The 72,089-nt window shown below is 40.6% G+C and overlaps 4 protein-coding genes across 4 annotated transcripts in view; 3 read left to right on the top strand and 1 right to left on the bottom strand.

The window, feature by feature from the left end:
• LOC145401447 (cocaine esterase-like) overlaps positions 1–13,058 on the top strand; it is a 16,262-nt gene extending 3,204 nt beyond the window's left edge. The window contains exons 2-13 of the mRNA XM_080273767.1: positions 4,754–4,932; positions 5,715–5,846; positions 6,207–6,360; positions 7,295–7,480; positions 7,661–7,854; positions 8,286–8,469; positions 9,213–9,296; positions 9,992–10,092; positions 10,769–10,851; positions 11,108–11,308; positions 12,218–12,300; positions 12,943–13,058. Coding sequence (XP_080129893.1) covers positions 4,754–4,932; positions 5,715–5,846; positions 6,207–6,360; positions 7,295–7,480; positions 7,661–7,854; positions 8,286–8,469; positions 9,213–9,296; positions 9,992–10,092; positions 10,769–10,851; positions 11,108–11,308; positions 12,218–12,300; positions 12,943–13,058 — 1,697 coding nt within the window. The remainder of the gene's footprint in view (positions 1–4,753; positions 4,933–5,714; positions 5,847–6,206; positions 6,361–7,294; positions 7,481–7,660; positions 7,855–8,285; positions 8,470–9,212; positions 9,297–9,991; positions 10,093–10,768; positions 10,852–11,107; positions 11,309–12,217; positions 12,301–12,942) is intronic.
• Positions 13,059–16,339: 3,281 nt separating this feature from the next.
• Positions 16,340–46,285, top strand: Ire1 (serine/threonine-protein kinase/endoribonuclease Ire1). The gene is made up of 19 exons (XM_080273765.1): positions 16,340–16,459; positions 19,373–19,493; positions 20,973–21,015; positions 23,778–23,926; positions 24,407–24,637; positions 25,227–25,352; positions 25,623–25,749; positions 27,527–27,723; positions 28,017–28,199; positions 29,567–29,745; positions 30,454–30,647; positions 31,474–31,609; positions 32,023–32,170; positions 32,458–32,651; positions 38,876–38,994; positions 39,598–39,748; positions 40,066–40,257; positions 42,414–42,599; positions 45,557–46,285. Exons 1-19 carry the CDS (start codon positions 16,340–16,342, stop codon positions 46,283–46,285), a joined length of 3,525 nt encoding a protein of 1,174 aa, XP_080129891.1.
• An 8,391-nt stretch (positions 46,286–54,676) lies between these two features.
• Positions 54,677–55,863, bottom strand: LOC145402145 (beta-keto L-gulonate decarboxylase-like). The gene has a single exon (XM_080274269.1). The coding sequence runs from the start codon at positions 55,707–55,709 to the stop codon at positions 54,780–54,782; it is 930 nt and encodes a 309-aa protein (XP_080130395.1). The 5' UTR covers positions 55,710–55,863; the 3' UTR covers positions 54,677–54,779.
• Positions 55,864–57,245: 1,382 nt separating this feature from the next.
• Positions 57,246–72,089, top strand: part of bor (ATPase family AAA domain containing bor) — a 25,209-nt gene continuing 10,365 nt past the window's right edge. Inside the window, exons 1-6 of the mRNA XM_080274258.1 lie at positions 57,246–57,447; positions 57,715–57,800; positions 61,021–61,148; positions 64,362–64,456; positions 66,161–66,359; positions 66,851–67,008. Coding sequence (XP_080130384.1) covers positions 57,246–57,447; positions 57,715–57,800; positions 61,021–61,148; positions 64,362–64,456; positions 66,161–66,359; positions 66,851–67,008 — 868 coding nt within the window. The remainder of the gene's footprint in view (positions 57,448–57,714; positions 57,801–61,020; positions 61,149–64,361; positions 64,457–66,160; positions 66,360–66,850; positions 67,009–72,089) is intronic.

The raw sequence follows: 72,089 nt of genomic DNA, 5'->3' as shown, positions 1-72,089 counted from the left end.
GTTGTGTATTTCTCACATCTTTTTTATTTTTCATATTTTTTCACCCTAGTATTCACTCTAATTTTACTGTGAAGTGTTATTGTAGTCTAGGAGTAGTCATAGTAGTAGTGGTAGTAGTAGTAGTAGTAGTAGTACCAGGAGCAATAGTAGTAGTAGTAGTAGTAGTAACAGTAGTAGTAGTAGTAGCCCCAAGTTCATTAGGTTCATCTGTAACGTGAACCCAGTGAGCTGCAGGCTGAAGTTGCCTTCTGCTGCAGTCCACCATCCTTCTTTTGGGGGGACAGGAAGGGAGATGAGGGACGTTTATATAACGGGGCAATGAATCCCCTTGTTTATATCGATGACATAATGGGAAGGCGTCCCTCTCCAGCACCTGTGAGAGGGAAGATAAACATAAACACATACAATCTGAAACACAGGTTAACTTAAGGAAAAAGTTTATATAAGGTTTGCAGTAGGGGACAGTAGGGGAGATGAATGTTTATTTACCGTCTTTGGGCGGTATCCCCGTGAGGTTAGGAAGCTTACTAACATCTCTTCCTTACCGATTTATATCTGATCATGCTCTGTTGTTATAATCTTGTGTGTTTTTCATGCCATCTATACGGACATTAAAAAGATGTAAGAAGCAAAAATGGGGATATTTATAGGTGGTTTGGAAATTAAATCGTCAAGGATGAAGTGCTAGGGAGAACACAGGTCTTTAACCCTCTCATGGTCGGGACGACTTTAGCGTTCTTTTCCAGCTTATGTCAGACTATTTTATATAGCTGGAAGTGGGTCATAGCAGCCTAAATCTTAGCATCATTAGCCTTCTCATGATAGGGCAACTCCGGTATCCTATTCTATTGTAGGTAATGACAGGATATTTTATTCAGCTTGAGAATGAGTCATAGGAGCCTAAGTAGAATTACCTCACCTCTGATCACCCTCACAGTATAGGTGAGAGGCTGCGCTTCAAACCAACCAATATTAAAAGCTCATCGTCCTAAGTAACCCTGTCGACGGAAAAGGAAAAGTGAGTGGAAATCGCCGCGGTAACATCCCTGTGATGGGCACCAGTTTCACAGCGAGATCAGTAGTATGTACTTGCAACCATCACTGCTAATCTCACTTTGTCCGGGCCGCCTCACCTGAGGGGCTGCAGCTATGGTGACACCCCAGTCATCTCGGCTCTCTTGACAAAACAGGCAGTCAGCTATCCTACAAGTGGCTCAACGTTTCAATTCTCCAGCTGCAGTACCCTCTGAAGATTAAAGTTGCATACGGAACTTTTGGCTCGTGTGTCGCCAGCACTTTCAAACGTCCATTAAGAACAGGATCCACTCCCACATAGTCATTGCCTTTCGTTCAGTCAACTCCCTTCTCTAACTCTTAGCAATCTCCTGATTTACCAGTGAATAATTTTTCTGTTCGAAGAAGATATCACTTATCACCAAGCCCTCCTGGCAAGTATGTCCAAGAGGCACTATCATTTCTGTCCACTTCAATAGATACACCCAAGGCGCCAATCATTTCGTGTATTCTCGCGCTTTCTACTTTACCATTCATGTCTCCAATAAAAACACAATCTCACTTCTACCAGACATACAAATATGCTTCAGCATATGTTAAAGCCTCAGTCATATAGTCAAGAATCATTATCAGAAGGAATATGGTCCATATCATAATATTTCGTCTATAACTGATCATGTAAATTTTGTCTAACTGGCAAATCAGCTTTTTAGCGAGCAGTGGAACGAAATCGGGATATTTTCTGTTATAACTGTGGACTAAAATAAGTAAATAATTTAATACAATAACTGGAGGGGCACTCAGTGGAACGTATCTTTCCAACAAGGGCAACGTTATTCTGAACTACTCTTCATAATGGGTTAAGTTTTCTTATTACTGATTAGGGTTTCGCAAAAAGTGCTTTCCGGATCCAGAATCTGTAATAAGAATTGAATCGGTCCCAAAAGTTAATCTATTGTTCCCTGGGACATGGGCTATCTACCCACCAAATTTGGTCTTAATATCTCTTTTAGTTTTTGAGTAATCCTGCTTAAGACAAACTAACTAAGAAACAAACAAACAGGGGTTGAAAACATTCCTTGTCGGAGAGAAAAAAGAAGGCATTTATCGAGGACTTACTGTATTTACATTTAATATGGTAAACACCTTCTTTTTTCTTTTTATATATAATATTTGTTTTCCCTACTGACAATAACATCAACAAAAGAGTGGAAGGAAAACCAGTGTGGCATGGTACAGTTACCCGACAATTGCAGTCCTACCTGCCTCACTGTAAGGGAGGCCATCTGCTGTATTAAAGGTTACAAGTTCTATCCTATCCTGGGATAAAGCACAATTTATTTCAATTTAATTAATAAAAACGTTAATAATTTTCCAAAAAACCCACTGACGTCAAAATATCTATACAGTATATATATCATTACACAAGTTGTGAAGGAGGGTTCTAGTATGTATGCAGTATGAATGGTGGGTAATAGTACTGAAGTGGCGACATGAGAAGATATTTGACCTATAGAAGGATTGCTGGATCTTAGATAAAAAACTGTCAAGAGTACACCCAAATCAGACACATCAAAAAAATCATCATCATCCTTCTCACCATAATCATCATCATCATCATCATCATCATCATCACACACTTTCCCACGTAATGATAGTGACGTAATATGAGAGAGAGAGAGAGAGAGAGAGAGAGAGAGAGAGAGAGAGAGAGAGAGAGAACTATCAACAACATGCCCGGAGAAGTAGGCCAAACGCACATTCACACACCATTCACTCTCCAGGAAAACAAATCTACTTCATCTAGATACGAATATGGATCGTCCACGTTCAGTTTAGTTTTTGAGTCATGAAGGCTGCAGAGTCAAGCCTTCTAAATGTCAAAGGGTGAAAAGTTAATTATTATTTTTTTTTGCATTGTGTGTGTGTGTGTGTGTGTGTGTGTGTGTGTGTGTGTGTGTGTGTGTGTGTGTGTGTGTGTGTTGTGAAAGTCCTCTCGCCAACTGACCTCTGATGACCCTGGCGAGATGCACTCCTTGACATCCTCCCTTCGTCTGGTATGACAAACTATTACACTGAAGAATACGTCACTGGGATGAGGGGATTAAGCCTTGTTAGGAATTTTCTCAGCTGATAGATAGATGGGTAGGCTGATTGATTGATTAATTGATTGATTGAATGGTATCTTCTGGTGTTAACTTGATTAAAATATCGATACGCACCAGACATAACGAAAGAGTTAATTAGTTCACTGTGGGTGACTTTTTCATAAATTATTCATTCTGTTAGTAGACGATTTTTTTCCTGACCTGAGAAAGACCTCTTGTATTCTAGCCTCTCCACTACGAAAAAATCTATCCCAAGCTTTAAAAACTGTCAATAGATGGAAAGAAAAAGAAAATTACGTCCCCGGTCTGAAAGGGTTAAAACACTTCAGAACGTACATGTTGTCTTAGTGATAAGATTGTGGCTTGAGATAAGGAAGCACGGGAGGGGAAATTTGAAAGACGATGTCCCTGTGCCTACGTAGACCCGCTGGATCAGAATTAGGGCACATGTGGCCATTGTGATGCCCTGCTGCTGAGTTTAATCTATACTTCTCTTAAATGATCTCTCTCTCTCTCTCTCTCTCTCTCTCTCTCTCTCTCTCTCTCTCTCTCTCTCTGTACACACACACACACAGATATATATATATATATATATATATATATATATATATATATATATATCGCCAAATGCCCTCTCCTCCTCTTCCCTACCACCCTCAAGTTATCTTCACGTCTCCCGCTTATCGCCGTCCCACACCCTCCATTTCCCACACCACACTTGGGATTTCTGATACACGTGGCAGTGTGGCTAAGGTGGTGTTTGGTTAGGGAATAAGATGTGCCAGTTGGACTAGGGAGTGTGGAAGGGAAGCAGGAAAGTGAGTATGGACAATCTAAAGTTGGGGATTTGTTGTATGATGCCACAGCTTTCTGCTCCTTCAAAACCCATAATTCTCCCCCAATAAATTCTGGGAAACGTGCAAGACAGTTTTATAAATACCAGCTGAACTGCACTGCGTTATTTTTCTGTGATTTATTGTGGACTTAGTAGAATACAGTTATTGTACAGTCAAAGAATGGTCTATCTGTTCCTCCCGTTGTACCTCTCCTTAAACAAATGTGAGCTTTCTCTTATGATCCCTGTTAGTTAACTCGGGTAGAATGGTTAGACCTGTTTCGTATAACTCCACTGATGATTGGGATGCACACCCTTCTTTCCCACGCCAAGGCAATGTTAATTCGAAGTAAAGATACACATTGGTAGACAGCCTACTTTAAAATATTAATGAAAAACTGGTTTCGTTTTCTATTTACCTTTTTTGCGACAAGAACTAAAGAGTTTTCATCTATAGCTATAATTTGCTCTATTCTGCCTTTTTTTTTTTCGTTGCTATACTATATCAGTACAATTCTTTACAGACACAAGACAGTAATCTTTTTATCAAACCCAAAACTACATATTGTTACTGACGACGATGATGATGATGATGATGGCACTCTTTTCTTTATAGGTACATCCTTTTAACTATACTACTACAATCTAAGTTCCGGGGCATATTGTGATTGATGTAGATAATGCTAGTGCTGTTGTTGATGATGATGATGATGATGATATTTTCTTCTTCGCAGACACAGTAGGGTCACCATGCTACCCAAATCAGCACTACATGGTATACTGTTACTGACTGTAGCAGTGATGGTAGTAGTGGTGGGTGGTGATGGTGGTGGCGATAGTGCAAGGGAGGTTGAGGTGGAGGTGAGTGGAGGAGTGGTGAGGGGGACAACCAGGAGAAGCATGAGTGGTCGTGAGTACTACGCCTTCCAAGCCATACCCTACGCACACCCGCCACTCTTCAGGCAACGCTTCATGGTGAGAGCACTCTTACATGCTCTCTACCTACCTCCTTACCTACCCATCTTACTAACTACCTATCTTTACACCTCCCTACCGATCCGCCTACCTTACCTGCCTACTACCTACACACCTACCTACCTTCACACCTACCCACCTACATCAGTTTCACTCTGGTGCTGGAGAGGGTTGCCTTTACCTAGTGGCACCAATATAACCAGGCGGCTCCCCTACCATAAACGTCCCTCTATCCCACAGTAGAAGAATAGTGGACTGCAGGAGAAGGACTGCTTCAGCCTGCAGTCCACCGGGTTCACGTTTAGATGAACCTGGGGCCACAAGAAAAAAAAAAGACTCAGGAAAAATTGCTAGTAAAATTAACTATGCTATGTGCCCGTAGTCGTCGCTGCCATGTACAGTATGTGCACAGGTCGCTCTATGGGTGGTTATGTTAGTTTAGGTTAGATAAGGTCAGGACAAACTAAGCTAGGTTAGGCTAGGTTAGGTTAAGCTATATCAAGTCAGGCCAGATTAATTCATTTTAGATTAGGTCAGATCAGGTAAGGCTAGGTTAGTTCAGATCAGATCACACAAGGCTAAGTTAAGTTGTCAGGTCAAGGCTGGACTTGATTAAATTAAGTTAGGCTACGCTAGATTAGGTTGGGTTTTAGGTTAGGTTTTAGGTTGAGTTAGGCTAGATTATATTAGGTTAGAGTAAGTTCGATTTTATATAGGTTAGAGACACTTCTGATCAAAAGAGATGAAAAACTCTGTCTATCCAACAATGACTCTGCTCCCAGCCGCCGCAGCCTGGTGTGACGTGGGAGGGCGTCCACGATGGAACGCAGCCGGGAGAGGCGTGTTCTCAAGCCGCTCTAGGGCAGGTCAAGGGCACCGAGGACTGCATCAACCTTTACGTATACACCCCAAAGGTAAGCTCATTCATCATCATCATCATCTACCCTCCTTGCTACCTCTTGGCCATCGTTCGACAGAGGATGATCACGTTACAAGAAGCCTATGCTGATTATATTCTTTTTATCCAACACAGATTGTATATTATTTAGCCTACAAGAAACTATTAACGTAAAAGATACAGAAATAGGTTGGTATGGAATGGATGATAGGAAGTCTTCTTGACCAGTGAAAATACGAACCAAATACAGAATCTAAGTCGTCGTCTTCTTCTTCTTCTCCTCCTCCTCATTCTCTTCCTCTTCCTCTTCCTTTTCCTCCTCCTTCTCCTCCTCCTCCTCCTCCTCCTCCTCCTCTTCCTTCTCCTTCCCATCCAGATTCCAGAAAAAGGCGCCAATATCAGCCTGCCGGTGGTGGTGTGGCTACATGGAGGCGCGTTCGTGCTGGGCGAGGTGGCCGAACTGGACGAACGCTTACTCATGGACAGGGACATCGTGCTTGTGATTCCGCAGTACCGGCTTGGCATCCTTGGTAAGTGAAAAACAAAAAACAACAGCCACATGTTTAGAGTTCATTTGTTCTAATACCCCTCCCCCCTCAAAAAAAAAAAAAAAAAATCCTACCCTTTTCATTTGTTCTAACTTGAAAAAGTCCCAATGTTTTTCCTAGCCACAAAAAGATCTCTAGCCCATACCCATTTCACTTCTTATAACCTGAAAAAGTTTCCATACGCATTTTGTTTGGTCTAGCAGAAAAAGATCTCAAACCCTTTTCGTTTTTCTAACCTGATATAGATCCCTAACCCGCATCGTTTCTTCTAACCCTAAGTAGGTCACAAACCACTTTCTTTTGTTCCAACTTATTAAAAAAAAAAAAAAAATACCGACCCGTTTCCTTTGTTCTAATCTGAAAAAAAAGCCCCTAATCCCTTTCGGGTCAGCTTATGGCCAAATGTAGTAAGACTGGACGGTGAATTTAACCAATAACCAAGAAGACTCATTCCTACCTCAAAACTAAAACTCAATGAAGTTAATGCAACCACGACTAAGTATTCATGTTTTCAAACTCAGAGAATAACCCAGTTCCCTCAGGTGAAATCAAATGCAAGACACCTTCAAATTGCTGGTGTATATTTGGCCTAACCCCAGACGATTATATTGAGTTTTGGAGGAGTCTGGCCCGGAGGAGTTTGATATAGCCTTCATTGTGCTATTCGGTACGAGAGGCTTTTTCCTTAGCTGAATAAAACCGTCTGGAAGTAGCAAGAATAAACTAAATACAACGCCACCGTAATTAAGAGGATGGATGTTTGAATGAATGTATGTATGTATGTATGTATGCAGAAGAACCATGCAATAAAGAAATATATGTAAACGATTCAAGATGAATGAATACTTTGGAAAATCTTGCATCTCCATAATCCCTCTCTTTTGATCATTCTAAACTGTTTTTCTTATTCTCCCAGGGTACTTCCAGACAATTTTGGGCAGAAGTCCTGGCAACATGGGAGCTCTGGACCAGGTGGAGGCGCTGAAGTGGGTACAGGAAAACGTGCGTGTGTTTGGTGGCGACCCTAACCAAGTAACTCTGGCGGGAGATTGTGCAGGGGCAGCTTCAGCAATATATCATATGATGTCACCTCTCTCTCACGGTCAGTTGTGCCGCTAATCTAGCGTAATGTAGCCTAATCTAATCCTTTTTAATCTAATTCAACTTGACCTAAGAAAACCTAACCTCGAGTGAACTTGAGACACGAGTTTTGGATCAGATAATGATGTGAATTATCAACTTGAGAGTGGTCTCATATGGTGGATTTTGGTGTTGTCTGCAGGCCTGTTCCATCGTGTGATATCTCTGTCTGGCGCACCGCTCAACCCATGGGCCTTCTACTCCAACAACCATCGCTTCATGCTGATCCTGGCGCGATACATCCAGTGCCCCGCCTACGACCCCGCCGTTCTCATCAAGTGTCTGCAGGAGATACCCCGGGAGGAGTTGATGGAGGCGGCACAGCTGGTTATGGAGGTGTGACATACATAATATTACCTATGTATTTTTAATCGTGTAAAACGTGATGACGCAAAGCTCTTTCCCCTAAACTTAGCATGTATTTTATTCCTTGTAGCTTATTTCACGTAGCTCAGTGGCAGAAAAGATCATGCTTGTGAGATGGAGCCAGGATGCCGGGAGTTTGATGCGTTAATGATTGTGTGGACCAATTTCACTGGGCTTGCTGTTGATAACTCTCCCACCTTTTTTTTCCTCGCTTGCTTTCCTTATTTCTTAATCCTAACTCAACCCGTCTTTAAAAGAGAAAAAGAATGATGATGATACTTTTCCCTCTTCCGTACTTTCTCTTTCCTTCTTTCCAGATCCTTCCTCACTCTGTCTTTAAGTGAAATAGATAATGATAACGATAACTCAAGTATTCTGAGTGAAAACAATCATATTTCCAGGCCCGTGATCTCCTCGTAGGGAACCACCGCTTGGGCCCGTCCCTTCAGCTGCCGGCTAACACCCACGTCACCGCACTCTTCCTGGACAAGCACCCTCTCAATGCACTCACCCACGGACACATAAAGCCAGTACCAGTCATTATGGGCGTCACCAGGGACGTTGGAACCTACCTTGTTGATATGAGTCAGTTGCTTGGATTTTACCAGTTGTTTATCACCGTCACCATAGTCCTTTGTAAAGATCATCGGCATCATCGTCATCATCATCACCGCAGCCGAAATCAATCCACTGCAAAACAAAGACCTCTCTCATCTTTTTCCATTCTGACATATTGGCTTTGTTGAGAGGATTGAGCCAGTTTCCGTCATATTCATTTATTATATCCTTAGCTTGGTCTCTTTGCATTCCCTATTCAGTTGCTTAACCATAGAGGTGGCTGGGATGACAATAACAACTTCAAAAATATGCCTGACCAGTGACCATCGCAAATTCCCAGGCGAGTACCTCCAGTTCCACCCTAAAGAGTTCTCCTTGCTGGCTATCCCATGCTGAGGCCTGACCATCCCTTGACGACCTCATTTTGAACATCCCACTAGCAACCATGTCTTTAATTCCACCCAAATCCCATACTTCACCATGCCCCTTCATTCCACCCAAATCCAACTTTTCATCATACTCCATTCCACCCAAATCCAACTTTTACCATGCTCCTTCATTCCACCCAAATCCAACTTTTCGCCTTATTTCTTCATTCCAGCCAAATCCAACTTTTCACCATACTCCTTCATTCCACCCAAATCCAACTTTTCATCATACTCCATTCCACCCAAATCCAACTTTTCATCATACTCCTTCATTCCACCCAGATCCAGTTTTTAACCTTTCTCCTTCTTTATAATATTAACCTTTTCCCCTCCACCCCGCAGTGCTGTATGACTTTATCCTGTTCAAACTGGAGGAAAACGACCACTTCCTACCAGAACTCCTTCCTATGCTGCTAAAGGAATGCCGTAAGTGTCACACGGCTATCTCGCTCACTACGATAACACATTTATTCTAGTCTTCCTAACCCCAGACGATTTTGATTAACATGGGAGAGTTTATTTTTATTTATTTATTTATTTATTTATTTTTTACTGTAGGGTTTAGTTATAGGCTTCCTTAACCCCTCCACTATGAAGGTTCTCTAAGCTAAGGCCTGTGATGTTCAAAAAATTGTCATAAATTTTCCTGGGGTGTGATTTTCAAACATTCACAGTTGATTCCCTGTCGTAACTCAGATTTCGATTTCCACGGAGAACAAAAGGCATGGTAAGTTTCTGCTCTCACGTTTCCCTGAACTGCCTCAAAGGAAGAAAGAACGAAAGAATGAATGAAAGAAAGAATAGAGAACAGAAAGAAAAGAAAAAGAAAAAGCTGTAACAGTCTTCTTCCCTCAACTCTTTTTTTTTTCTCGCAGGAAGAAGTAGACGTGGAAAAATTCTATACTCTGTTCTTCCTTGGAAATTAAATCAAAGTTACGAGATTGTGGTGAAGGTGTGTTTGTGGATATTCTGTCGATTATAAGAACTTTTAAGCATATTATCTGCATATAAACTTGCACGATCTAATTGATGTACCTAAATTCTCCTTCTGTCTATCAATCTGTCTATCTACACATCTATCTATTTATCAATCTGTCTAACCAACACATTCACACTTCCAGTAATCCCAGACCCAAACGACCACGTGAAGGAGTTTGCAGATTTCTATTTTCCAGGCAGCAAATTTGACAACCTGAAGGATATGTTGCCCGGACTGGCTGAGGTAAGAGACTTTCATGGTTACAAACATCACACAGATATTTCGATCCTTTCTATAGTCTCTTCACGTTAGTTTGGCCCAGGTGAGAAAAGTAAATTTTTTGTAGCACTATACAGATATTTCAGTCCTTTCAGTGCTGTATTTTTTACTTTAGCTTGGCCCAGGTGAGAAAATTTCATGGTTAAAAGCACTGTATATCCATTTCAGATCTTGCTATAGGCTTTTCACTTTACCTTGGCCTAAAAGGCAGGAAAAAACGATATGCACAAACTATCTCCTTTCTATTTTTTACAGTGCTTGGCTAAATCACAAACAACTGCCCTGTATTCAATATTTCAGTCCAGCGCCCTTCATATGTAGTTGGATTTATATGCAAAAATTTGGTATTATTTGATGGGTATAACCAGAATCGAAGAAAAAACCATATGCACGAATTGTCTCCTTCATATATTTCACGTTATACCTCTCCTGACACCTTACTTTTTTCTTATTATTTTCGTTTCTAGTTTCATATTTATTTATTTAGTGTCAACGGATGCTCGGTGACCGCTATAAATATGGCATGCTGATTATTTTTCCAAACACTTTAACTGTATCTTTGTTTTTATTATAACTTCATTATTTATTTATTTTTTATTCATTTACTTCTTATTGATCTCTTTATTCATTTTGTCAACAGATGCTTGGTGACCTTCACTATAAATCTGGTATACTGAACACGGCCACTCTGCTTTCTCATCATGTGCCCACACAGTTCCTCAGGTCAGTGTTATTATTATTATTATTATTATTATTATTATTATTTCACTGTGATGCACTGGTAAATGGAGTGAGGCTTGAATTGGTGAATTATTATTTTTGCTGATACTTTTTTTTTTTTTTTTTTACACTGGAAAGTGCATGAAAGCTCCAGTCATGGCCACCCCTGCATCCCTATCCTCCTAGAGAGAGAGAGAGAGAGAGAGAGAGAGAGAGAGGCCCTGACCCTTCCATTGATACACAACACCCCAAAAAACAGGTTTGAGTTCGAGGGAGGGCCAAATCTCTTCAACGTCCGCCATCCCAACGCCTCAGCAGCACCCCCTCTTCCGTTTTCTGTTGGCCACGGGGACGAAATGACGCTAATTCTGCCCGACATGGATTTTGGCGACTATACCGAAGAGCAGAAGCGAGTCAGCAAGGATTTGATTGACATGATCGAAAATTTTGCGTACGGAAGGTAAGATATTCTGATGCGTGGCTATATTTTGGTTTGTCATCTTTCTAGCGTCTGTCTTCCTGCCCCTCTATCTATTTGTCTTCCTGCCCGTCTATCTGTCTATCTTCAGCCCGTCTATTTATGTACGTACTAGCTGTCATTCCACCTATCTTCCTTTCTCTATTTGTACTGTAAATTTTTCTCTTCATCTATCTAGCGTATATGCATTTGTACACCAGGCAGAGGGGAAAGGGGCATTCCTCTGGAATCAACCTGTTCCATATTATTTCCTGGTAAAATGGAGTGCCTTGGTAATTATCCTAAAAAGTCAAGGGTGCGGTTATGAGGGTGAAATCTGATATCAGAAGAAAAACATTAATTTCACCTACATCCTTTAGAACACTGCGTCAGAATACCGTTTGACAGTCCTCAGTTAGATACTAGACGGTAGAATATCTACAGGCAAAAATGGCGTTTCATGTGAAGGAAGTTTATGAAGTATGCATGATTTGGTTTCAGGACAGAGATACTGTAAAAAATCCCAGTAACTTGGCAGCGAATGGAAATGTCACTAACTGTCAGTGGTTGCATACATCATTATACATACAGTAGCCACGGTACTGTACAGTACATTTTATAAGTTAAGCCAGTGCTCCATGCATACATGGGTTAGTTTTTTTTTATTTCTTTCTTTCCTGATTGATGCTTTCCAAGCTTTGTTATTTTAATAATAAATCAACACAAACTTTTTGTGTTCCTAACAATGAAGCTGCATACTTTGGTTGCATCGAACTGGTATGTCTTCACTGATCTCCTAGACAGGCTACACAAGCTCATCATAACAGCAAGACAGCTTTGCTTAGAACTGTGAGTAAAACAGCTTTAAATGGGTTATCAGCTTCTTTCTAATAACTCCTTCCTCATGTCCAGACCAGCAAGAAAGGACTGGCCACTCTTCACCGCTGACTCACAACAGACCTTAGTGATACAGGCTGACGGCTCTTTCACAACTGGTATAGTATATTCAGATCTTTCTTGAACTCGTCATGTGTAAGATTATTTGTTTTAATTTCATCTTTACCCACACAGCTACCAAATACATCACGACAATTCTTGAGTGAGTATACGATCTTTCCGGAGTTCCAGTCATCTACAAGAATGTTTGCTTATATTTTCATCTTGATCCACACACCAACCAAACACTTTACAGCCAGTTTGGGTTAAATATAGAAATGCAAGATGCCCTAATCCAAATCTCTCTTAGCCCTTAGTGGTGTATAAAACTGCTTGTTTACATTTTGATCCTCACACACACAGCTACCAAACATTTCACAACTAACCTGGAATGTACTCGTACATCAAGGTGCAAAATGCGTCCAAGCAATGTGGTTTCTCACTGTACCTGCTACGTAGATTAGGGCTCGAGTTCCCGTAGGTTAAGGAGGCTCCACAAAACCTCAGCCTTACCAGTTTATTTCTGTATATGGTAGTTAAAATATCTGTAGCTTACGCAACCTATGTCAATATGAAGAGGATATAATTAACATAGGAGAGAAAAATGAGATGAAATGTACAAAAGAAATCGTTAAGGAGAAGGTGCTAGAAAGGTCTTTATCGCCAAAACTGATCAACATCCTTTCTGCTTACTTCCCCAGGGCGGTTCGCCTCGCCAGAGAAGACAGAGATGCTCAATAAGATTCACTTCTACCACCACCACAAGATTATAAAGGAGATGGAAGAGGAGGAGACTCAGGGACATGACGAGTTGTGATTGATGAATTTAGAGAAAACCGTGGACCTTTATGCCTTTTTGTATTTTTTCTTGCAACCTCAAGACTAAACTTTGGGTTAGGTTACGTGAATAGTTCTTGTTTGTAGTTGTATTTGTAATGCAGACTATTATTAAAAATATAGAATTATTACAGTAAAGATTTTTCATAGACGCTTACCTGAATATAAATAATAAATATAAAAATTGAACACACACACACACACACACACACACACACACACACACACACACACACACATACATATATATATCTATATCTATCTATCTAACTACATATATATATATATATATATATATATATATATATATATATATATATATATAATGTAGGTGGAAGGATGATGTAGGTGGGAGGGTGAAGCTGATGAGACAAAACTAAGATGTGAATTAACAGTGAAGCTTACACCTCTGAAGCTATCTTTGTATCAATAACCCGTAAAGCCAGGATGCTAGTGACGCTCGCAAATATCTACCCTATACCAACAATGCCAAAATACTGATAACTCGACCCCCTGTATTCCTCAGCAACTATCAAAAACAATGTGGAAGCGGCTACACACCATGCCTGTTTCCTGTTACTCAGATCTTAATCTCATGTGCTTGGCTGTTTGTGCCCATTAAGGATTGTTTTAAATTTGTTTCAAAATAACTAGAGACGGGCTTGTGAACGTCGTGATTATGCACTACAGAATGAAAGAGAGATAATGCATAACTGGCTCTAAACGAGTGTCAAGAGAAGCTAAATTAAATTCAAGATGCACAAATCAGCCAGGACAAGAAATTCGATAAGAGAACATGTGCTGCGTGAGCACAGTTGAGTTGTCGGACTGAGTAAGAACAAATCCTGAAGAACAAAACGAATCGAATTCAAAGAGAGGATAAAGTAAAATAGGTGGGTATTCCTCGACAAATTCACATCCCTCCTCTCCACATTCTTTCTCTCTTTTCCTATCTTCCTTTTCTTCTCCCTGTCTTCTTCCTTCTCTCTCTCTCTCTCTCTCTCTCTCTCTCTCTACCCCCCCCCAAATAATTTCCTATTTTCCCTCTCTCTTCATCCCCTTCCCTTGCCTCTCTATCAAGTTACTCTCCACCTCCTCCCCATTCCCCATTCTCTTTCCCTCACTGTTTTCTCTTCCCCCTCCCCCTCCTACACTCCTTTCACTATTTCCCCTTTCCCCTCACCTCATCTCTTTCCGACCTTTATTCAATGCCTCTCTCCCCCCTCTGTTAATTTTCCATCTCTCATTTTGCCCGTCATCCCACATTTTTCTCCACTCATCTTCTTTCTCTTCTTACTCCCTCACCCCTTTCCTCCTTCTCAGACCATCCTCTCCCTCTCTCACCCAAATCCTCCTCTCAGCCTCTCACCCTTTTCGTGGCCTCCCGCTCCTCTCTTCTTTCCTCCCCTTATCCTCGCACCTTTTCACTCTTCTCACCCCTTCCTTTCCTCCCTTCTTCCTTTCCTCCCCTTATTCCTTCCCTGCTTCCCACCCTCACCGTCTCCCTCATTTCCTTCCTCACTTCCTCCTTCCCTGCCCCACTGTTCTTCTCACTACTTCTTCCTCCATCTTCTCCCCCACTTCTTGCCAATCTATAGCTCACAGTACCCCCCCCCCACATCCATTCCTATTTTGTTTTTTACATTTTCCTCAAAGCCTTCCATGAGAGCCAAACTTCTTCATATTACCTCCCACTTACTCCTTCTTCACTTACTTTTTCTCCCTCTCACTCTCGCAGTCACTTCTCTGCCTCCCTCCCTGCAGTATTACCCCTTACTCCACACCCACTTCATCCCTGCTGTCCTATTTTTATCATTCCTTCCCTCCCTCATCACTATCCACTCACTCTCTACATCATTCTCATTTTCCTTTTCCCCCATCACTCTTTATAATCCACTTCCTCTTCCCACATCCCATTTACTTTATCCTCACCCATCCTGCCCCCACTAATTATATTCTTTCCTTGCTCCCCACTTATTTCACATACTCGCTCTCTCTCCACTCACAAACTCCTTCTCACTCCCAAGTCACACACTCATTAGCTCCCCACTCACACATTCACTCAGTCACTCATTCAGTTCACTCAATCACTCTCCCTCACCATCTCCCAGTTCATCTACTTATTCAGATAATCATGCATTCACTTACACGTCCATGCATCTTTTCACTTCCCATTCACTCATTGACTCACTCGCTCACCATCCACTCATCCTCTCGTCACTCCCCACTCATTCGCTCACTTCCTAGTAACTCATCGAATCACTCGTTGATTCACTCACCACTCAATCGTAACACCCCATCACTCCCCACCCACTCACAGACTCACTGTTTTGAAAATGAGGGCCGATGTGACCTGAAAATACCCGAACCAGTTTAATGATTCCTTCCTGATGTATCGTAATACGTGTGTTCATATAAACTCAGATGTACTGTATACTCTGAAAAAGTATATATACTGTGATTTAAAGATCATGGTTATTCCTGCCAAAGGTCCTTGATATGACAGTGGTGAATTGTTTAGGCGAAACTGCCGGCCTGTTAGCGCCAGGGTTCGAATCCTGGTGCTAGCAGCTGGCGTCACTCAACCCAGGTGTCCTTCTACCCTCTGTGGATTGGTAGGTAAAATGAGTGTCTAGGGAAGGTCTGAACGATGCAGTAGCCTTGTACCCCAGCCTCAAAAGCCTGTGTTAAGCAGATGCGCACTGCGGCTAAGCGCCTAAAGGTCTCTGCCCCCAACCTTACCTTTTTACAGCAGTTTCAAGAATGTACGATCATGTTATCGAAAGTACGACGACCCAAGCCTGAAAGAACGATAGTGTGAGTTTTCTGAAGAGTTCGTATCACCTCTTAGCGCTTTGTATTGCTTATTGCATCTTTTTATCTCGGTGTCCGAGACTGAGGCAAACATTAATGGTATTAGAAATAAATATGCATCATAAAAGAGAAGCACTAGGATAAAACAGTCTTCAAAAATTGCTATAAAGATAATGTTTCGAATTCTATGGTATCACCGAATACGGCATTTGTGTCCACGGATGTTGCCAGATTAAGCGGCGCTAAGAGTGACGTATCACAACAACAACAGCTGATGAGGTTGTGTCCGCATCCTATAATTCTCTTACATTTCGATAGCACACCATGACTCCAGTTGTTCTGTGATATCTTAATGAACTAACCGTAACAGATGAAGGGCGATGATTTACCGTTAGTGTACTTGGGTTTTGTTACAATATATGCAGTGAGACGACGAATGAAGTTAAAATGGATTCCAGGAGAAGAATGGCATGGAGCAGTGTGACCACATATGCACTCTTTGTTTTGGCCTTATTTGCTCACCATAGTACGTGTGCTAATCAGAGGAATGCGCAGGTTAAGGACAAGGTAAGGAGCAGATATATTACTTGAATATTATTGGTGTTGGAATATATTGAAACAACTACTCCGAATTGCGTCAGCCACTTTTTTTTTTAATGCCACCGTAAGGAAAACACAACTGACAGCCTGCAATTTTTGCCCTGTTGGACACTTAGGAAAGCTCCCTTTTCCATATTAAGAATTTTTTAAGCTTCCTGTATAAAATATAACCACCTTATAAAAGTATGTTGACAGAGTTGTAGGTGTAGGTAAATTCAGAAGTTGATGAAAATCTAGGAGAACTACCATTAGTATAATTTGCCATTGAAGTAGTTGATTAATAACTGTTGCCTAAGGGTCGAAGTGATCAGTTCAAAATCGTACAGAAAAGTATAATTTTGAAGATACGGTAATAAAACCTCATCAGTTTTACATGTAAACATGGCCTTTGACCAACCAACAACCACCATTATTGGCTTTCAGGTCATTTCAGTCACAGCATATTTTCATCACCAGTCATTTTGTAATAATTAGCATAGCATAATATAATAGCCTAACCTAATTTAATTTAACCTATTCCAGCCTAACCAGAGAGACTCTGAACTTGGGTTGAAAACAACCTAGTGACCCCTGCAGGATGCCTTCCCTAATGAAAATAACCTAACCGTACGTGTCAAGTGGGGTTGGTGGAGGATTAGTGCCCCTCCCTGTAAAACAATTAACCCTAAGCCCTTGGCCACCCCGTTAGGGATACATGGCGTCTGGCAATGAATGAATGAATGAACTACCTTAACCCGCCCCATCCCGACGTTTTTGGACCTTTTTTTTTTTTTTTGGCTCAAACATCCGCTTTTGGTGAGAAACATTGAAAATTCATAGAGAAATCGCTCAGCTGAGGTTTAAAATACCAGATATAGGTGCGAGTACTTCCTTACCTGACTGGGTTTTCTAACAGGCTGGCACCAAAAAAAACGAGTTCTATGGGAGGGTAACTATTTTATCCACTCATAAACAGTATTTGTTTATTTACTTGGTACAAATTTATATGTAGTACAAGAGTATATTGGTTTTCAAACAGTAATATAGGCATTATAAGCATTGTTTCACTCACTAACTCATCACTATTCATGACTTTTTATTTCCCACATTACCTGATCATCATTTCTGACTGTTTCTTCCTGTAACTTTGGGGGATGAAGTACGTGAAAGGGTACAGCAGGGAAGAAAGGTTGTTGGTACACTGAAAGCAGTGATGAGAAATAGGGAGGTGAGTATGGAAGTTAAGAAGTCACTGCATGATGGTATTGTGATCCCTACCCTGACGTATGGAAGCGAGGCATGGACCTTGCAAGAGGGGAACAAGTCAAGAGTGAGAGCAGTGGAAATGAGTTACTTGAGAGGAGCATGTGGAGTGACATGGAGGGACAGGTTGACGAATGAAGAAGTGAAGGAACGTTGTGGGGTAGATGTGGATGTGGTTGAAAAGATTAGGAGAAATACACTGAGGTGGTTTGGACATGTGGAGAGAGTGGAGAATGAAAGACTGACTAAGAGGGTGTATGTAGGTGAGGTGGAGGGAGGGATAGGGAGGGGTAGACCGAGGATGAGTTGGAGGGATGGAGTTGAGAGGTATATGAGGGAGGGGGGGTTAGTTGGGGGGAGGGGAGTCAAATGGTGGGTGACAGAGTGACTTGGAGGCGTTTTGTCTGCGGCCACCCTTTGCGGGATTAGGGCGTCGGGCTATAGATAGATAGATAGATAGATAGATTCTTCCTGTAATGCTGTGTAAACTTTGTCCTCCACATTGTCATTGATTGGGGAATCACTTAGGCCCTGAATGTCTTTATTGGCCAGGTCACTGGTAACAGGTGAATTGCCGAGACAGTGGCGTGCAGGGGGGGGGAGAGATTATGCGGTGTAGGGCATTGTTCCTGCTTGGCATCTTGTAGAGGAATAGAGGAAGGTGTCCCGTGTATACATGCCAAAAATCACTCGCGAAAATTGAAAATTGTGCAAATTAGGGACCTTGCAATGTTGCCGCGTTAATTCACGTCGCCGGGACGGCGCGGGTTAAGCATCATATATTTCTGTGGCATTTGGGTGTCAGAAATGAATTACATAATTATTAAACTAAATCCTTGTCATGAATTTTCAACATTGTTAATGGGAGCTCCTCCTAGAATTTTCACCTCAAGTTATCATAGAGTCTCATCAACTTTACCATAGACCAAGCCTAATTGGACCTAACCTGGTCAGAATGGAAAAAAACATCCTCCCATATTTTTTTTTTTTTTTTTTTTTTTTTTTTTTTTCTACTCAGGAGGCCATACTGACTCACAGAAAGGTGTTTTTAGAACCTAAACTAACCTTGTCTAACTCATCCTAAAGACATATGACATATACAGATCGCACAACTTCACCATGCCCTACAATAATGGCAACCCACATCCCCAACCAGAACATATTGAATTATATGTATACTACTTAGTTTATGCAGTTCTAAGCAATTTCTGTACTATAAACGTTTGTCGGAAATACTGTACTTTAATTTCTTGGTAAACACTGAGGGAAGGTTTCTTTAGCTCTTATCACCACCTGTTATTGCTTTTACCAGATTCAGTATCAATACATTTTGAAAATGAGCTAACATAGTCAGATCAAAGTTAACCTAACTGAATATTAACATTGATGCAAAAATGACAGATGTAGGTGCATGAGAATATTTCCCTACCTTATTTACTAAGCATATAAAAAAAGCATTGCCATTGGATGTTTATAGAGAAGAAATTGCTTCTGCACCTCAGAGGGGGCAATTTGGGCTTTACTATAACCATTACCATTGTATGTTACTGGTCTGCCTAAATTCTTCAGTTTTTGTTGCATATGATTTGTATAGGCTGCCATAATAAATTTCACTTAATCAACATAGTTTCCTTCCAGATTACAACCACGGAGCTTCTTGCCGAAAACAGTGAAGGAACACTTCTGATATCAACCCTGGATGGCGCTCTTCATGCCATAGCCAAATCTTCAGGAGCTGTGAAGTGGACTCTCAGAGATGGTAATTTGTCTGATACAGGAATACAGTGATTAGGTGAATGTGTTGAGCATCCTTGAATGCAAAGCCTGGGAGTCTAGGTTTCCAGTGGAAAAGTTGAGAGGAAGGACAGGATTGGAGCATATTGGTGTCATTATGAGGAGGGGTAGATTGAGATGATTTTGACGTGTGGAGAGGATGGGGGATGGCAATTGACTGTGGAAATGAGAAGTGTGAATGTTGAGGGTAGGATCGTGAGAGGCAGACCAAAAAAGACCTGGGACGAAGCCTTAAGAATGTGACCTTAGGGGTAAGGGACTGAATAGGGAGGGTCCCAGAGACTGAGCAATGTGGAGAGTTGCCATTAGGTGATCAAGGCTGACTTATGCAAGCATGTTGTAGCCTTTATAAAGGAAACAAAATGAAACATACTTGTAGAGGAAGTCCCCATTATAAGTAGTGAACCTCCTTTCATTATTTATTTTTTCATGTGTTTACAGCAAGAGTTTTAAATTTAGAACTGATATATTAGAACACAGCCCTGAGTTAATTGTATGGTAATGAGGACTGTGCATTTTTTTATGCATATTATTTCAGTGTGATTAGTTGCATTAGGTACTTTTTTACCATTTTCAAATATACAGGTGTGGTAGTTTGTTTACCGTGTATGATATTACACTGTGCGAAAAGTACTAATTGTATATTAGGTACCCTTTTTTATAGTTTTACTATTAATTTCCATCTATCCATCCATCATCCAATCCTACGTCACCCCACGAGGAGTGTAGGAACCCTGGACAAGTTGGTCCTGACATTTAAGATGAATGACCAGCCTCACTCATCCATGAGTGGCATTACGTGAGCAATAAACCCCAACCACCCCATAGATATTAACCTACATAGGCTCAATCCAATTGGAGCACCTTCATTACCCACTAAACCACCAGGTGCCATAATTTGGTTAAATGGTTACCACCCAGTGAAGTATATGGTTTCCTGGTGTACAAGAAACCATTTGGCTTGGTGTACAAGAAACCATTTGGTTTGTCACTCAGTGTAGAGTTACCCAGAGGCAGAAGGAAGGGGAAAGAATGAAGGAAAGAAAGACAGAAGAGGAAGGAGGGAAGAGAGGAAAGGGGAGACACCCAAAGCAGCGCTACATCAAGTGAAGGGATGGTGAGTGTCACCACCTACCACCATACTGTTAACTTCATAAAGTATTAAAAAAAATGGCCTGTTAAAATTCCATTGTTATCAGTAAAATTGGTTTGCCAGTTTCTGCCAGCTCATAGTACAGTACCATTGGTATGGAAAAAATTATATGTGTACTATTTTGGAACACATCACTGAGGTGTAATGAGGGCTTCCTGTATTCTGGTATGTTTCAGGTATGGGTTCTAAACGTATATGAATTTCCCCATGCTTTGATTGATCACTGGTATTATAGCATACTCTCATAAATTTACCATAGCAAAGAAACCTATTTTTCTTATTTTATTGCAGATCCAATCATCAACAACCCCACAGACTCATCTCAACCACCAGTGTAAGTAACTTTTAATTGCATATTAGGATGAGAAAAAGGAAGAGTATAAGAGAGAAGTGGAGGAACGATTGGGCAAATATGAATTGGAGCAGATGGGAGACGTGGAAGGTGTGTGTAAGATATTTACAGAAGAAATATGTGCAGCGTGTGATGTGGTGTGTGGAAGGAAGAGAAGACGGAGGGGGGTGCAAGGAACAGCGTGGTGGACTGAAGAGGTGAAACAGGCTGTGGCACAAAAGAAGAAAGCATACAATGAATGGATGAGAAATAGGGGCATGGAAGAAGTTGAGAGGCGGAAGAGAGAGTTATATGTGGAAAGGAAGAGAGAGGTGAAAAGATTAGTAAGAGAGAGTAAGAAGAGAGTGGATGAGGAATTTGGAAGGAATTTGAGTGTAAAGTGGAGGGACTGTAAGAAAATGTTCTGGAGAGAAGTGAAAAGAGTAAGACAGGGTGGAAGTGAAGTTAGCAGGGGAGTGAAAGATAAAAATGGTAGATTACTAGTGGAGAAGGGATAAAAAGTGAGCAGATGGAGAGAACACTTTAAGGAATTGTTGAATGTAGAGGATGGAAGTAATGCGAGTATAAGTGGCTGGGGAATGGCTGGGAGAAGGAGGGAGGTGAGAAGACAGGAAGAAATCAGTAGGATAGAAGTTGTGGAAGCAATGAAGAAAGTTAAATCGGGGAAAGCCCCAGGAATTGATGGAGTGTGTGGTGAAATGCTGAAGCATGGGGGAGAGATAGTAGTAGAATGGATGTGGAAGATGTGCAGACTGGCCTGGGAGGAAGGTAGAGTCCCGGAGGATTGGAAGTCAGGTATAATTATTCCCTTGTACAAAGGAAAAGGGGAAAAAGAAGTGTGTGGTAATCATAGGGGCATTTGTCTTCTTAGTATAATAGGAAAAGTGTATGGTAGGATACTTATAGACAGAGTTAGAGAAAGAACAGAGAAATTAGTTGGAGAAGAACAGGGAGGCTTTAGGAAGGGAAGAGGTTGTGTAGATCAGATATTCATTCTTAGATCTTTAGTGGAAAAGTTTCTAGAGAAGGGAAAGAAGTTGTATGCGGCTTTCATGGATTTGGAGAAAGCATATGACAGGGTGGATAGACAAGGATTGTGGAAAGTGTTAAGAATATATGGAGTAGATGGGAAGTTGTTGAATGCTGTGAAGAGTATGTACGATGGTGCGAAGGCTGCAGTGCGTGTGGATGGTGAACTAAGTGAATTTTTCTCTTTGAAAGTTGGTTTGAAACAGGGATGTGTCATATCTCCATGGTTGTTTAATCTGTACATGGATGGGGTAATAAAAGAGGTACAAGGTAGAGTAGTGGATGTTGGAGTGGCCCTGGTGAGAGAGGATAGTGTTTGGAAACTCCCTGTACTGTTGTTTGCAGATGATACTGTGTTGTTGAGTGAAGACGAAGGGGAGCTGCAAGGCATGGTGGATGAGTTTGAGAGAGTGTGTAAGAAACGGAACCTAAAGGTGAATGTAGGGAAGAGTAAAGTGATGGTCTTTGAGAGAGGTGAAGTCAGTGAATGTACAGCGAGGCTAGATGGTGAGGAATTGGAAAATGTGAGTACGTTTAAGTATTTGGGTAGTGTGATGAGTAAGGATGGAGGTTTGGAGGGTGAAGTGCTTGAAAGGGTACAGCAGGGGAGAAAGGTTGCTGGTTCCTTGAAAGCAGTGATAAGAAACAGGGAAGTGAGCATGGAAGTGAAAAAGTTACTACATGACAGTATTGTGATACCAACTCTAACGTACGGAAGTGAAGCTTGGACACTGTTGGAAGGACACAAGTCAAGAGTGAGAGCAGTGGAAATGAGTTATTTAAGAGGAGCCTGTGGAGTCACGTGGAGTGACAGGCTGACGAATGAGGATATAAAGGAGTGTTGTGGTGTGGATGTGGATGTGATAGGAAGTGTTATGAGGAACACACTGAGGTGGTTTGGCCATGTGGAGAGGATGGAGGGTGAAAGACTGATGAAGAGAGTGTATGTGAGTGAGGTGGAGGGGGGAAGAGGGAGGGGGAGGCCGAGGATGAGATGGAGGGTTGGGGTGGAGAGGTATATGAGAGAGGGGGGTGTGAGTTGGGAGCAGGGCAGTGAAATGGCGGGGGACAGGGGGACTTGGAGGCGATTTGTTTGTGGCCACCCCAAACGGGATTGAGGCGTCTGGCAATAGATAGATAGATAGATGTTAACTGACCAGCATCAATGTCATCATATCAGCAGTCATAAGCATCATCTCACTAATAAATGGTTTTGGTAGGATCTGGAAGAGCAAAAGAAAAGCTCATCCAAGACCGTCTCCAGTGAAAAAATAAACAGTAGTTGTGTGGGTGTGGCGGGAGGAAGTATCACAAGCAAAGGTGGTTCAGTAACTTAAGTGCAGTGCTCACATGCTGTGATATAAGCCTTATTATTTCTCAGTAGCCTCTCCTCCCCCCCCTTTTTTTTTTTTTTTTTTTTTTTTTTTTTTTTAAGATTAGCTGTAGTGCTGTATGTATAGTTCAGAACAGATGCATGCTTAATGTGTTACTTCTGCTTTTCACTTACCTTTGCTGACAGACCTTTGTAAGCTGAGACAGGCTTGGTATGATCCTGTTCCCATTGATGGTTCTTGTCAGTATTATATATCAGGAAGGAAAGTGAGGACATGCCCTAACTGTGAAAAGGACATAGTGGATTAGTAGGCAGACTGCTGTTGCTGACTGTACTGTTTGACATTGTATGAATATTTCATTATGTTACCTCCAACCAACAGGCCACAATTTTTCCCCAACCCTCAAGATGGGTCGCTGTACCGGTACAACTTGGGTCGTGGTCATGACCCTCTCAAAAAACTGCCATTCACAATCCCGCAGCTGGTTGCCAACTCACCTTGTCGCTCCAGTGATGGCATTTTTTACCTGGGTATGGTTCTTATGCCTTTATGTATTGTCACTCAGTACTTAATGGTAGGATGTGTCAAGGCAAAATTTAACTTTTAAGCGAGATGTGATTTTGCTTCATACTTGAGAAGTTAAATGCCAAAAAACATTTGATGGTCATGAAATGTTGTGGGAGTTGTGTTGTATTTAGTGAGGTTGAATTTAGTGTACATTACTGTCAGACTTTGTGTTCTGTCAAAAGTTTTTGCATAGTCACTCTCTGGGGTTTTTCAGTCATGAGTCACATTTGGGTTGTTTTGTCTTGTAAACATCACACTTTTTATGTGAGTTTATTATTCTGTCTAAGTCATTCTCTGCCTTTTGCGAATCTCTCTCACTTTCTGCTGTCAGAAAAACATTAGCATACAGGGAAGTCAGCAGTTTTCACACATTTTCATCTAACTCTACATTTACTCATGTACCTTCTGTTCTCATTCACATTTCCCTGAATTTTATATTACAGGAAAGAAAATTGATTCATGGGTTGGCGTTGACTCAATCACGGGGGAGAAACAGCTGGTGTTGGGTGTAGAGGGTGTGGACCGTAAGTGTCCCAAACCATCCCGCAACACTGTGTACTTTGGCCGCACCCTCTACAACATCATCTTGTATGAGGCATCCACTGGCAACAAATGGAACATTAGCTTCTCAGAGTATGCCACCAGTGCTTCATCATCCACCATTGAAAACTATGGTGAGTCAGGAGTATTCATTTGAGGGTTGTTATTTGTGTTTTACTTGGGGCTGAAAAGGGGTTACTGGTACCAGTAAGTAAGATTTGTTAACTTCATTAGCTTCGGGCTGTCATTGTTAAACTGAATAAATTTGTCTGGTATTATCTGTCTGTCTATCTATTGCCAGACGCCCCAATCCCGCATGGGGTGGCCACAAACAAATCGTCTCCATGTCGCCCTGTCCCCTGCTGTTTCACTGCCCTGCTCCCAGCTTAGCCCCGTGCACTCGTATACTTCTCCACTCCATCCCTCCATCTCATCCGTGGCCTCCCCCTCCCTCTCCCCCTCCTCCACCTCACTCACATACACTCTCCTCGTCAGTCTCTTGCCCTCAGTCCTCTGATGTTACCCATAATGAAATAAAGATATCTTCAGATTAAAAGGGTTAAACTTCACGAATGTTATGATATCAAGACAGTAGGCTAACCATATGAAATGGTTTGTGACATGGTTAAGAAGGGTTTCAGTGGATCCATTTTAATTAGTAAGTCTAGTATGTTGGTAGATGAGGCAGCAGTGTATCTGTAATGTCTCATTTTTCCTCCTCAGACCTGGTTCACTACACCTCCACTGGCGAGGGTTCCATCTTGACTGTGGACCAGCAGACTGGCTCATTGCTTTGGACTCTAGAGCTGGATTCACCATTGGTTGCCATGTACCAGCTTGGACCAGAAGGTTAGGTTACTTATGTGGTACTTATAAATTACTGTTTCATATATTATTTCATACCTTATCTTGAAAATTCTTGATGGAGTTCCGCTTTTCGTAGTTATAATCACCAGAAAACCTTGCATATTTTCCATTCTCCTTATGTGTGATAACTTTTTACTGTTATTTTGTCTGACTATATATGTAAATCCTCTTACATTTCTCTGTGATGTAATGTATTTTTTTAAACATTGTACTTAACCCCTTCAGCCTTTCTTGGACATTTTTCATTATCAGGTGGATTATTTACGGTTCCTATGACAACGGTAGCATCTGAGACTCTGACCCACTTCACCCAGGAGTTCATGCATCTCACACACAAACCTGCTGATAACTCTGACGGTCTGCTGATCAAGAAGCTAAGGTGCAGTGATAAATACGCTTTATTCCCTTTGGTAATCATTTGTCTCAAATGGCAAATGAGTGCTTAAGTGAGCTATGAAAGTTGATGAATTGCTATAACGGGTATTATTGTTGTTATTGTTGCTGTCACATGCTCAAAATGCACACACACACATTTGCATCAGTGACAAGTGTCTAAAGAAGCTTAGAAGTGGGTGAAATATTACCTCTCAAGAAAATAAAGGCCCTTGCATCTAAATGGTGCATAAAGTACATAACCAAGTTTGTGAAGTTAGGGAACTGACTTAAGTTGTTGGGTTAACTATGTGCCAAGGAACATGCAACAAGGGATTTTAACTTATTTGTCATTGGATTGACTCATATGGCATGTAATGTGAAATTCATCGATAAAGAAAAATAACCCCCAAACAATATCCAGATGATTAGGCCTGTGAGGTAGAGCCAGGATTCTGGGGACTTAAAAGATGACTGCATAAGTGTTTTGCCCATTTCAATGGGTATATTATTTAATTTTCCTTCTTTAGGGCTTTTTCTTTGTTCTCTGACATAAAGGTCAGGATGATGATGATGATGATGATGATGATGATGAAAGCAGTTTTAATATTGTTTGAACCGAGCTGCTTCATAGCCAGTTTTATCACACAGTTAAAAGCTATCACAATGTGAAGATGCAAGGATCAGAAGTTGCTGTACTGAATTCCATACCATTTGCTGTATGCTTTCATAACCAGAAGATTAGTTTGTTGATTATAGCTACGATTGACTTTTATTTTACACAGTTAATATATCAGTGGAAATGATCGTGCAAATTGAATCTCTCAAACTAATAATAAAAAAATATATATATTTGGCTACTGTGAGGCAGGGGATCCCAAAATTTTCTCAAAGTCCCAATTTTGGCCCTCTTGAAAAATGTCTTATCAGCACAGTCATGCATAAAAATGCAGTGGTTATCATTAGGGATAAGAAATAATGAATGAAAAAGTATTTTTAACCATCATTTCAGCTTTCAGTAGTATTTGATTCACTACATGTGATCTGGCAGCAGTGTCTTCACCTCCAGTGAGCTGAATGGCTTAGAAAATTGTGTCTTTTCTTTACAGTTCTGGCAGTAGACTTGTTCACATGCATAGCATTAGCATTGTCCACCACAGTTTCATTAGTGCCAAGCCTTCATAAATTTTCACCCCCCCTCCCTCCCCCAGAGTCATGAAACTTCGGTAGCCATGATTTCACTGGTTTTATGCCAACACACTTAAACACATGGGCCAGTTACTTAGGATTCAAGTGCGTGTGTGGGTCAAGGACATGAAAACAGTGGTCATAGTTTGAATGTTGGTAGGGATGAACGGAATGTTGGTCATCTGTATTGCTGTGCAAGTGTTGTGATAATGGTTGATAGTGCCACAAAAAACATGTCTCATGCAAACGAGCCCCTGCAAAACATCGGTCTGTTGTACTGTTATTAAACTTTTGAAATATTTCCTGAATATTTTTCTGGGTTTTACCCATCATAAATATACTATTGGAATATGCAGAAACAGACTGAATGTGATGAATACATTTTCCCAAGACAGTGAAAGTGGGAAATGGACCTAGAAGGAACCGGATGGTGAAAGAAAAAATGAAATTGATTTAATTCTCACAGGCCGACCACTTCACGTATGCCTGAAATCTTTCATTAAGACATGGATATTGAGTTGGACATTTGTACAGTAATGAATTAAGAGAATTCCTTCCTAAGATTACTGTCTTATAATATTAATTTTCTCCATTAGCCCTACAATCTACATAGGAGAGTGCAGTTCTGGTGTGTATGCTGTGCCTTCACTAGTAGATGCACACACAGCCATCATTTCCCATCGAGGCTCACAGTTACTACTTGAAGGTCCTCCGGAATCACGGGGCACAGTGGGATCTCGACAATCAAGGGAAGAGCCCGATACCAAGGAAAACATTGATGTTTTGCTCTTGGGTGAGTAATTTTGTTCAGAATTTTAGAATGACTTTTATTTGAATGTAAAAGTGAATTCAGTAGGTGAAAATATTAGCTCTTATTAAGGTTATTAAGCAAGACCCTACCATTTTATTGCTTTTATTGAGCAAGGAATTTTTCAAGTACAATGCATCAGTTTAGGATCACTGCCAGGATTACAGTATAATCTTTGTTTTTGGATGCTGCCTCACCTTATCCTTTTGACATGAATTTGGGTTGGGTTGATGATGATGATGATGATGCAGATAATTAGAATTTTCATTGTCTTTCAGGATACTATGAAATTCCTGAAAATGCCAAAGCTGAACTGACTAAAGCAAGTCCAGAGGAAGTGGCAGAGATTCGAGATCACGTTGTGCGCTTGGCCATCACACATGAAACCAACGACACCCAGTCAGACCATGCTAAAGCCAGCCCTTCAGAGCAGCCACCAACCTCACAGTCTGTTGTCTTGGGTCAGTGCCTTGTTAATTATAGTGTACACTATTTTTACCTGACAAGTAGACCACTTCCATGATTTCATCACCAAGTCATAGTTGCATGAAATTTGATGAGTCATAGTTATGAAGTAGGAATGAGTTTCCTTGATTACTAGTCAAATCAACCCTCCATACTGCTGCACTTGGTGAGTAACCCGTACCGCGCTGGGCAAAAAAAAGTAACTGATACGTCTGTATACTGGCTAATTTTTTTTTTTTTTTTTTTTTTTTTTTTTTTTTAAATGGGCTTAGTACATCAGTATAAGATCCCAGGCATTAATAAAAGTAATCATTAAAACCAGAAAGTTGGTTGAACTGAGCCAGGTTGGTGCCACTCCACCTCTGAAATCTTTGAGGTACGGAGAGAGCAGAGCGGCTGTTAGCTTGTGAATCAATTTCGGATTTTTTCCTCTCGCTAAATGGGCTTAATTCATTGGTATACAATCCCTCGCACTAATAAAAGTAATCACCAAGCCAGAAAGTTGTTTGAATCGAGCCAGGTTTATGCCTTCAACCTCTGATATCTTCATGGTTACTGAGAAAGCAGAATGGCTGTGAGCCTCTGAAATCTGGCACTCGCCTCCCGCGCTCCTAAATCAATGTTGTAAGCATAGGCGGAGAAATCTCTGAAGTTAGTGAGATAGTGTGTTACCTTCCATTTTACTTCGATTGCTCACAATGGCATCTCAGTGCTACAGGATGTAGATCTACGTCACTGGTGTTGTAGAGGGGGACATATATCTAGCTCGCAAGTGTGTATGGGTTAATTGCATTGAAAAGGGGTAGGGTTTTTGTCAGGTTTGAATATATTCTTCATAGGCCTATCTTTACTATTGTAGCACTCTAGTGATCTATGTACAGAACTGTTCTGATGCTGTATAAATTACTAGGTGCTTCAAGTTAAGATCTCTTTAATCATATGTGTTTTAGTGTATATTTTATTGACTCTAGCAGGTAGCTTCTGTGAAGTCTCTGTAGAAAGAAAAGAAAAAAGTTGATGGTTTTGCCTATGATACTGAGCCAGGATTTCACAGGCTTCAGTAGTGAGTGAAATGAATATGTGACCCATTCTATGGGCATGCTGTTAATAGTTCTCCCTCTTTTATGATTTTACCTTCCTTTTTATCAGAACCCTACATGCTCCAATCCAAAGTCCTCCACCCAGGGGCAACGCCTTAGCCCTTCGGGGATACCTGGCTTAAAACCAAATTTTTTTTTTTCTTTTTATCAGAACCCTATCTCACTCCATTCATAGGTGGGAAAGGAGGTAAACTTGATGATAATAGGTAAGGGAGAGTCACATTACATTTACCTTAATTTTGAAGTACGATGTTTCTTTTCAGATGGGTTGGCTCAAATACGGCGTCTGAATGTGAGCTTCCTGACGTCCAGGCAGGCATTGGTGTGGATGGGGGCAGTGGGGCAGGTAGTGGGGTCATGGGTTTTCACAGACACATCAAACATCCTCATGATTGCACTCTTGCTGGGGTTCATCACCATCCTCTGCATCCTCTACAAGCAGGTAAAAGGACATACACATAGCTACAGAAATTTTACCTTGTATCTCAGTGGTCATAAATATGGATAAAACGATTGTAGAGATGAAGGTGAACAGGGCTATGTACACATAAATGAATTTGAAAGTGGGAGGGGGTGTAGTAGGCCAAGCAGATGGTTGATGGATTAGATGTGGTAAATGAGTATAAGGAGGTATGGAAGTTAGTGAGGTGAAAGAACTGATTGAGATCAAGTTGGTTAGATAAACTATATAAGGAGGTGCACATAAAGGTTTGACACCTCTCAAACTTGGCAGTTGGTGGATTGGCTTTGTGACAGGTTTCTGTGAATTGCCTCTTAAGAAAATCACAGAATCATATATATATGATACAGATACGTCCATGAGGTGAGCCAAGATTCCAGGAGCTTGAATGGAATATGAAAAAGTGTGTGGTTCATTTCACTGAACATACTGATGATAGTTCTACTTTTGTGCCCTCTCTTTTCCATGTTTTCTGGATCCTACCTTACCCCATCCTTAGGAGAGTCAGGATGACGATGATAAAGAGTCTTCCTCTTTTGTGTTTTCTTTTTGCATTCTGGACCCAATCTCACGTATCCTTAGATGGGAAAAGAAGTCAAGATAACGATGGTGATGATACTTTGGATAACACCTACCATAAACTAAGGAAAAATGATTAGGATGGTGGTGATGAGAATTATTTTTCCACAGGCTCAAGACTATGCAAGGCTAACTCTAGAGTTGTCATCACGGCGTCAGTGGTCTCGGGGTTCGGCTGGCTCGGGGTCCGGCAGTGTGACAGCAGTGGCAGAGGAGCAGGACAATGGCACTATCAGTGTTGGCAAGATTAACTTTGACCCTCAGATGCTGCTTGGCAAGGGATGTGATGGAACATTTGTCTTTAGGTGAGGCATCAAGCTCACTTTTGTAATAATGTTTTCTTAACCCTTTCTCTGCAGTGACCTAAAATGTCATTTTGTTCTTACTATTCTCTAGTAATTTTCTCCAGAATAGGAGTCTCTTCACATTAGAGGGGTTAAAAAAGCCATCATTGACCTCTTCATAACTAGAGTACTCCCCAAAACTAAATATAGTCATCAGGTGGGAGCTAGATTATTGTAAAGAAAATACTTCATAGTATTAAGAATTAAAAATTTCAGTGAAGTGTGTCTGGAAATCCAAAGTTAATTCAAGAAATTGTGATGTTTTATCAATGAGTTGGTGGTACATCTAGCTTATCAAAATTTTCTGTTGCTTCAGATTGTGACAAAAGAGTCTGTTAATTTAATGCCTCATGCAGTTCCTTCCTCTTTCAATAGGATTGCATTCCTAACTTTAAACTCCATATTGTTCATCTCTTTCATCATCTCTCGGTATCCTTGGTAGCTGTTTTTCTTGTGATCTAGTGTGGAAACATCTCGGTACACTCCCAATGAAATCAGCTCAGAGGTTAGGCATGCAGATGAATAGTAGGCAGGCATTTGCCCCTGTTGTTGTTGTGGTTGTTGTGGCCTCAGGCTCATCTGAACATGAACCCCACTGGACTAAAGGTGAACTTTCTTTCTGCAGTCCAGCATCTTCAGTTGGGGTAATAGGGAGGGAGTTGAGGGGCATACCAGCGTGTGAATTCATTCCTCTCCGGCATCCAAAGTTTTTTCTCGGATAACAGTATATAATAGCTATCGGTACTTAACTTATTGTACATTATGTGATGTATGCACAATATTTTAGGGGTACATTTGACGGACGTGCAGTGGCAGTGAAGCGTGTATTGCCTGATTGTTTCTCTATTGCCGACCGTGAGGTTGACCTCCTGCGAGAATCAGATCAACACCCCAATGTTATCCGCTACTTCTGCACAGAGCAGGTTAGTTCATTATGATGTTGCTGTTTCATGATGCATGTGTGTTTTGTTAGTTTCATTGCAGTGTAACAACTTTTTTATCTTTGTTAAAATGGCAGTACAATATATTTTTAGTTTTTGGTCTCAGAACAAATGATTAAGCTGCAAACCCCCCCTCCACCAAAACAAATTCTAGAGCAGGTACATCTAGCTACATTATACAAGTGCTGAATGCAGTAATAGCAATGTTTCTTGCCTTTTCTGTCTGAAAGGTGGATGGGAGTAATTGCTTAAATAAAGCCCCTCATCGAAAGGTCACCATTCATTTAAATTTCTGGAGTGAGTAGCTTGTCCCTGGCCCCCTTTGATCAAAGAAAGAAGTACCTGGCATAATACTGCACCAGTTGATATATCACTTGGTTGTATCCTCTTCACAGTGCCGTCAGTTCCGTTACATCGCCCTGGAGTTATGCAGTGCCACCCTGGAGGATTTAATACAGGGGAAGGTCAAAACAGACATCAGTACTCTGAATATCCTCCACCAGGCCACCTCCGGACTCCAACATCTCCACCATCTGGATATTGGTAAGAATATTATGCTTTCAACCAGTTCATTCCACTGACATACATTTAGTCTTTATTTAAAGCTGTGTTGCTTGATGTTGTTTCATTATTTGGTTATTAATAAATTAACACATTTTCTCATAAATTAGTTGTTAATTCACCATGCAGTCTCTTTGAAATAAAAGATTATATTTTTTATGCATTTAAATGGAAAAAAGAAATCAGGATGCTGCCATTGATGATGGTGTTGATGGTAATGATGATGATGATGACTTCGTAAGTTTGACCCCTCGTTATTATACTTGCAGTTCACAGAGATGTGAAACCACACAATGTGCTGCTCTCTCTCCCAACATCCAAAGGACAAGTGCGAGCTATGATTTCGGACTTTGGCTTATGTAAACGTCTAGAGACAGGGCGGATGTCCTTCTCTAAGCGCTCAGGTGTGACAGGGACTGAGGGATGGATCGCACCAGAGATGATGCTTAATACCTTAAGACCAGTAAGTTGTGTATGGAAGTGGGGTAGCCTAACATAACCTCTAGACAAGTAAATTTGTTTGAGGAATACTGTAGGTTAATGAAATAGTCCATTTAACCTAATTTAATCTAACCTAACCCAGCTTTACCTAACCTCGAAGACTAGCAAGTTTCTTTGGGGATACTTTAGGGCAGTGGGATCAGTCTGTTTAATCCAGTTCATTTGATTTTGTAGTTATTTTTTTGGTCCTTCCTTCCTTCCTTCAGATGAGTTTAGTCACCATAGGGAGAAATATTTGGTTGTTAACCCCTAAAACGCAGCCATGGACAGTCAACCCCCCCACCCCCCGGTTGGCGGGGTTGGATCGCGGTCTGAGTACCTGTAGGAAAATATTAGCCAAAAATCAGAGATTAACCCTAGAACATTATACTTGGTATGGCAGATAGTACTTACATTCAGCTTTCTCCAGAGACAGGTGTTGAGCCTTCGTGGACTACCCAAGGACTTGTGGAGACTTGCAAAGTTGGGTAACAAAATCTTCACTTTCACACCTCCAGCAACCCAGTTTCCCCTCTACCACAGCCTCATTCTGTCACAGTAAACTTTATACTACAACGTACAGGTAGTTTGGAATCCGTATTTGTACAATAAGCACTGAAAATAAGGCTAAAATCAACGGAGCGTATGGCCGACTTGCAGCGCGGCGGCGGTCTTCCCGTCACTCAACAAACATTTCCATTTTCACAGCTAAAAACACTTATACTACATTATTTTCAATCATAATACTTCCCCAAAAACCACCGTGGCGCGCTTTTATTCTGCCTTACGCCCGTCACTTTATTCTCGTTCCTGTTGGCCGCTCGCACTGACTCGGAAGAGCTAGAACTCGCCATAATGTCACTTTGAAAGCCTTCAGTAAACTGACGCTAAACAGGGGAAAACTGCGCGAAAAAAAGCTAGTGTGACAACTGGGGAAACAAGCGTTTCCTATTAGCATAAACTGCTTGTGAGAGGAGAGCGCAGATTTACAGTTCTGAGCAGTCAGCGCGCTGCCATATATCACAGCCAGGCTGGCCGGGCTGTGGTGGGGGGGGAGGGGGGAAAAAACGCGATACTTGGCAACAACGGAGGTCAGTAGTACGAAGGTCAAGTGTGCTAATTGTAGCTAAAGGGTGGCGGTACTGATAGACAATACCAGCTGGAACATCCTTGCCCGCGTTTATTCAAAATTAACTCGAACCGCAAACGTGACGATCCGCCGTTATGTTCTTTTTGGCAATCGTCGCTTTTGCAACGCTCAGCGTTTAAAGAGTTAAGAGGGTAATGAAGGCTTTATTTGTCCCCACCAAGTCAGAAAATCTCTCCAAAGCAATATAGTACAGTAAATCCTCGTTTTTCATGGCTCGGATGTTCCACCAAAACCTCGCGAACCGTGAAACATCAAATTGTGAAGTTAAGAATCACTGGGAAAAATAGAGGAGCATTCCGGTGGGACATGTATCTACCCTATCAGAAGTACTGTAACACCAAAGAGGCCCTACCCAGAATTAAATGAAGTGTGTTTGCTACTGCTAATACAGCATAACACAATAAACATGTGCCTGAAAAACATTAAAACTGTTATAAAGAGCAGCAGCACCAAAAATCCCTACCAGAAATAAAGTGAAGACTGGCTTGAGTGGCAAGTGAAGGTGTGTTGAGAGTGGATGGGTTAGTTCCCAGTGTCACTGACCAAGGAAAAGCTGCCACTTTTCACCGGATTATTTAATTTTCGACACCAAAGTAAGTCAACTAAACCCTGGTCATTTTATGTGCCCTCTTTGTCACTAAAAGGAAGGGAGAAATTATAACAACATTATTTTACTCACTGTTACAAGGAAGAGAGGCTGTAATATAGTCAAATAGAATAAAAAATTGGTGGGCTGAGTCTACCATCTCTGTATTGGGACGGTTATTATTTTTTCCTTCCTTAAATATCAATAAGCTTTATTTTACATCCATTTCAGGTATTTGGCCATCAAAACAAAAATAAATACAGTGAGTCCTTGAAATACGAAAACTCGAAGTACGAATTTCCGATGGTATGAAAGCGATAAATGTAGGACAAATTCCACAGTACGAAAGTATCTGTCTCGATGGTACGAAAAACGATACGAGAGGAAATACGAAAAATTCAAAATGGGCGCGCTCACATGCGGCGAGAAAACGAACTAACCCCTCTCTGGTAAACACATTTTTGCGCGCCTCGCAGCCGAGTCACGTCTGTCCTCTCCTCCCAGCTTCGCTGTACCTTACGCTGTTTTTCACTGTTCTTCACCTTTCCGTATTTTCACCATGCCTCCCAAGTGCCCTGCATTATCTCCAACATCCAGGGAACCAGGTGCAAAAAAGAAACAGCATCATACTCTCAGTCTTGAGAGGAAATTGGAAATAATAAGACGCCACAAGGAGGGGCAGGGAGTCTCGGAGATTGGGCGAGCTTTAGGCCTTGCACCATCAACCGTTGGGACTGTGACAAAGAAAAAGGAAATGTACAAGAAGATGGCCACCTCCTTCTCTTCATCTTCAGCCGCCTGCCAAGCCACGAGGACCCGCAGCTTTGTCATGGACTTAGCACCATATCAATGACACGAATCATCAGGTGCAGCACAGGTCTATATTTAACTGTACAGTGTACCACTACTACAGTAATTAGTTGTATGACTTACTTTTTTATGTCTGTACAATAGTATAGTACTGTATACGTGTACAGTAGTGCACCAACTTTCGCTATAGCAGGATTCGCGGAATCCACTTTCGCGGCATGCACCAAATATTCCCTAACTTCCACTTTCGCTTGAAAAAAATCGATTTTCGCGCACAAATTTTGGGTTTGGGACAATATTTTGAACTTTGAATTTCCTGCACCTCCCGCCCGCAACCCACCGCCATCTTGAATGACGTCATGTCAACACTCTGTCCACCCATTCCCGCCATTGTGTACGAGCTTGCTAGCTCCATTGTGTTGGATTCTCACGGTTCAATGGCCTCTGCTATACCTGGTACTGTAGTGTGGGGAAAGGGCCTGGTGGTGTGGGGGAAGAGCCTGGTGGTGTGGGGGGAGGGCCGGGAGGCAGTGGTGGTGATAAAAAGTGGCCGGGACATTCAAAGTCGGGAGGAAAGGCCAAGGCTAAAAGAGAGTATCGTGTTGGAGTGAAGAAACGGCAGTATAATAATGAAATGAAAAGGAAGATAGTTGTTTGTATCTCACAATGCAATGTACAATAGTGATTTGATGTATTGTATTGCAAGTGAAAATGAAAAACTGATGTTACTTTAGGATAACCGGGAACCAATTAGCCTTTTTGCCATAAAGACAATGCCCCAACTTTCGCTAATTCCACTTTCGCGCATTATTTTTGGACCCAATTAGGCGCGAAAATTGGTGCCCCACTGTATTGCATACTTCTAAATAGGAGGGGTAGTGTTTTAGTGGGGGATTCAATGGGGTCCTGGAACGCATCCCCCCTTATATGTATATTTCAATGGAGAAAATCGTTCCAATATACAAAATTTCTGATTACGAAAGTTTTTTTTGGTCCCTATACCTTTCGTATTTCGAGGACTCACTGTAGTGTTATGAGAAACGTGTAATGATTCTGTTACGAAATAGTAGCACGGCATGACTGAAGATAGTACATTACGATCATAAATAATAACAAACTCACATGCGTCTACTGGCTATCTGGACCTGCTGTGTACTCACGACACAGCTGAAGATCGTACGTTACGATCATAAACAATAATGAACACGTGTGTCTACTGCCCCACCGGACCTGCAGTATAAAGATCATGGAAAATTGTTGCATAGAAAAATGGACAGTGCCAAGACTGAACATTGGTACGCATCATCGGCTGCCGGCTGCAAGCATCAAATTGTGAGACAACTCGGAAACTTTTTTCTTGGGGGAAAAATGAGGCGTCGAAGTAAAATGTGTCCAAATACAAGGACTTACTGTATATAGGAGACAGCAAGCTGTTAATAGATCATCTGATTGAAGGGGTTACCCAAGATTAATAAAGTGCACTGTTATAACTTGGGAATTAACGTATTCATTGAGAGTGAACATCCAGAAGTAAGAGTGATGGAGATGGTATTATTGAGGAATGTATGCGGAATATGTGGAATGAATAGGATAAGGAATATTCTGATTTGTGAAATATGGGGAGTTAGAAAGTCTGTTGGCGATATGGTAAAAGAGTGTGTGCTAAGATTGTATGGTCATATGGAAAATTGAATGTAGGTTTGATGGTGAAAAGGGAGTATGTAATTGGCATTGAGAATGAAGGATATGATGGTTGGATATGGTAAATGACAGTGAGGAAGTGAGATATGAAAGCTGATGAGGTGGAAAACTTATTAGAGGTTGAGTTGGTTGCATGAAATATGAAGGAGCACATGACGTGGATTTGGCACCCCCTCATATCTTTTCTTTTAAATTTGACACAATGTATTGACTCTGTCTGGCATGTACAGTATATGCGAAGTACAGTACATCTATAAAGAAAAAGAAAATTAAGAGATGTGCAGAAAATACCCCTGAGGTAAATGGGGTTCAGGGGACCAAATGATGAGCTACAAGGTGTTTGGCCTACTTTACGGGCTGGCTGTTGATAGTTCTACTTTATTATATTCATCATCATCATCATCATCATCCGGACCTCCTTTCCCACCCTAGGGCAGGGTGAGGAGTAGCAGCATCCAGACAGCCTGAGTTTGCCCGGTTCAATGGGCCACTCTTCCATTCACTCATCATTCAAGCCCACAGAATCCTGGCTCCGTCAGATAGCCCAAAAAACTTTCACCACGTTCTGTAGCTTCACAAGCTGTATACCTATCTGATAGAGTCAGTCCGAATGCCCTTACATTAAAAAGGGGTGCCAAATCCCCGGTTATGTGCTTCTCCGCACAAAATTCATCCAGCCAACTCAGTCTTTTGTCAGTCCTTTAGCCTCACCAACTTCCATACCTCTTATCCTCACACACTCATCCACCATATCCCACCACCTTCCTGGCCTACCTTGCCTCCTCCCTCCTTCAGATTCACTCAGCTGTACCTTTTTCACCACTCTATTGTCATCCATTCTCTCCACATGACCATACCATCTCAGTACACTCTCTTCAATTCTGGTGTCCACAGACTTCCTCACTCTGTATCTTTCACGTATCACATTACAGTATTCTGTATCCTATCCACACTTTGTACTCTTCATACATTCCTCAGCAAGCCCATCTCCACTGCTTTTACTCTTGACTTTTCATTTTCGTGCCGCACCAGTCTCTCATCAGTATGTTTAACCCCTAGGATACGCAGTTCGATCGACTGAACTTCCCTGAAAACCTGTATATGGAGCAGATTTTTCATCTCTTACAGAAGTAAAAAGTTTTATGCCCAAGGTTTAGAGCTTGAATTTACACACCTTATGCTGCAAACCAGAGCATTCTAGACCAACTGGTTACTGAACTATAGCCTGTCAAAGATCGTCAAAAATTGACACTGACAACCCTTGCATATAGGGAGAGAAAAGAAATTGCACCATCATTAATTTTGGCATTATAGAATGAAAGATCTTGATTTTACACACCAGAAAATGTATATATCATTCTCATATGTCAAATGTTTACCACGTAGCTACAGATAGCATTGGTAGGAGGAGCTGTGAGTCCAATCATAAGCGAGGGAGAGGGAGAGGGAACAAAAGGTTTGGGGAAGACGTAGGTGGTAAGAGGGCGGTGGGGGAATCACTCCCCTCCCCCCCATCATGGGTAGGGGCCCGGATCCTCCCCCCTTCTTACTCAGGACTTAGTTCTCATTGGTTTGCGTTGATATACGTAACAATCAGGCCAAAGCCTAGTGTCCTCAGTTTTTTATAAAGACTCCTCTATGAAGCCTATTCGGCATCAAGCCAAATTCTGGAAAAGGATTGATTGATCTTATTAGTACTTTAGGGGTTAAGTTGGCACTAACACTTATTCATGTATGCTCTGTGCAGCTGCAGCACTCAAGCCTGTTTTTATTATGGCCTTCATAGCACCAGCTGCTTTATGGTAATTGTCATATTTTTATGTTCTCTTTCATAATTTCTGAATCATCCTTCATTCAGTTTTTTAGGTGATAAAATGGGCAGGGTGATGATGATATGTTCTGTATGTAGTATTATGGTGTAAGCATTGCAGTTTATTGGAGCATTATTTTTTCTTTTCAGACATGTAAAGTTGACATCTTTTCCCTGGGATGTGTTTACTACTACATGCTGACCAAAGGCAAACATCCCTTTGGCTCCGTCCTTGATCGACAGTCTAACATAATCTCAGGGAAAAATAAGTAAGTCCTTCATCAAAGTTTATTACTGTACAATGATGTATAGTGAGTGTAATAAAAATTTACTGGTTAGTATGCCCCAGTCAGAATGAGAGTAGCCATGCACACAGGTTCAGTCCCCCAGAGGTGACGGGAAGTTTCTCTCTCTCTCTCTCTCTCTCTCTCTCTCTCTCTCTCTCTCCATATTGCCATTAAGGGAAGCTGACTGGTCATCTGACCTAAATTATTCTGAACATCCATAGCTTAGCCCCATGCCCTTGCACTTCAGAACTTAGAGGAGGCAGTATGGGAGTAGCAGTTACTGTACTTTTTTTTTTTTTTTTTTTTAAGTGGAAATAAGAGTTGAGAGGATGATATTGTTGGTAATCGTAATGATATTAAGCCCATCTCAGTGGGTACCCTATATATATAGTTTTTTTACCTTTTCTTTTTCCCTGATCATATTCAACCTATAAATGTGGAAAATATAGTTACATTGATGATGAGAGGTTTCCCATTTTCATACTTTCTCTTTCCTTGCTTTCTGGATGTTACCTCGCTGTACCTTTAAGTAGAAAAAATGATCAGGATGATGATTATGATGATGATGATGAATGAATTTTTCAGCCTCGAGGATCTGAATGGAGATAAGGACACGAACTGCATATCCCTGATTGAGAAGATGGTGAGCAGCAAACCGTCAGAGCGACCTCCCACAACTGCCATCCTCAAACATCCCTTCTTTTGGAATCCAGAAAGAGTTCTTGGCTTTTTCCAGGTCAGATGGAGTGTTGGTTAGCTGTATGTTTAGATGGTTTTACCCTGTTACAAGCACTTCATTGTTAGACTTCTTGAACTTGGATTTTTTTTTTTTTTTTTCTCCCATATAGCAGCAGATGAAAAGACTTTAGGAAACTGGTACTTGTCTTAACATTGAGACTATCCATTTTCAATGGGGGGGAAATTGTATGCTGCCTTTTGAAAAGTGTAATGCTTCTTGTGAAACTTGGACAGTAATGGAGGAGCACATCTGCATGTGTATGTATTTGATGTATGTACTATAATTTTATGTATGATTACTTTCTTGGCTGTTAGGATGTGAGTGACCGAGTGGAGAAGGAAAGTGTTGACAGCATGGTAGTGATGAGCCTTGAACGTGGTGGTGTAGAGGTTGTACGCGGTGACTGGCGCTTCCACATGCATCCTGTCATTGCAGAAGATCTGCGCAGGTTCAGGGATTACAAGGGTCGCTCTGTCAGGGACCTCCTCAGAGCACTCAGAAACAAGGTTAGAGTTACATCATAGTGTAGTTAATAATCCAGTCCATTGTCACCCCTTTTTGACAGTGTATGAGGGTTCCAGGCCAGGCTACAGTAGTTCAGTACCTTTAAGCTGCAGGAGACCACCCATTTTACCTGGCGGCATTGAGATGATAGAAAAACCTCCAGCCACTTTATGAGATGACTTTAATACTGTAAGTAGTAGGTGGGGGCACTCACCATCCACTCACTTAATGTAGTGCTGCTTTTGGGTGACTGCCCTTTCCTCTCTTATTTCCTACTTTCTTTCCTTTCTGTTGTGTCTTTCTTTTCTTCATTCATTCCTCTTCCTTCTGCCTACTGGGGACTCTACACTGTGTGACAAGCCAAATGGTTTCTGTACTCCAGGAAACCATTTACTGTATTGGGTGGTAACCATAAAATCAAATTTTGGCACCTGGTGGTTAGTGGATAATTAGGACGTTCCAATCGGATTGAGCCTGTGTAGGTTTATATCCAAGGGGTGGTTGGGGGTTATTGCTTACATAATGCCACTCAGGGATGAGTGAGGCTGGTTACTCACATCTTAAATGTCAGGACCATATTTGCTTATCCCTGGGCTCCTATGCTTTTCTTGAGCATATGAAGTAGTAGGAGAAATACCCAGGAGTTATAAAGTGATTGTAATGGGCAACATGAATGATAGAGTAGGCACTGGTCCTGTGAATGATGTAATGGGTAATAATGGCGTACCAGGAGAAAATGATAATGGGAAGTGACTGAAGGTTGTGTCAGGAACAAAACAAACAAACAAACAGATGGAACAAAACAAAACAAAAACAAAAACAAAAGATGGTGGGTTAGCCCCCTAGCACCCACACTGCTGCCTAGCGACCCGCCTCAGAACTACTGTCACCTGCCACATTCAAAAGCAGTCGCAACGGGCCGCTACAGGCTAAATTAGTTTTTCCTTGTTATGTTCGGACCTGTGAAATGTTCATTATTTTTTTCATGTTCGCATCTTTGAAATGCTTGGATCTTGAATGCTTGTAAGTTGAGGTATTTCTGTATATATATATCTATCTATCTGTCTATTGCCAGACGCCTCAACAATCCCGTACGGGGTGGCCACAAACAAATCACCTCCACGTCGCATTGTTCCCCGCCATTTCACTGCCCTGCTCCCAACTCACACCCCCGTCTCTCATATACCTCTCCACTCCATCCCTCCATCTCATTAACCATGGCATGGTAGTGCAGTGTCTCCTTGCACCCCAGACCTCTTGTCATATGCAGTATGCCACTGCTTGATGTGCCTTGATGCAGAAAGCAGAAAAATGGAAATACAGTAAGTGGATAAATTTGGGGAAGCATGAGTCATATTAGAAATAAGATAATCTGATTAAGCTTTAAGTTTCAGGACTTTGAGGATGTGGTTGCCTGAGCCATAATCCAGATTTCAGGCCTACATACAAGCTCATCCTTTTATGGTAAAACAATCCCCTCTTTCCATTTTTTTTAATCGTTATAAGTTGATCATGTCATTACTTCACTGTGTGTCATCACTCAGCCCTCTTTCCATTTTTCTGAAGCATTATATGTTTATCATGTCACTACTTCATTGTGTGATCAGCACTCAGCTACTCTGTCTCTTCCTCTTTTAGAATGATACCGGGGTGTGATGGTTGGTTGGGTAGAGAAATTGACTGCTGTCCAAAATTACATGAATTTGAACTTTACTGATCTCCCACAGAACCAACTGACATATCATAAAAACACCCTTGCCGATATCATTACACCAGTCCTGCATGAAACATCCCCAGTGTGTATTCAGTATGGACAGAGGGTAATAGCACCACCTTGAATATGACAACCGTAACATGTATTCAACATTAACAGAGGCCATCAGCACCAGAGTTGTGACATGAAGATGTGTGTGGTACATAGGAGGACTGCTGGCCATTGTATATCAGGGATGTGTTTCAGAATGTCGAAACTCTTTTCGTACAGATGGTCCTGTAGATTAGGGAAAATGGAAAATCAGCTATATAGACAGCAGTTGCAGTTCAATAGCAAGCATTTTAAAATTAGATTTGTATCTAATAGCAAAAAAAGAATGTCTAAAAGAGCAACATAGTAGTGAGTGCTTTACCTATTACAGTACAGTATTTTGGTTTCTTACAGAGAAATCATTATCGTGAACTGACGGAAGAAGCAAGAATGGTATTTGGTCGCATTCCTGAGGAATTTGTGGCTTACTGGACTGAGCGCTTCCCACGGCTGCTTCTGCATTCATGGTATGCCATGCAGTGCGTCAAGTCGGAGCCCATCTTTGGAAAATACTACGATGATGTATATAATTTTGGTCAGGTGAGTTTTTTTTTTTTTTCTTTTGGCAGTATGTTTTTGGCTGTCCCTGCTTGGATATTGCATCTGGCTGCAGATAGATAAACAGAATTCCACAGCACTTTAACTGAAATTTATAAAGTAGGTTATTAGTTTATTTATCAGTAGCTGACTTCACCTTCTGTAAATGCCATGTGTACTCTGGGTCTCCTGTGACTCGCTCATAGCTTAATAAAATGTCTGGCATTAGCTGTAGCAGAACACTGGAGTTGTTCCAGCCATAAGAGTGTTAATGGTGACGTTAATAACACCGAAATTCCATTGACTCTCTCTCGGCTAAAGAAAATCGTTTGGCTTTAGCTGGAATAGAATACTAGAGAAGTTTTGGCTGTGAAAGGTTAATAAGCATTTGCAATATATTAAGGCAGATAGGATGGTGATTTGAGGTGGTATTTACACTAAGCTTTTTTAGAGATCATTTCATATATTCCACATGTACAGTATAGAGTATATAGCGACACACTGCATGTACCATATTTCTCTCATATGTTTCTGCCTACTTTAGGAAAGTGATATTGCACCAGAAGAAGCTGCTGAAGAGCTTGATGATGTAAGTGTACAGTTATATCCACATCTATTGTGCCTTTTCCCTTTTTTCTTTCTGTACAGTATACCCTTTAAATTTGCAGATTCATGATTACAGATTTAGATGGATTTACTTCACTTTCATCTTAAATGTCAGGACCAGCATGCCTAGCCCCGGGCTCCTATGCTGCTCATGGGGCCAGGTAGGATTGGATGATGGATGGATGGATGGACTTTTAGTATTTACAAGGTTTGGAGATAACCAAACCCATGCAAATTTTTAGGGTATACTGCATTGGTAAATTGATACCATGCATGTTGTGTTGAGTAATTATTGTTCTGTGTGATGTAACAAGCCATCTGTACATGTTTTACTGTAGCAGTAGTTGTATAAGAGTTTTTCTAGTATTATAATTGATTTTTTTTTATATAAAAAGGATTATTGGAAATGATGAAAGAAACGAAAACTGGTGGTGAAGAGACCAGAAGATAATAGTATGTGGTGAGTGAGGATGAAAGGAGAAAAACAGTGAAATAGGAGGGTGTAGGAGAGAATGCAATGACAAATGAGAAAATGTGGAAAGTGGAAAAAATATGAAACTGTATATATTCTTACATTTTTTTTTTTTTTTTTTCTAATGCAAGGAAGAAGGAACCCATGGCCAGGGTGACCATCATCCACTCATTTGATGTAGAGCTGCATACATCTTCCTTGACCTTTATCATGCTTTTTCAACTTCTTCCATCTTTCCTGTCATGTTTATTACCCTTCTTTCCTCTTCAAGTGACTCAGCATTGAGTGAGAAACCTAATGTTTTCCTGTAATCCTGGAAATTATTTATAATGCTGGGTGATAACTACATAACCTAGTAATTTAATGATGTGGAGCCTACAATGGTGTCCCTGTTAACTGGGTGGAAAGATGTAAATCCCACATCCATCCCGGAACTAAACCTCCACACTTTTCCCCACACCTTGCTGTGGAAAGGTGTTATCTGCCCCAAGGGAACATCAGTTTAATGCATGAGACAGCCTTGCAGGGGTGATTGCTTACCTGCGGTTGATGGATCTGCTGAGCCACACAGACCAGGACTACTTAGCAACAATAACATGTGTTGCAGAGTCCCTGGTACATGAGATTGGTATACTTTCTTTGTATGCTTTTGCCGTTGTTTATGATGATTTATGTTTAGCCCTTCAATTCAGTTGTGTATTTTTAATTTTCTTGATACATTAAGATTATTTTATTAGGTTTAGAGAGAGAAATAAGGTATTGAAGGGGTTAATGGGAACCGTCTTGAACCTCATTACTTGAATTGAATCCTTCAGAGTTTACAAGATCATCTAGAAGTAGCCAGACTATACAAAAGACATCCTTGGACTGAAGGGGTTATGACTGGTGCAGTGTAACAAGTTTGGCCTGGTGGTTGATTGAGCTTACTGTATTGTGTTTCTGTTACTCTATGCTTTCTTGTGGTGTGGGAATCTGCACACTTGTTCGCACAGTCTGATTGCACATTTTTTCATTCTTCCCTTTTCTGTAGAAGCACTTACTCACAGTTGCAGTTTTTCAAAAAATTTCAAGGGCCTTACAGCTTCCTAACTGATGATCTAGCTAATTTAATAGAATGGGCATATTGCTACAAAGGCTGTGATATGAAACGTGTCAAAATGGAGGCTGCAAAAGAATGTCATGAAGATGTGTTAGTGTCCATATTAATATGTGGGTGTAAGACTGGTATGAGTGAAAAGTCAAGATTAGAAAGAGTCAGTATGGTATTACTGAGGAACGTGTTGAATAAATAGAATAAAGAAATAATATAATTCACGCAAAATGTACAGCAAAGAAGTCTGTTGACTATAGTGTGGAAGAATGTGCTTTGGTTCTAGGTTTATATGAAGAGAGATGTAGATAGGATGATGAAGAGGGTATATATTTTTGAGCTTGGAAGTGGGAGAAAGCATGGTAGGAAAAAAAAAAAGGAAAGAAAAAAGAAAAGATATGATTAGATACAGTACTGGTAAATAAGTGTGTGAGAAGGCAGTGTTTGCAAGAAGTCCTGTACTTTGTATAGTTTAGACTGGGGAGGGAGAGGGGAACTGTACTTGGGTTCCCTACCCTTGTACCCTGAGGATATTATTTGTTCTTTATTCTTGCTTCTATCAGAATGTTTTATTCAAATTCAGGAAAGTCTTTGTATTGTAGGGGGTGTATGATTTTTGTATGTAAACCCTCCAGTTTGAAAATTTCAGTCTCCTCTAAGCTGAACAAATCTTCTGATGGTAGGAAGAATAACTGAAATTATGTCACTGGATTCAAGAGGTTAAGATATCACTAACCCCTGTGATTGTGGAAAATTGATTACTGACATCTGAGGGAACTGTATTCTTTTCAGAACTTCCTGTATGAAACTCATGCCTTCGCTCCAAACAACCCTTCTGCCCAGGATCAAAACAGCATCCGTCAGAGTTTCCTCGAGACGCTTCTTCAGCGTGGAATGGTAAAAAGCACTAACAAGTCCCAGGAGGAGAGCAATCCTGTTTGGATAATACGCAAGCCACAAAACACATTTGAGCCAAAATACAAGCCCACAGACGTAAGAAATATTGAGGGTCCTTGGCGAAGGCCTCCTGAAGAAGCAGTACCTAGCCCTCAACATAAACCAGCTGAAGAGGTGGCTAACCCTAGGAAGAGATTGGTTGATGAATCAACTAACTCTAGTCAGGTGTCAACAGATGTGAGTGTAAATATATTTAGTGTTCAACAGGAGCATCATAATGTCAATACAGAGGGTGAGGGTAGGATATTGTCCCAGCCTGAGGTAGAGTCTAGGCATGCGGGTAGAAAATCTTTTGAAACTGATACAGAGAAATACAAGTCCTTTGGCATGGAAAAATCTACTGAAGGCTCTGTCTCCATCTGTTCATCTGAACCTCACAGTAGCCCAGATGATAAAATTGATCAGTCAGAGAAGCGGAGAGATGCCTCACAGTTACGATTTAGGCCTGTATGGACCAGCCCAGAAAAAACAGCAAATGAACAAGAGAAACAGATTAAGATAGTAACTGGATCTGGGAAGAAGAAAAAGACAAAGAGCCTTACAGTTGGAAACAGGCAACACTGACAGTGTAATTTATGTTTTAGAGAAACTTTAACCCCTTCAGTGTAGTGACATTTGTTATTCATTCAGGATTCCCCCACATGACTTTATTCAACATAGGAGGTACCTTTAACTTTTCAAGAGGTAAATGAAAATTATATCTGACCACTCATGTTTAGAAAATCTCTCCTGAGCTGTATAATATTATGTGGAGATAGTAAGAATAAAATAAATAATATGCCATATGAGTGAAATGGTTAAGCATTGTTCTTTAGCTTTAACACATTTAGGAACAAAGTGTTTTAGGTGCGTATATATTTTTTTTTACTGCTGTGATAATTGATATGTATATATATATTTTTTAATCTTGTGCACTACATTAGTTGTAGTTTATGCATGGGAACCATTGTGAAAAAAGAAAAAGTATGTACCAGGCTTTCATGAAATGATTGAACAATATCATAAATAACTCATTTCGGCTGTATAGTATTTAAATTTCACGGTAGTTATAGAAAATGTCGGTACTAGATCAAAGTATTAATTTCAAAAAATGAAAATGTCTGTTACCTTTTTGTAAGCTATTTTTCATGTAGCTACTTTTTAATACAAACCTCAAGTCTTTAATAAAAGTGTGGTTTTTGATGACAGATCATGTTTGTATAAAAATGGCATGAGAAAATTACTGCACAATGATCAAAATTTTTATGTAAAAAAAAAAAAAAAAAATCCAAGTGACTGAGCAGCAAATACTTCATCAGTTCCATACTGATTTATGAAAAATGCAGAGATGCTTTTGGTGGGAAAAAGAGGTCTGGATGCTGCTGCTGCTGATAAAATATTTTGCAGCCAAAATGGTACAGAAGAGATATTGCATTAGCTGTGTGAAATTATAAATCTTCTTGGAATTCAGATGTACCGTATTTTGTTTGGTATGGAATGGAGTGAGTACACAGTACCTGCTTGTCTCCAAAGGGCAGTCTCAACTTTGGAAGGACTTTTAGTCATGAAGGGGTTATTGAAGGCTATATATAACCCCACCATTTCAGAAAGTCTTTTTTAAACTGAATAAAATTACCTGACTACAAAGAATTAAGCAGAAGTTATGCCATAAGGCTCAGAGTGTTAATGTTTTGTTGAATATTCCAAGAAAGTTTATCTGTGCAAGATTGATATTAAGTACTGGGGATTTAACTTTAAGTGTAGAGATTGCAAAAGTAAATGGGAAAGTTTCAACATTGTTGTTAGTTTGTTGTGTTTGAAAGAAACAGACAGCAACAATGATGGTGGTCTGAAGTTATATCTTGGGAATAAACATCTCGTTGTTTTAACCACTTGAGTGATAGGGAGATGAGAGCAAAGTGATAACTGTTTGATTGTAGGATGGTTAGGCTATGTAATTTACAGCATATACCAAGTCAAGTGCACAGCCAAATTTATATAACGGGTAGCACATGTATGCTGTGTATCTGGAACATATACTGTATATCTATATATATATATATATATATATATATATATATATATATATATAATATGTATGGCCTTCTCCCTACGTGTCAAGTGGGGTTGGTGGAGGATTAGTGCCCCTCCCTGTAAAACAATTAACTCAAAGCCCTTGACCACCCCGTTTGGGATACATGGCGTCTGGCAATGAATGAATGAAATATGTATGTATGTATATATACAGTGTATGTTTATATATGAATACTGTATATAGTTATCATGGTTTGTACCTAGAGGTGATATAAGGACGTGATTTGTGAATTCAGTGGTTGTGTGTCATAGTCTAGGAGATGAATGGAACATTGCAAAAACTAAATGTCTGCCAAAATAACCCTCATGTATTCAGTAGTTATTAATCTTACTCCCCCCCCCAAAAATATATATATATATATATATATATATATATATATATATATATACATATTGCAGTGTGTGAACATTCGAGTCTGTTTTTGAGAACTGTTGCTGGACATTAGGCATATCTTTGCTGTCATTGTATCAAACCATTATTCAGTATATTACTTGCATATTTTGTTTCCACATAGTGTACCAATGAGTTCCTGTGCTTTGAATTACTGTCCATATCTTCCTGTGCTCATCACCTAACATTTTTAGAAATTACAGTATAGCTTCTTGACAAGTAATTTTATGAAAAGATTAAATATTTCATTGGGGACTGTTTGATGTTCTTTTACTTTTGTACTTATCTGCCCTGTTTTTGGATCCCTCTCATCCCATATAAGTGAGAAAGAAGATTGAGATGATGATGATGATGAAATAATGATGTCCCTTAAAGTATTTCAGAACTCTTACTGAGTATTTCACTGTTCTGTACTTCAGTTACAGAACTAGTTTCTCATGCTTTAGTGTCATAAGTTCTAAACATAATATAGTATGTGACAGACTTTAGCTATTTAGCCCTTCCAGCTCCCTGATGTATTATGTTTTATTCTTTCTGTTCCCAGATTATTTTATTCATTGTAGGTTAAACTTTGTTAACTTGGGTCAGACGCACTTTGTAACGTCATCTTTACTAGGGAGCTCTCCTAAACTGATTATCATCATCTGGTTAGATAAAAAATACCTGAGACATCACCTGATTGACAAGGTTAACTCACATATGTTGATGACTTATCCTTGAGCAAGCCTATCCTTGTAAAAGATTTTAGCATCTACTGAGATTATATTTTAAATTACTGATTTTATGTGCTGTATAAGAGCTTTTACCTTGAATGAAATATTTTGTAAGAACCTAATGATGTAACAGTTGACCTTTTGAATATATCAATCAAAAGGTTGCTGACACATCTTTGCTGGCTGTGGCATTAGAAGTTGTTACATGAAAAATATGTGTTAACAATATATAGCTTACAACAAAAGAAAATGAAAGGATGGATACCTGTACTCCTAGACATCCAGAGGAATGAGAATTGAGGAAGTCAGGACGATGCCAGCAGAGGATTGTTGAGAAACTTTTTCTTGTGATGGTATACATAGTTGTTCAGGAGTTAAGTTCATTTTCTGCTCAGGTGTTTATTACTTTGATAATGGTGCAAAGCCAGTCAGCCTGTTAAAGATTAGTTCAGTTGCTCAAATAAAAGTACACCAAGTTTCTCATATGACGTGCCTTCAAAAATCATCCAAGTTCGCTTTCAAGAATTAGTGGTACTGTATTACTGGTATACCCTTCAGTTTAGGGATGACTAGCGGTGTAATGGTTAGATCACATTAGCTAGCTTTGGGTCCCCATATCCAAGGGTTTAAATAGAAGTGGCAATTTTTAAAGGGAATAGCAGATCCCCCAGTATTCCTCCACATAACAGTACCAGTGTAATAATGAAGCTTATACTAGTGATTGAACAATTTTTCCCAAGAACAGCTGTGCTAAGAATGTGATAGTAATATGGTAGAATATGTTATGGCCATGTAAAAAGAGTGGACATATGTAGTGTGGTGAAAAGAGTATATGTGAGAACTTAACCCATTCACTGCATCAGTGTTTGTTTACATGTACACCCTGTGTGCGGCAGTTTTCAAATATTTAGAAAACAATATTAGAAAAAAAAATAACAATGTCAAAAATAGAGAAAAAAATCCCGTATTCAATGGTATATAACACACCATAGCAAACCAAAAAATTACCTCTGAAACAGGTCCGTAAAGTAATAAATATTCCCTGTGTAGTGGTGCCAGGCGAATGATGTGTTATGGTTGCACTGTGTCGTCAGTGTCAATCTTGCAATCAGATAAGATGTAAATCAGAATCTGAACCATCACTATCATTATCTAACAACATATCACTATTATCACTACACTCATCCACAGATTTCATCCAGTATTTGCTTGGGCTACTGCTAGCGGCGGCATGGAGAAAATTTCGTACCATTACCTTCGTCATTTTGTAAGTAACTGAGCTGGGCTCTGCTCCTCGTAAAAATGCATAATCTATGTTGGCAATATTCTCTAGGATGCCATGAGTTGCTAGCTGATTTATTTTGTACCATTTCTGACCGCAGAATTTTTGAAAACGGGAAATCATATATGATACAGCCGCAGTCCGGGCCATTTGGGCTCAGATATCATATATGATACAGCTGCAGTCAGTGGGTTAAAGGTGGGTGGATGGGGTAAATGACTGCAAGAGAAAGGTATAACGTCAAGGAGGCCAGGGAACTGACGGGGGACTGAGTTGGTAGGATTGCTTTCAGTATTTGTGGAGAAATATATGACAAGGGTCTGGCACCACCTATGTAGCTTAGTAGTTGATGGAGTGTTTATTTGGCAGGTGTATGTGAAATACACCTTTAAAGAAAAATACGAAAAATGTGTTGATGGTTAGACCTATGTGGTGGAGCCAGGATTTGGGGGGCTTGAATGGTAAATGTATGACTGTGTGGCTCATTTCCTTTGGCATGCTGTTGATGGTTCTTCCACTATCATGCTTTCTCTTGCCTTTCATACTGGACTTCTGTCACATGATATTTATGTGGGAATAAGAGGTATGGACAATGATGATGATTATGATGATGGTGAGGAATGAATTATGATTATGCATGTTAAAAGGATCGCACTTTTTTTTCCTAGTCATTTTAAGGGGTCTCTGCATGACAGTACTGTGAGAATTACATAGTCAAATTAAGCACAGTATGAAAGACTGTCAGGCTGAGCCAAGAATTTTGAAGACAAATGTGTGAATGAATGTATGGTCAATTTTGCCGGGAATCCATTTGGGAGATCCAATTTTGTGCTTTCCATTTACTAGGAATTAGAAAAAGAGGATGAGACCAACATTTACAAAGCAACTGTTGCCTTGTAATTACAAACTTTGCCACAAGTGTTACAAAAACAGTTATGCAGTTATAGCAAAGTAAAATTGAAGTACAGTACGTAACAATTCAGGCTTTGCTGATCAGCCAAAGAAGTATCTTGTTCTAAAACTTGATCATTGTTTTAAAGTTTCATGTACTGCATTGACCAATTTGTATATACTCTTGTGTTGAACATTTAAGGATTTAAGAGAGTAACAAATAGGTTAAATATTTTACACATGGCCTAAACCATATTAAATATTCTTATACATCTATGAAGTACACAGTTGCAACTGATGGTAGTTCATTTTAGTTAGTCTGGAGTGTTAATTAAGCTGGTGTAAGTATATAGTGCTAGGTGGGGGCACTCGCCATCCACTCACTCGATGTAGTGCTGCTCTCTGATGACTGCCCTTTCCTCTCTTCCTTCCTTCTTTCCTTCCGTCCTCTTCTGTCTTTCTTTCCTTCATTCTTTCCTCTCCCTTATGCCTACAGGTGACTCTACAGTCCCTCTTCTGTCCTTTATTTCTTCATTCTTTCATCTTCCTTCTGCCTATGGGTGACTGTATACTGAGTGACAAGCCATATGATGTCCTGTACACCTGGAAACCATTTTCTATGCTGGGTGGTAACCATATAGCCAAATTATGGCACCTAGTGGATTAGTGGGTAATTAAGGCACTCCAATTGGACTAAGCCTGTGCAGGTTTCTATATCCAAGGGGTGGTTGAGGTTTATTGCTCACATATTGCCACTCAGGGATGAGTGAGGCTGGTCACCCTCATCTTAAATGTCAGGAACAACTTGCCTGATGCTGGACTCCTCCACTTCTCATGGGGCAACACAGGATTAGATGATGATGATGATGAAGTATATAGCACATTTAAAGTAATAGACGCATATGACACGGAGCGGTGTGTATGATTTGATCTCAGTTTTAAGGATAATGTAACACAGAGCTAAACCTATATACTTGTTCACCAGTACTATGTGCTGTTCAGGACAGGTAGGCCTTGTCTTTTAGTGTTCATATAAACAAATAGATATATGTATATTCAGAATTCACCCACTGTGTATATATATTTTTTTAGATGACATGTATTTCCTACATTCCAGATCTTTTATTACTGGTATGCTGCACAATAAATGTTTTATAAACATGTATATAACAATAAATTAGTGTACATGTAATTTTTAGTTTTATTTTCAAGCAATAATCTGTCATGAAAAAAACTGGAACAACAGAGTAGTAATCTGTGTAGTGGATGTGAATTGGTTAAAATGCTCCCATTTGAATGATGGGCAAGTCATGAAAGTGGTTTTGATTCCCAGATGACTGGACGTTTTATTCATGCAATGTTACTGATGGGAATAGACTGGTTATATAATGTACCTTTCATGTGCTGGGCCATATTAGCCTAGCTTCACCGAACACTGAAGGGAGAATACAGTGAACTCTCAATTATCCATCTCGCAATATCTGGCCTGATGCAATACCCGGTGCTGCTTGCTCGGCTCTATTAAAGCAATATCCTGTGAAATTATGCAATATCCGGCACTGAAACAGGAAGTAATCGGTGGTTCTGTGCAACATCCGATGGCGAGGTGTATCATCCGGCTCTGACACAGTAACCAACTGGCCCCTGGGAAAACCTCGCAACATACCACCCAGTGACGATGCCCACAACATGCCAGCCAATCAGAATGTGCTGAGGGAGTGGCCCACCCGACAGGCCAAGCCTACCGTTTCTCTCTCATTCCCTCTGGTGGATCTCGTACAGTGAAGATGTATCTTTTCGCTCTGTTCGTGACCATGTGGTGGCAAAACCCTAATGCTGTGGCTTACTCTGTGGCTCCTCATCCTGCACGTGTTGTTACAAAGCTTGTAGACTCTCAGTGCTTTGTACCCTAGTGCTCTATTGTCATCCTGAAATTGATGTTCATGTATCGTAATTACTGCCACTAGACTGCACAGAATTAAGTGCACTGTACTGTGCTGTGTAGTGTACATTTCTACCCCCCATTGATGCTGACACTAGGTGAATACATAGTACCAGGTACATTATGTACTGTAATACCATACTGTACTATAGCAATACTGTATTGTATTTTATGCTTAATTTTTATCTTTTACCCATGGGAAAGTTTTTAGGATCAGGGTCGAAACAGATAGTAACACATTATCCGGCTCGATGCCGAATGTTGAGCTAATGGAGTGGTACTGTGCAATATCCAATATAGAGGTTGACTGAATTACACTGGATAATCAGGAGTTCACCGTATAGCCTTTTCTTGCCGTTTTATAAACTGCTGTTTCAATACTGGTAATAGTTTCTGTAAAGATAGGTTTAGGGGTAGGTCAAAACCTGAGCATCCCATCAAAAATATTTATTTAATTTGCATTACAGTTTGCTCATCCATTAATTGAGCAGTTTGTAAAAATACAACAAAGATATAACAGTTAAAGCAAGTATCTAGAAAGCTTGATATATAATAGAGAAGAATGTTACCCCAAAATAACAAATAGTATTGGATAATTGGTGGTAGGTGATGGTGACCATCATCCACTCACTTGATGCAGTGCTGCCTACTTCTTCCTTCATATTTATCATTGTTTTTCTGTGTCTGCCCTCCTCTCTTCCTATTTCACCCATCATTCCTGTCACTTTTAATTACTCTTCTTTCCTTTTCAGATGGCTTTACATTAAGTGACATGCTTAATGGTTTCCAGGAAACCATTTCCAAAACTAGGCCTAGGTGGTAAACATTTAGCCAACCTATACATGTTCCCTATGTGTCAAAAGTGGGTTAGCAGAGAGTTAGTACCGCTCCCCAAGTCAATCGGCCACCCTTTACAAGATTATGGTGTCTGGCTACAGACAGATTCTAGCAGACAGTATTGGATAACATTTTAGCCTCAAGGTTAGTGATGTATCTGGTAAATTACCAATATGCTGGGAATCGAACCAGGGACTCTCAGGTGAGAGCCAGGCAGCATACCACTACACCACGACCTGGTCGTGGTGTAGTGGTATGCTGCCTGGCTCTCACCTGAGGGTCCCTGGTTTGATTCCCAGCATATTGGTAATTTACCAGATGATTTTTCCTGTGTACGGTACAGGTTTCTCTCTTCGTTAGTGATGTATATTTCATCCTATCAGCAGATGACTTTCTTCAATTCAGGAAATGGCTTCTTATATTGGAATGAATACTGAAGACCAGGTGTTAAGCTTCTGCATTGGAAAGTCCCCTCTAAACTGAATAAAATCAACCTGTGATAGGAAAAATAAAATATAAAAAGACCACCATACTGAGGGGCCAACAACTTGAAGAATGAACAATGCACACACACACAGCAACCATAAAACTTTAAACTGATTGGAGTAGCCATTGTCAAATAAAACAATCAAATAAACCCATGGACAACTAAAAAAAAGAGAAGGGGGGGGCCTCTGCTTGTAAATAGAGTACCGTATTAACCTCTTTAAATCCAAAGACTTTTTCTCATTATATTTCTGCTACTGTATTTCCAGATGATTCTGTTCAGACTGGGAGTGCCAAGTACTGAGATGATACATTACTGGCTATATCTAATGCCTCATTTTTTAACATTCTCTCCTACAATGAATAAAAATCATCTGGTAGTATCAATTAGTATCAACAGTATAAAAAAAAAAAAAAGCTCAGACTGAAGAGGTTAAACAAGATTAGTCCCTGCCAACATTGTGTGTAACTTGTGGGCGGTCAATACGAAACATGTACTCTGCAATGTTATAGAACGCCTCATACTCCACAGTGTCAGGGGTGGTATCGTAGTGGTAGTGACCCCCATAGTCCTGTCCATATCCATGAGAGTGCTCCACCCGCAGGTCCAGCCCAGGGTCCTTGGAAACAAGTGTTGACATGAACATCATAGGAGCTGGGAAATCGAAGAAATGCAGCCACTTATTGACATCATCATCACATGTAAGGGGAACTGTGGAAAATTCAGGCATAACGTGACACTTGGCGCTGCCATTCACCAAGCGGAATGTTCCCCCAAGGCCAACAGGTTTTTCACCATAATGGCTCTCCAAGGCTTGACGTAGGCAGGACACAAGATTGGTTTCCCCAGTGCGTTTCTTTGCCCACACACGCAGGACCTTTCCTCTACGTCCCTCACTGGCAAACATATTCAGCATGAGGGCACAGCCAGTCTGATTCTGTGGCAGTTTCTGGAGTTCACATTTCGCAGCAGCATCAATCTTGGCAATACGTGATTCATTGAGGCCCTTGTCACCAGTCACAACATGGGCTATCAATTCACTGTTAACACCAACATACGCGTGTGGCCCAGCACCAGCACCCACCACAAAGGAATCCGGCAGTTCCACAGATTTCGCCAGATCCTTGACGTCATACAACTTGTCCTTCTGAACTAATGGTATGAGATAGGGCACCCCCCCAACGTCAGCCAGTCTAGGTGAGCCACACAGTCCAGCAGCACCCAGGCAATATGGCTTCTTGGTCAAATCGGGGCATTCAACCACTGTTACTGTTCCTTCAGCGAAGTTCTTCCTTACGGCAGATTGTAAAACAGCAGCCACCTCCTCCATGGGTGGGACATGAAGAGGCTGACGTTCCACTGGCAGGGACATGGTTGTTTTAAGCTGGTATAATGATGACAGCAGCTAATTTTACTGCGAGCTGAACAGTATGGGGTTATTGTGTGTTCTACCGCCAGCTTAACTCCAACTGACCAGTCTTATCAGTTACCTAACACGTATCGTGCTTCCTCATAATTAGATGCTGTCACCTGGCTGGACTTGGAAGCTTCACCTGTTACAGAGAACGGGGTACTGTACAGTTGGGGACAAAAGTCCGTTTGATATTTTACATTTTCTACTCATATTTCCCACTACTAGCTATTATTCCTGTGCTGAGAGAAGCTTGGAATGTTTTTTCTACCACCGATGAAAATCTCTGATACGATAAAATCAGGGAGGAGAGTGACAGACATGCCGAAGAGCGAGATAGACACAGAGGACTATTCAGCAAGCTTTTGTCACTGACTGTAGTAGTATAATTTGGAGGTAAACTAAACAATTTTTTCTCTAGCTTAAAAAAAAAAAATGCGATATGTTATTAACAGTTGTGTTTCAATGAAAATGATAATATAATTAATGGTCTAGGTAACAAGTGCAACAGGCTGTCATTAACTATAAATTATTTAGAGTTAATATAATTTAAAGTAAACCACCCATTATGTAACATTATTGACACAAACACGTGTAGGCTAGATGATATTGTTTTTCACGTAACTTGTTTCCATGATTTTAGAGTATTTAACAAATGAATGGGGGTAAATGAAAATGGAATAATAAACAATTTTATTTCTTACGAAATACAGCAGTTTCATCCCGACTTGGACCCTGCTGGGGAGTCTTCCATTTATACATTTCAAGACTCCGTAAAAAAATAAATAAATAAGTGAAATAGATGTAGGTAATACGGCCCGGATACCGCTCGTCACATGTTTGATGATGACACACGTGCTGGAGCGTCTGCTAAAACCAACACAGTCAAAGAACAAACAACACGACATTGAAGTTTAACACATACAAGGTAACTGAGGTCAATTGAACTATTATTTATGAATCTGCTTGGTGTCTGTGGAACTACGTCGAACTAAGATAAAGAGTAAATTAGATTACAGACATATAATATGATTTGGTAGTTCAGATAATACGGTTGCAGTACCTTCAGTAAATCGTAACAGCATTGGCCGTGTAGCTATCGTAAGAGTTAGCATAGGCTGTATAGCCTAAATTACATGCCCATGATGTTATAAATTTGCTACTCGAATTATATTTTAAAGTGCCTTCAGCTGTTGCATAAAAGTTATTTTTAAAACAGTGTAAAGGTGTTCTGATCTGATTGACCGGTTTTGGTATTTTGGTTATTTTTTCACATTGAACACAGTACGTTGCACATTAATTAGACAAGCACTGAAAGCACTGAATTTACCAAGTATCAGCAATCTGTACTTGTCAGTTTCCTCTGGTGTTACTTGGTTTGAGTAGTACTTACTGTAAGTTTGTTACACTCAATAGTTAACAAAGCAAAATTATCATGTTGCCAGTAGTACTCATCTAGCAGATCCATCATGTCTTCTCATCTTTAGCAGATCCATCATGTCGTGGTTGTTTGGGATGAACAAGGGACCTCAGGATTTCTCACAGTTCGTGCCTCCAGCGGGGGCAGTGGGAGGAGGTGGGCAGGAAGGGGGAGATGGTGGTGACAGCAAAGGGAAAAGTGGGGCCATGGAAGCATACCGCTTTGATTCAGCTGCCCTAGAGCGAGCAGCCAAGGCAGCCAAGGACCTGGAGGCATCAGGTATGTATGCTGACAATTCTGGGTTTTGAAAGTGTTGTAATAACTATAGTCTTTATGGGAAAAAAAAAAAGGGTTGACACATGCAACCTCTGTATATAACTGCCTATGTGCCATTAGCATAGATGTTACAAATGCTTACTACAGTTTATAAAATCCATTTTCTCTGATAACCCCATTTTCACCTCCATAACCCCACTGTTAAATGCTGTATGAACATTGTGTAATTCATAATTTTTTATATTTTATATATATTTTTTTTTCCTTTAGCTTATGCAAAGCAGGCACTGGAGCTTACAAAAATGCAGGAAGAAACAAAGCAGAAAGAACTACTTGGTGCTGCTAAAGAAATGGAGGTTAGTTCCATGGATAATTAACAGATATAGTACAGTTATTGTGAATCATGTACACTACTATGGTAGTCATTGTTTTACCTTTTTCATTGTAGTGACATATTTTTTCATAATTTTCATGTTACCTGAGGACTGTGTTCAGCATAGGATGAACCACTACTGCAGTAGTAAAGGTGGCTATTAAGGGCTACATATAACTCCAGTTTGAAAAGTCTCTCCAGTGCTGAATTAGATTGTTTGGAGGTAGCAAGTGGAAAATGGAAAATACAGTACATCCCTGGGCTGAAAGGTTTTAGTTATGAAATGGTTAGAATGATAGTGGTAGGTGGGGGCACTCACCATCCACTCACTCAGTGTAATGCTGCTCTCGGGAACTGCCCTTTCTTCTTTTCCTTTCTTCTTTCCTTCCTTCCTCATCTGTCTTTCCTTTATTCTTTCCTTTTGGTTCTGTCTACAGGTGACTACATTGAGTGACATGCCAAATGGTTTCCTGTACACCAGCAAACCATTTACTATGGTGGATGGTAACCTTGTAACCAAATTTTGGCACCTGGTGGTTTTGTAGGTATTGAGATACTCCAATCAGATTGAGCCAGTTCAATCGATTGGAGTGTTGAGCTGGTGCAGGTTAGTATCCAAGGGGTTGGGGTTTATTGCTCACATAATGCCACTCAGGGATGAGTTAGGCTGGTCACTCTCATCTTAAATGTTGGGACCAACCAGCCTTGCCCTGTTCTATGCTTCTCGTGGGGGAACACTGGGTTAGATGATGATGGTGATGTTAAAATGATAGCCTGTTACCAAACAGGTATGTGATTGAGCCTATTGCAGTTTTATAATTTGTAAATTCAACCTCTCAGAGGTTCATTCACAGATACAGCAGTTGACTAGAATCAGGTACTGCACTTTTAGATTTATTACCGTACTGGTAGCCCTTCTAATCTGATGAGATTTGCATATTGCAGCATATTCTAGCTACCTCTAGATGATTTTTTTAAAGTCAGACAAAATTCAAAGAAGGTAATCCTGAACTGAGTATACTGTTAATCATGTGGAGCTAGCAAGGATAAAATAAAAAAATACCGGTATATACAGTACATCTTTAGTTTCAAGGTGTTGATTTGAATTTTAGTATAGCAGTGAAGGCTATTGTCTTGTTTTTTGGAGGATGATATGATGACAGCAGTAATTTTATTCACGCCACTTTTGTTCATTGAAGTGTTATATTTTTCCTAATTCAGAACATGGAAATTTGAATTTATATTTTCTCTGTTCATAGTTACTGATACCAACTGCACTCTGATACAAAGTATGCTTTACAGGAAATCCTTGTTATAAAGCAATCTTCTGTGACCTTATTTTTATATTACAAGACCATAGTAGTAATAGCGGTGGTGGTGCAACCCCAGTCTGCCAGGCTAAGAAAACCCACCAACTGCTGAGAAGCAGTTGTCCCTGTAGGGCCATCCTGTGCAGTGAACTGGTGTTCCCTTGCAGTGGACAGCACCTCGCCACAGTGAGGCATGGAGAAGAGTGGAGGTTTGCTTCCTAGATGGATGCTGCATTTATCTCACCACACCCAGTTAACAGGCACCATTACCCTGTTATTTGGTTACCACTCAACATTGTAAATGGTTTCCTTGATTACAGGAAACCATTAGGCTTGGTTATCAGAGTAGAGTCACCCTAGCAAGAAGCTGACAGCACTAAATGAAGTGGAAGATGGTGACCACCACCTGCCACACAAATTCACAATAAATTGCAGAAAATTGCCTTTCAAAATTCTGTTGCTGCCTAGACAGCTAATTTGCCAGTTTACAGATTCATAGGACTAGTTGTATGGAAAGAACTGTAACATTTTTTAATGCATATTTGACCTATAGCAAGAACTGCCTGTAAATACAGTAAAACCTCACTATAACAGACTAATTGGGTTCCAGGCCTTTCTGAAAAGGCAAAATTATGATAACTGACATCCAGATTTGCCCCTGCTAACCCGGACTTTTTCTGATATATAAGACAGTCCGGATTGCACCAACTTCTTTTTTTCATTAGCACTGTTGCATTATTACTTGTTATCCAACTCATATCCAGCAGTCTACATCCTTAAGATCTTGGCCCATACCAACGCCCATCAACAAGGCCACAACAACCACCCAATGCCCAAAATCAAGGTCACGACTACCACTCAATGCCCATCTAACGCTCATCATGAAGATCACGACAACCACCCAGTGCTCATCCAATACCCATCATCAGGGTCATGACAGCAACCAAAAGCCCATCCAGTGCCCATCATCAGGGTCATGGCACCCACCCAATGCCCATCCAACGCCCATCATCAAGGTCACAACAACCTGCCGAAACATCCTCATCTTCCGCTATCACCCAGTCCAAGCTGGACTGCAGTCAGGCAGTCCGTACCTCTTCTAGCTTTGTCAGACTTTTCCCGGTATACTTGTATAAGAATTTAGTCTGGTAGGCTCCTCAAGTCCGATAGAAGCGAATTCGGCTATATCAAAACCCGTTATATCGAGGTTTTACTGTATTATTGTTATAGTTTTTGCTGACCCCTAGTCTGTCTCGCCAAGCAGACCCAACCACCACATGTAAACTACTGCTATTGGTCCATCGTACAGGTACAGTACAGTATGTACACTGTGTAGGGTCCGGTGCCCCCATGTGATGGACGGCACCTGACTAAGGTGCTTACCGTAGTGAGGGAAGTATTGAAGAGGTATGACTTCCAGGTGGACACAGCATTTGCTCCATCCATGGTTCACAGTGCCTCCACGTGTAAGCACTGTGTCACAAAAATATAGTGGCTCTACATCCTTGCCATAGCTACCAGTACTACACTGTGATATATATACACCTGGTGGTCCAGTGGTTGGACAGAGTGCAAACTGTGCCATGTGCATGAATTTAATCTCTAGGAGATGACTGGAGGTTTTTGCTGCCAGTATTACAATGTGATATATACACACCTGGTGGTCTAGTGCTTGGTCAGAGTGAAAACTGTGCTATGTGCGTGAATTTGATCCTTAGGATATGAATGGAGGGTTTCCAACCATAATTGTAATTCTAGCAAGGGGAGTAGGCTGGTCATTTTCCTGTAATGCACTAGACTGTGATAACCTAGCCTCATGCCTGTACACCTCAGTGGGGTAATATTGAAATGGCTCTTCATGTTGTACAGTGTAGTGTTTACATTTTCTTCCAGTTGCGTATTGAAGCCGCGAAGGCAGAAGGAAAGAGAATAGAGCAAGAAGAGAGGAGGAAGACCTTGCAGGAACAGGCAAAATTGGACCAACAGAAGGCCCAGTATCAGGACCAGCTGGCACGCAAGAGGTTTGTCTCAACATTCTTTTAGTGTATTCACATCAGTTTGTAAATCTCTAAACTGAACAAAACCCTCAGGTACAGTAGATGGTTTAACCTACAGTCTTATGTATCAAGACTGTTTAATAGCCTGTCTGTGCAAACATATCCATTCTACGTAAGTATATTTGTGATGATTCGTTCTCTCTCTCTCTCTCTCTCTCTCTCTCTCTCTTTTTTTTTTTTTTTTTTTTTTTTTTTTTTTTTCCACCAGGAAACCATTTACTATGTTGGGTGGTAACCACATAACCAGATTATGGCGCCTGGTGGTTTAGTGGGTAATTTAAGGCGCTCCAATTGGATTGGGCCTGTGTAGGTTTTTATCCAAGGGGTGGTTTGGGTTTATTGCTCACATACCATAATGCCACTCAGGGATGAGTGATGCTGGTCACACCCATCTTAAATGTCAGGACCAACTTGCATAACCCTGGGCTTCTCTTCCTTATGGGGCAACATAAGATTGGATGATGGATTTTTTTTTTTTTTCCCATCCTGAACCACCTTGAGAAGATGTGAGATAGGATCCAGAAAAAATGAAAGAGAAAGTAAGAAGCTGGGAAAACTGTCGGGAGCATGCTTCGGTGAAGTGGGCCACTCAGTTATTCACACACTATTCAGTCTCCTGAATACTGGCTCCACCTCATATTCTTCACTATGTGCACATTTTTTTTTTTTCAATATATATATATATATATATATATATATATACAGTACAGTCACTATTTTCATGATATATACTCTCGTGAAATTTCTTTTCGCGATGGCAAGGGAATGTTTTTTTTCCAAGGAGTCATGCAATTTTCCTACGATTTTTGCAAGCCCCCGCATCTCCACAGTCACTTGTTTTGAACTGACCATTGAGAAGTTGTTGGAAACAGATGAACAAGTCAATGACAATGAAGTTCAGGAACCCTTACCTGTCCCACCAGGTGAGCCACATCTCGCCAAATCACAGACTTGCTGGCAACTACTGCTCGTTTGAAAGAGCAAATTGAGGAATGTGATGGGAGGACAGGGATAAGGGACACTTTCCTCCTGATGGTGGATAGACATCTAGCTAATTACTAGGACCTTTTCAGTGCCAGAGTACATGCACGTCATTAGACTCTAATAACATCATTCCCTGTCCTCTCGTATTCAACAAGTCCAGGCTTTGGAGAACATACAGGCTGGGGAGGACGAAGGTGCTGTGAATGAGGACATTGATGACATTGGGGAACTTGACGAGCTCCCACTGGAGGGCTTCGATGTTGAAAAATTGGTAAGTGGTGGTGTGGGGGACTCAACAGTGGTGGTGGGGAGCAGTGAGGGGGTAGGTGGTAACTAAGCACTGCTCTCAGCCTCAGAACTCATCTTCAAGCCCCATCAAGCAGTTCAGAGTTTCATTATTAGTAAATCCTTTCTTCAGTAATATATTATATGTCTGATTAACTGTATGTAATTTATAGTAGGAGTATTGTGTCATTAATGGATAGCTAAGGGGGAATGAGGTGGCTGACCCCGGAACCAGTTACCACTTATAACATGTATACGCACGAATTACGCGAGTTTAACTTTTGTGCCGCAATTGCGGTACCAATTAGGCGCGAAAATAGTGACTGTACTGTATATATACTGTATATGTACAGTATATATGTATATATATTATTTATATGTGTATATATATGCAGTATATATATATATATATATATATATATATATATATATACACACACACAGTAATGGAGAGAGGGAAGGCATTGCTAAGTAATGGTGATGGATGGAATATTTGTTGTATGCTGATGATGCAGTACTACTTGCAGATAACAGACAAGAATTTGGTAGACTAGTGCAGAGTTTGCTGATGTCTGTGAGCATTGATCCTTGAGAGTAAATGTAGAAAAGAGTAAAGTGTTGGTTATTGAGAGAGAAGATGACTCCCAATGTGATGTTACAGTGTATGGAGAGAGACTGGAATTGGTGAGAGAGTTCAAATTCCTTGGTACAGTGATAGAAAAGAGAGGAAAATGTGCTAAAGAAATGGAAAGTAGAGTGAAACAAGGAGGGAAAGTAGCTGGTGCTATAGAGGTTGTGATAGGAAACAGAGGCTTGAGCGTTGTAGCTGCGCAAGGCTTACATGAAGGAATGTTAGGGCCAGCTTCAACATATGGATGTGAGACTATGGTGTTGCATGAAAATAAAAGTCAAGAGTAAGAGCAGTGGAGATGGGGCTGCTGACGAATGTATGTAGAGTACAGAGAGTGGATAGGATACGATATAATGTGATACATGAAAGCTGCAGAGTGAGGAAGTCTGTGGATACCAGAACTGAAGAGAGTGTACTGAGATGGTATGGTCATGTGGAGAGAATGGATAACAATAGATTGGTGAAAAAGAAATATCTGAGCAAATTTGAAGGAGGGAAGAGGCAAGGTAGGCCAAGGAGAAGGTGGAGGGTTATGGCGGGTGAGTGTGTAAGGAAGAGAGGTATGGAAGTCGATGAGGCTTGGGGACTGACAAGAGATTGAGCTGGCTGGATGAATGTTGTGAGAGGAAGTGCATGATGAGGCATTTGGCACCCCTTTTTAACATGATAGTGTCCAGATTGACTTTTATCAGATACATTTATGTGAAGCTACAGAATGTGGTGAATTTTTTTGGCGTATCCAATAGAGCCAGATTTTGGGGGGTTTGAATGATGAGTGAATGGAAGCATGACCCATTGGATTGGGCAGACTTATGCTGTCTGGACATTTCTGTTCCTCACACTGCCCTAGTGTACTTGCTAAATAAACTGATATGTAAATAAATGACGGGGAATCGTCCTGATGGCGAATTGTCCCGACTCGGCCTCACAGTCACAGCCCTCACTCATCAATGTCAGAACTGGCTGGCTGGCTGGGCAGGGCTAGCTAATGAGGCTGAACCGGTGGACAAGTGTGTGTGGTCCAGTGCCTACAGTGTGAGGACGTTTTTGTTGCGTTTGCACATTCGCTGTTCACTGAGCCGCAGATGATCCATTGTTGTAGCAAATCATTCCCATTGTATAGTGGGCATAGGGTACTAAAATTTTGACATTGTATAAGCGAAATATTGTATAAAAAAGCATCGTATAATGCGGGATTACTGTATGTTGTACTATATATTACATATTTGTGTCACTGAAGATCATGCAGTAATACTACCTGAGTTTGTTTTGAGCAGGTATGATGACCAGTTGGCTCAGCAGCAGCGGATGAATGAGGAAAACCTAAAGCGGCAGGAGGAGTCTGTTGCTAAGCAGGAGGCCATGAGGAAAGGTAGGATATTGAGTCCTTCCTGTGGGTCACCTTTCTAATGTTCTTTTTTTACTGTCAGGTCCATAGTAAATTACACAAAATTCTGTTGCTACTGTACCTATTAATGTAGATTTGCCAGTTTCCTCTCATTTACAGTACCAGTAAAGGAAAGAGTTGTGATATTTTTTAACATATCCCTTACCATACCTACTGTATAGTGAAGACTGACTGATCAAGTTGTGCATCAGTCAGAATAATGCTTAGGACCGGTATTAATAAAAACTAATAGGAGTACTCCTAAAATTACTACTAAAAGTGGTTGTAGATGAGAGTTGCTTCTAAAAGTTCCAACTAGGAGGACTCGTAGTAGTAATTTCGCTCCTACCATGAAGTGTTACCAACACAAAGAATCTCTGCTTAATATATTTAATAAATTACCATAAGAAAGCCTTAGAGTATCAGTAAGTAGTTTAAAAATGAAAAACTAATTTTTATATATAGACACAACATCTACTTGATCATATGTTATGATTCTTTACGAATGTCGATAAAATGGATAAAATGTAAACACATCGTGTGGTCAGCTGATCATGCCTGCTACCATCGGGGCATCGTGTGTACACATGGGACAGTTACCGTCAACAATGGCACAATTTCAACATACCACGGCTGCAGATAAAATCCGGGGAAAGAGAAACTGGACGGAAGAAGAGTGTCTCGTGCTGGCAGAAGGCACTGGAGAAAGAAAAAGAATTATAAAAGGGAAATTCGGCCCGGGGAACACCTCAGTCATGAAAAAGCATGCATGGGCTGAGATTGCAAATGCTGTGAATGCTGCTTCCTCTCATCCACTTTCTTGCCAAATTCGGGCATCATGTGTTGATCCTGGCCACCTTGCAACCACATCCAGTATATTATATTCTCTGTCAAATGCCAACTGAATGTTCATGCTGTGGTAATTTTTCCTATTCACATACACTTCTTCATACTGGTTTGGTGCCACAATTCGTATGTGAGTCCCATCAATCACACCAGCTACCCCAGGAAAGCCAGCAATTCACCTGAATTTTCTTTCAGTTCTTTGTAGTTCAGGGAGTGTACGAGGGAACCTCACAAACCTCTTAACAATGTGTGGAGCAGTTAGAGCATAGAGTGTTCCGTTTTCACATTGCTTACTGATGGCTGCAATGGTCCAAAGTCATCACAATTATACTGCTGCATTTTTCCAGTTGCAAGGTACCTTAATAGTAACACATTCATCTCGGGGTGTGAGAGGATGGTTTCGATGTGTGGGCCTTTCCAGTACATCTCTTACTAAATCAGTAATAAACAGAATGCCCTCATGATTGAAACGGTACCTTCTTACAAGTTCTTGATCATCATATTCCACGAATGCATCCTTCTGAGCTCGAAAATTTCTGCGTGGTGGGTGGTGTCGGTCAGCCATGGCCTATGTTGTCTTGTCTCTTGGTGTTTGAGGGACGCAGCTACTGTGTTCACTGTCACTAAAATCCCTACTAACTCCTTAAAAGTCCTTGTGGAGGACTTTTACTTTTTAGTGATTTTACGAGTAAACTTAGGAGTTGAAAGTAACTTTTAGGAGTACTTCTAGAAGTTAGGAGCCAAATTTTACTTTGAGAGGTACTTTTTACTCCTAGGTGTTTTTATTAATATGGGCACAGATGTTCTTGTGCTAGAGAGATTAACAAATCAGTGTCTTCCAAGCCACAATTGAACATGAGATGGAACAAAGGCACAAGTATGATATGAAGCGACTGGAGGCCGAGATGTCTGCCAAGGCTAAGGTGGAACGAGAGAACCAGGACCTCATGTTGGAGCAGATCCGGGTGCGAGCTGCTGAGGACCGAGAGACAACGCTCAAGTCTCTGGTCGAAAAGCGAGAAACTGTCTTATCTTCCATCAAGTGAGTCTTGGTTTTCATTCTCCCTGATACGTAGATGAGGCATAGTTGTTGATTTACTGTACTGAAAATTAAGTAATGTTGAAATTATACATTCCTATTTCTGGATCTCTTCTACTCCATGTATGGATTGATATACTACAAATTTGCTGAGTAATATTGAAATTAATATTCCTCATTTTGTATCCTTTCTACCTCATGTATTAACCCCTGGACTCCAAGCATGTCATTTTTTATTTTATTCTTGCTATCTGTTGATTATATTCAGCTCTTTAGAGAGAGAGATTTGTAGAAAAAGAGTTAGAAACTCCACTAACCCCCTCATAATCACATGTCTCTCACTAAGTTCAGTAAAATCATCTGGAGATAGGAAGAATAAATGGAGCGATGTCACGGAATTCAAGGGGTTAAGTGTGAAAGAAGGTTCAGATAATAATGATGGTGATTGTGAAGTATAATTGACTTGTACAGAACACCCCATTACCCCTGAACAGAACAGCTGGTTCAGCCATTGGGACGGGTATCAATGCCTTCCTGAGTGAGCCTGCCAAGATCCAGGCTGCTGTGGCAGGGCTTGTCGCTCTCACAGCGGGATACTATGCGGCAAAGGGCTCCCTCGCAATTATGTTCAGGTTCATCGAGGCCAGATTAGGTATACAAGATGCTGAATTTTTCTTTTATTTTTGTATTTGCCAGATGACAGAATACAGTAAATCTCTAGCTCTACACTGTCACCTATGTTAGGTTCCCTAAAACCTTGCAAATACCAGTAACCAAAAAAGCTCCCCGTACATCTAAATTTATTCTGCAGTTTAGTACTAAATTATATAGAACCCATCCAGAGTCATTGTACTGTAAGCAAGATGTTGCAATGTCAGAGCTCTTTCCCTTTGCAAAACACCATAAATAGATGCTAGAATATGTGTAAATATGTACAGTACAGCATGCCTTTGTTTTACAGAGGTTAAGTTTGAAAAGATCCATTGTATAACAGTTTGTTATATATAATGTCAGTTATAACATGAGTTCAGTAGGAATATATTGTTGGCCAAGGGTAATCCACCCAAGAGTCAAAAAATTAGTTTCCAGCTCATCTAAACTGGAAGTTATTTCACTTCACTGCACTTCACTTGCTGTTTACCACTAAAAATCAATATAAAAATTAGTGTCCAACTCTATCTATCTATCTATCTACCTACTTACTGCCAGATGCCTTAATCCCTCTTACGAGATAGCCACAAACAAATCGCTTCGACGTCACCGTGTCCCCCGCCATTTCACTGCCCTGCTCCCAGTTCACATCACCCTCTCTCATATACCTCACCACTCCATCCCTCCATCTCCTCCTTGGCCTTCCCCTCCCTCTCTTCCCCTCCATGTCACTCACATACACTCTCCTCGTCAGTCGCTCACTCTCCATTCTCTACACATGGCCAAACCACCTCAGTGTGTTTCTCCTAATGCTTCCTGTCACATCCACATCCACACCACAACGCTTCTTCACATCCTTATTTGTCAGTCTCTCTCCATGTGACTCCACAGGCTCCTCTCAAATGACTCATTTCCACTGCTCTCGCTCTTGACTTGTGTCCCTCCAACAACGTCCAAGCTTCACTTCCATACGTAAGAGTTGGTATCACATCATTGTCATGTAATAACTTTTGCACTTCCATGCTCACTTCCCTGTTTCTTATCACTCCCATCAAGGAACCAGCAACATATCTTCCTTGTTGCACCCTTTCAAGCACTTCACCCTCCAAACTTCCATCCTTACTCATCACACTACCCAAGTACTTAAACATACTCACATTTTCCATTTCCTCATCATCCAACCTCACTGTACATTCACTGACTTCACCTCTCTCGAAGACCATAACTTTACTCTTCCCTACATTCACCTTTAGATTCCGTTTCTTACACACTCTCCCAGACTCATCCATCAAGTCTTGCAGCTCCCCTTTGTCTTCACTTAACAACACAGTTTCATCTGCAGACAACAGTGCAGGGAGTGTCCAAACACTGCCCTCTCTCATTAGGGCCACTCCAGCATCCACTGCCCTACCTTGTATCTCTTTTATAACCCCATCCATATTCAGATTGAACAACCATGGAGACATGACACAGCCCTGTTTCAATCCAACCTTCAAATAGAAAAACTCACTCAATTCACTATCCACATGTGCCGCAGCCTTAGCACCATAGTACATACTCTTCACGGCAATCAACAACTTCCCATCTGCCCCATATATTCTTAATACTTTCCACAATCCTTTTCTATCCACCCTGTCATATGCTTTCTCCAAATCCATGAATGGCACATACAACTTCTTTCCCTTTTCTAGAAACTTTTCCACTGAAGATGTAAGAATAAATATCTGATTTACAGAACTCCCTCCCTTCCTAAAACTTCCCTGTTCTTCTCCAACTAATTCCTCAGTTATTTCCCTGACTCAGTCAATAAGTATCCTACTGTATACGTTTCTTATTACACTAAGAAGACAAATGCCCCTATGATTACCACACACTTCTTTTTCCCTTTTCGCTTTGTACAAGGGAATAATTATACCTGACTTCCAATCCTCCGGGGCTGTACCTTCCTCCCAGGCCAATCTGCACATCTTCCACATCCATTCTACTACTATCTCTCCCCTCATGCTTCAGCATTTAACCACACACTCCATCAATTCCTGGGGCTTTCCCCATTTTGACTTCTTCTTTGCATCCACAACTTCCATCCTACTGATGTCTTCCTGTCTTCTCACCTCCCTCCTTCTCCCAGCCATTCCAGAGCTACTTATACTTGCATTACTTTCATTCTTTATGTTCAACAATTCATTAAAGTGTTCTCTCCATCTGCTCACTTTTTCTCCCTTCTCAACTAGTAATCTATCATTTTTATCTTTCACTCCCCTACTAACTTCATTGCCACCTGTCTGACTCTCTTTACCTCTTTCTTGAACATTTTCTTACATTCCCTCCACTTGACACTCAGATTCCTTCCAAATTTCTCATCCACTCTCTCTCTTACTAATCTTTTCACCTCTTACTTCCTTTCCACATACAACGCTCTCTTCCTTCTCTCGACTTCTTCCACGCCCCTATTTCTCATCCATTCATTATATGCTTTTTTCTTTTGTGCCACAGCCTGTCTAACCTCTTCATTTCACCATGCTGTTCCTTGCACCCCCTTTCGTCTTCTCTTCACCCCACACACCACCTCACATGCTGCACATATTTCTTCTGTGAATATCTTTCACACACCTTCCACGTCCCCCATCTGCTCCATTTCATATTTACCCAATCTTTCCTCCACTTCTCTCTTATATTCTGCCTTTTTCTCATCCTCTTGTAACCTTTCCACTCTCGTTGCATCTACTCCTTCCTCCCGTCCTTCCCTTCTTCTATTTATCCATTTTACTTGGACCTTGATTCTGACCATCACTTGATGGTGGTCAGAAAGTCCACTCCTCCAATCTCTATATGCTCTTGTATCCATTACACATCTTCGCGTTCTTTCATCCACACACACATAATCAGTCATTGAATCCTTTCATTCAGTTCACCATCCACCCTTCTCATCACTTGCCATGTATACCTTTGGATTATTTTGTACCTGAAGAGGATATTGGCTATCATCAACCCCCTCCCGGCACAAATGTCCACTAAAGCACTGCCATTCTCATCTATCTCAGCAGGCACACCCCACTTACCAACTACTCCATCGACCTTCACATTCCCTGCTTTACCATTCATATCACCAATCAAAAACACTTTCTCAGTCCTTTCAAACTTTTCCATGCACACTTCCACTTTTGTCCAGAACTCTTCTCTCACTCTGCTTGCACGATCTTGCGTTGGCACATACATGCACACAATCGCCCACATTTGTAGTCCAACTTTCAGTCTTACCCACACAACTCACCTAAGCTAAAAGTTATTTTGCTTCACTGTGCCTCACCTGCTACTTGAATGCCAATGCATCATAGCTGTGTCATTGACACTAACACACCGATGGTGACAATTCAAAAGTCATTTTGGAACAAAAAAAATGACTGTAAGCTTGTGCGTAGGCGATTGTATAAGCAAAAATAGCAATCATACATTGACCAGTGAGTTCTGTATTCGTACAGGATCACAATGATTGTACTAGCAAAAAAATGTGATTGTATATCAAAAAAACATCCTGACTTTTTAGTCATCGTATAAGAGATCCATCACATACCAGTTCGTCATATAATGAGGTTCTGGTGTACACTTTGCAAATGAAATTATGAAGTGGTACAGCAATGAGAAGTATGTGTACAGTAAACTGAAATTGATTGTACAGTAATTGTGTACTAACCAATCCTAATATTTATAAGTACAGTAGACCCTCAGTGTAATAGACCTTGATAGACCAGTTATCTGATTTAATGGATACTGTGAAGGCCACTAGAATTCTGTTAGCCGTAATGAATAATGTCTGTTTAATTGGGTACATTGGGTTGCAATACATGTGTTTCCTACACTTTTTACTTCAACCTAGCATGATTGCTGAGTTGTTAAAAGAGACTTCAGTAATAATGTACTAGTCATGAAGTAATATTATGACAAGGCTCTGATATAATTTGCAAAGAGGCAAAATTATGGGTAAAGTTAGTTCAAAATGGGTATAGTTTTCATTTTTAATTCTCGAATATGCTTTCTTACTCATTTATTTTCAGTCGTGCTCAAAATCCCACCTCAGGGAGCATCAGATATAATGGACTATGAGCTTTATCATATCAGGCTGTCCCCCCAGTTAGTCCGTTATAACGAGGGCCTGCTTTATGTACAATACAGCAGCAACATAAATCCGCAAGTGATTTGGAGGGAATATGGTTTTGTACTATTATTGATTACAGTATATGATAGTTTTACCCCCAGTCATGTTGGTTCACTCATTGTTAACTGTATGTTAGAATTTTAACTGATGTATACCGTTATTACGGTACTCTCATAGTTGTCAGTTAAGGTAGAATTAAACATTACAGATAGTACAGTAAGCTCGCCCCGAACATGTTCTCGCCGAACGCACTCGCAATTTTTCGTGGTAAGTGCTGGGATACGTATAAGACAACATAAGATTAAAGAACCATTACGAAAACTATAAATTTACACAAGAGAGGCCTTTGAAAGGCCAAATCCTCGAACATCAGTGCAGCACACACGGTTTGCTTTGATTACATGATCACATGATATGTTGTACTGCATTTCCACAGTGCTGTATTTGAAGTTAAATATTTACATTACTGTTCTCGTAAGTTTATGTGCAAGTTAAAGTACTATTAAATAATGTTAAAGCAAGAAATAAAGTCTTATACCCATTTTACCTGATATTTGTCGGAATATTGCCTTTTTGATTTCTCCATTAAAGATATGTTGAACTACTTTTCCACAGTACTGTATATGTAAGTTGGATATTTACTGTTCTGGTATGTACTTGTAAGTTAAAGCACTTAAAGTTAAAGCATTAAATAAAGCCTTGTAACCAGTTAACCTGATTAATATGATTACCCATGATCGGTGGGTTCTGAGACAATTTACCGTCAAGTCAATTCACCGTCAGGACAATTCGCTCGCTGGACGATTGCCCGTCATTTTATAAATATACTTATTATTAAATAATCAATACTTTTATAAATATACTTATTATTAATTAATCAATACTTTAATAACTATATTTCAGGGGGATCCATCAAGGTCTATGTTCAG

The sequence above is a fragment of the Coenobita brevimanus genome, chromosome 6, assembly GCF_032717465.1.
Source record: "Coenobita brevimanus isolate Jiangsu-jjx chromosome 6, ASM3271746v2, whole genome shotgun sequence".
NCBI classification, from domain to species: Eukaryota; Metazoa; Arthropoda; class Malacostraca; order Decapoda; family Coenobitidae; genus Coenobita; species Coenobita brevimanus.
The sequence above is the reverse complement of the archived record's forward strand: the minus strand, read 5'-3'. Positions and strand labels throughout refer to the sequence as shown.

What these genes read in the sequence shown, in the direction of transcription:
- Ire1 (XM_080273765.1), top strand. Translation starts at nt 16,340, where the DNA reads ATGGATTCCAGGAGAAGAATGGCATGGAGCAGTGTGACCACATATGCA. An exon ending in ATGCGCAGGTTAAGGACAAG is followed by an intron (nt 16,460 to 19,372) that starts GTAAGGAGCAGA and finishes GTTTCCTTCCAG; the next exon opens with ATTACAACCACGGAGCTTCT. An exon ending in GAGTTCTTGGCTTTTTCCAG is followed by an intron (nt 39,749 to 40,065) that starts GTCAGATGGAGT and finishes CTTGGCTGTTAG; the next exon opens with GATGTGAGTGACCGAGTGGA.
- LOC145402145 (XM_080274269.1), bottom strand. Translation starts at nt 55,709, where the DNA reads ATGTCCCTGCCAGTGGAACGTCAGCCTCTTCATGTCCCACCCATGGAG.